The sequence below is a fragment of the Anticarsia gemmatalis genome, chromosome 18 (genome assembly GCF_050436995.1).
Source record: "Anticarsia gemmatalis isolate Benzon Research Colony breed Stoneville strain chromosome 18, ilAntGemm2 primary, whole genome shotgun sequence".
Classification (NCBI taxonomy): Eukaryota; Metazoa; Arthropoda; class Insecta; order Lepidoptera; family Erebidae; genus Anticarsia; species Anticarsia gemmatalis.
In genome coordinates this window covers 10,042,871-10,114,959 of record NC_134762.1, presented here as the reverse complement: position 1 = coordinate 10,114,959, position 72,089 = coordinate 10,042,871, and the positions used below count along the sequence as shown (strand labels likewise).

At 34.0% G+C, this 72,089-nt stretch overlaps 2 protein-coding genes across 3 annotated transcripts in view; one reads left to right on the top strand and one right to left on the bottom strand.

Annotated features, from left to right (window-relative positions):
• Positions 1–19,510, top strand: part of LOC142980659 (uncharacterized) — a 369,012-nt gene extending 349,502 nt beyond the window's left edge. For both annotated transcript variants that reach the window (XM_076126167.1, XM_076126166.1), the window contains one exon: positions 16,806–19,510. In XM_076126167.1, the coding sequence (XP_075982282.1) occupies positions 16,841–18,595 (1,755 nt within the window). In that variant the 5' untranslated portion in view covers positions 16,806–16,840 and the 3' untranslated portion in view covers positions 18,596–19,510. The remainder of the gene's footprint in view (positions 1–16,805) is intronic.
• A 24,146-nt stretch (positions 19,511–43,656) lies between these two features.
• Positions 43,657–52,982, bottom strand: Obp56i (Odorant-binding protein 56i). Its single transcript, XM_076126211.1, has 4 exons — positions 52,898–52,982; positions 50,527–50,684; positions 49,990–50,115; positions 43,657–43,898 (listed from the first exon to the last, which is right to left on the bottom strand). The coding sequence occupies exons 1-4, from the start codon at positions 52,971–52,973 to the stop codon at positions 43,806–43,808; spliced, it is 453 nt and encodes a 150-aa protein (XP_075982326.1). The 5' UTR covers positions 52,974–52,982; the 3' UTR covers positions 43,657–43,805.
• Positions 52,983–72,089: the final 19,107 nt, after the last annotated feature.

Below are 72,089 nucleotides of genomic sequence, written 5' to 3'. Positions count from 1 at the left end.
CTAAAGATTTTGTTCGTTGTTTGACGTTTTTTGTTATCTTGTTAATAGTATTATAGTATTATTATTATATTGCCTTGTTAGTTTTAGATAGATCGAAAGAATTAGGATCGAACTTCCTTCATAGCTACATCGTTGTAGCGACTATGTCGTACATATTAGCACGTACATAAATATTAGCACGTAGGTATACAGATAGGGCACAAGCATTCACACAGCAACATTCTCACGTATTTGTTAGTATATAAGCACTTGTTATACTCGCAATAAATCAGACTAAAACCATCTCTTGTCTCCTTGTATCCCTTGCCAAATCATCTGGCAAAATCGTCAACACTCCACCGCTATTTCAGCGCTTGATATTTCTCAAAAGGAACAATTACTATAAAACTTTTAAATCTTCAATTGTGTAATTGTGAGATACAAATCTGAAACGTGGTACTAAAGATATCTTCAGACAATACAAAAAAAAATAGATTTATCACTTATGTAAGGACTTTAAAATTTTTTATTTAAGGTTGCATAACCACTGAAAAATCTTCTCGTTTATGCCGCATTCCCTATAATTATTAATCACTAAAATTCTTTCTAATTTGACACAGTCCCTAGTTCGTAGTAACTTTCCTAGACCTAATTAAACACACCTAGGTTTACTCTCTGAGTTTAGGCCGTACTTCAGTCTAGGAAAGAATAATGTTTGCGCAAAGTTCGAGGACTTTTGGGAGTGGTCGTGGAAAGTTTTGGTCTAGTTTGTTTATTTCATTGTGAAATATTAGAGCTTTTTCTCGTAAATATTGTGTGTAATTTTCCATTTCTTGGATATACCTAAATATTTTGCTAGTTGAAAATATTATAAGATGATGATGGAATTTCGGTAGTTTTCGCGGAAAAATAGACTTTTTTTCTTAATATAAAAACGTTTATTATTTGTAAAACGTAGTCTCATAATCCTCTACTTCAAGTAGGAGACGAAATCACATTATCATACTCAAATCATTCAAATCCCCAACATCTTTTTCAATACAAAAACGATCATATCAACGACATCTAAAACAAACACTAACTTAGACCTCAACAAAAGAACATATTGTTCAATGTCGATGTTCCTTGATACCGTACAGATAGTCTTTATGAATTTTCATGGACGTCCGCGATCATATCCGATACTTTTAGTGTAATACTTGTATTGTATCGGAGAACGTGGACGAGAATGTTCTTTCTTCATTGATGTCGCTTGAACGTGGATACAATATTAAGCAATATTTGCTTTTTAGTTTTTATTTTGGTATCATTTTTGTGGTGAAGATTAAAATTTCGCACCTATATAATTGTCTGATCTCTGCCTATGCCTATGCGAAGAAGACGTCATTTTAAGTATGTATTGAATATTATAAAAGCATGGGTCTATCTATGACGTTTCCACTTTCACGGTTTAACTCGATCTGATTTCGATGAATTTCGTCATGAAAACAGCTGCATGCAAACCCGGGATATAAGATATACTCACTACCTTTTTCTAGAAACTATTCGGTGGTACACTGGGGCCTCTTGTTTCAAAAGTCGGCTTTTATAAAACCTAAATGGAGTGAAATTTTCATACAAACCTTTACATTTTCCATAAAAAAACAATTATTAACATTACACAACAATACGAGCATAAACGATACATTATTGAATAACAGAGTCATACGTCAAACGGACTGTAATGAAACTCATGGATTGATGGCTATTAAAATTTCACTCGGAACTGAATTTTGAACTGATTTATATAACGTTTTTGAAAGCTGCCAGTGGCCGGTTCGTTGAGAGATTATTACCTTGTTGTATCGCATTTCAATATTTTCTTCCACGTTAATTATTAAACGAAATATTTGTATGCTGCTTGTGTTTTAAAAGAGCTTGTAATTAACCAGCCAAAGATGTTTTCACAGTCTCATTTACAGTAGTATTGTCTGTAAAGAATATGGATTGAAATATAGCTAATAGAATGCAATTAACGCACAGTGATTTTAGAATGTTTTCGAGGTTACTAAACTTGGCCAGCGTAATGGACTCCATTCCTAACCTCTCCCTCCTACGGGAAACCCTTGTTAACGGATCGGATCTCAGACTTCAGGATAGTCATGAGTAAAAACAAACTGAATAAAAGAGCTGTTTAGAGTGTGACAGTGTGTACATATTTTTGCTTTTGACTGTACGTCTCATTAATTGGCTGAGGTTTGTTTCAGTTGTTCTTTGTTCGTAACATTGTGGCGGGCGTTTGTGTTAACAGCCATTTCTGATATCGAAGGGTTGGTTCAGATGAGTATATAAATATCTAGCTTACTCGTACATTTATTTATGAAAACTTTCATGACGTCCATTTTGACTTAAGAAAAATAGGGATTAAGTAACAAAAATCTTTATCTCGAAACGGTAAAAATTACGTGAGAATCCACGCATACGTTGCCGTAAGTAGATGCTACTGTTGAAATGAGAAGTCAAAAGATTTCAGTGCTTAAAATTTTCAGCTCAAAACGTTTAACTACAAAAATTAAAGCACGAAATCAAAAAAAAATTTGCAAGAGACCTAAATTCTTTAATCTTTCCAGCCCTTTAAACAAACTAGCAAATCGACGATCTCTCATTCCATTAGCACCATTGCTTTGTTTCATTCAACACTTTGTTTCACAAGTAAACATTAGCGAGCATGTATGTTTAAATAACAGAGATCTTGGGAAGGTCGTTCTAGTTCAACTGGAGATAAAAATGAATGTGTGATTTTATAGCTTTAGGTAACTGTATCGATTTTCAAGAAACGTTGAGAGTTTTACTTGAATTGGCTTTTATTTTAAGAATGTTTTTCTCGATTGAGGTAAAGTAGGAATTTGAATTCAATAGGCTAGTTTGTATCTATACTGTGTACTTAAAAGCAAATAAGTACTGATGCTCTTTAGTTTGGCATCAGATTACTGTTATATAGAAATGTCTTTTACGTCCTTAGATGTTTATTTGTTTTAATATTTTGCTTAAGATTTTGTCTGCTGCTTTGATTAAATTATATTGTTTAACCAGCTGACCCGACAGACGTTGTTCTGCCATATAAAAAGAAAGTGTCACTTAGGGGTATGAAAAATGGACGTTGGCCGATTCTCAGATAGGTCTGAGAATCTATTGAGTAGGCTCAATATGCTCACTGTATTTCATGAGAATCGGTCAAGGCGTTTCGGAGGAGTATGGCAACGAAAACTGTGACGCGAGAATTTTATATATTAGATAGTGCTGATTGTACACTAACTGTTTGCCATTTTATCTTGCATCTGTGTTAACATAAGCATTACATTGTTTATGTTCTAGCGTGAAAGTGTACACACTTTCGTATTTATATAATAAGAAACGAAAATTTAAGACCTTAGTGCTTTACTCTTAAAAACACCGGTTCTCTCCACTCAACAAAACAAAAGTAACTAACCAAAACTTTTGACTCAAAATATTCGCCCCTACCTTTAAGTTCACGAACTGTAAAGATAAGCGGATCCGCGATTATCTGTTTGTATTCCGTGTGTTTTAAACTTAGTCCGTTATTTGGGATATCGCATGATCTGTATACAACTATGCAACACTCTGTTAAGACGAAGTTTGCTTATCAAAGCAAATTAGCTGGGAGTTACGAATCTATGGGCACATTTGTATGTTTGTATGTATTTGTGTAAGTTCATTGAAGTGGTAACTAGTGGATGAGTGTACGGTTTTAGTAGTCTGGATTTTGCCTGTGTTTTAAATTGAATGCTGATACGTCTGTAAGAATTACACAGGGTTTGATATTTTTTTGATTGCTTTTTTTTCTTACTATATGTTTTTTTATAATTGTAAATATTTTCATTTTTGTTAATTAGTTTAGTATAATAACATATGAATGTAAAGTTATGTTATAATGTTATGAATAAAGATATAAGTTTGATATTTTATGGACAATGAAACGGGTCTGTCCCATCAAAATCATGTGTCCTTTGTCCTAATATAGGACAACTGGCTTGCTTTAAGGTATAAATGATACAAATAATAATGTTGACTCAAGATAATCTATTGCCATCAACACCATGAGGCTAATGGGGAAATTCTATCAGCATTATATTCAGGTTAGGTTCCAATTAACACTATTTCTATCTCCAATATCCTATTTAGAAAAACGTTTCTTGCACACATATCGTAATTAATTAAGGTTACTATATTTTAGTATAAAATCAAAGTTTATTTTCACTCTATTCCGATACAAATCATAAAAACCGTTTCCCTCACTACTGAAAACAAAATGGGTCGTATAAAAATAGGTGCCTTTCATATTACAAGCTTCGTTAAAGATCCAATTAGTTTAACAACATATTTTTATAAAAGATCAATGTTTTCTCTTTGTGCTACAAAATATAGGTAGAAAAACATCTAGTGTAGGAATTTTTCCACATTTTCCAATAAAAACAGCGACCTCATTAAGGTTTGAGCTAAATAGAGGTAAGGTAAGATTTCAGTATTGAAAAATATTATACGTACTCGTATAGTAAAAACTGTAAGTATTTAAAAATCTAGGCTCTCTTTACCTATAATTGACCTCGATGCGCAGGACTCATTAGATTTCTTTTTGACGAGATACAATTATCTCCTTTGCACCGACATTGGCTGGTGCAAAGGAGATAATTATGTCTCGTCATAAAATGCTAACTCATAGAATATATATAATAAAATATATACGATAATTCGTCATCTATGCATCTAGGGCGTAATCGATTTAACGATTTTGATGAAACTTAGCGTCGATAGTTAAAATACACATAGTTTTATTTCAAGACCTTTCAAAAGTATTCGCGGGTATAGACTCTTAAACACAAACATCTCTCTCCATTCATCAAAAACATGAATAAGATTACATTATAAGTATAACCTATCTATCTTAATCCACAAAACAAAGCTTGAAGACACTCTCCCCAATTATAGCCTTGTCACGTGAGACAATTAACGACATCGTACCGACATGCGGTCTCGTTAGGCTTTGACAAAAACCCGAACATTACCCTTGAGTTAGTTAGATGTTATATCGATTTACCTGAAAGGTTATACCGATTGACATTGAGAAAAAACTAGTTAGCGATATTGCAATGCTTTTTGCGTTGCGTTGTAGTTGGCAACGCGTTGCATTGACAACGCAGTTATGCTACTCTCGTAAGCAAAATGTCGCTTGCATTTGGTCAGAATGTTGACATGTACAGTTGACTTGCTTAAGAAACGTCAGAAACATTTGCAGCACCGTTAGCCTATTCCTTAAGCTCTATTTTTTCAAGTAATCTTATAATCGCCCTATGTTGAGAGAACGATTGGAGATCGGTCGGAGTATAAATTTATTAAAAAAGCGGGCTCGTTTATTGCTTGTAGGCCAGTTTACACTATACGAATTATATTGTTCTCGGCATAGTAATGAATACCTTTAAGTATTTAACGCTCCTCAATAGTAATAATAGCAAGCAATCGCGCATTATTTTGCGACAAAACTATTTTGACTATTCATAAAGCATGACTTTGTTAACAGGAATTGGCTTGAGTACTAACTCGGCCAATTTCTATTTACCAACTTCTACAGCAACATCTAATTCTTATGTAAATCCACTTACAAACTACAACTCGAATTACGTCATCCTAGTCCATTAATCATTTCTACAACATTACATTTACCTCGCAGTACGCTATTATCTCTGATCTCGAAACAAGCATCAATAGGATATGCTAATATTGGTCCAGCACGGAAATTGAACCTGCGGCCCTTGGCACAAATGGCGGAACTACAGCATTTAGGTCACGTGGTTTTGCTTTGTTTAGATGGATACTGTTTTACAAGTAGTTTGTATTATGTAAACTGACTGTCAATGTAAAATTTATAAGCCCTGTAAGTTTCAACGAAGATTAAATCATTAAGGAACATAATAATTCCAGTACTGTTTAAAATATATTTTCTCTAATGTTAAGCAAGAGGTTGGTAATTTCAAACGTTGAAGACGTTGAACAACACTCTTTAAAAAATACTTTAAAGATATACACATAAAATAATATTCTACCTATAATGGTCGGCCAGAGAACAAAAATAATAAACATACGTGTATATATATAAAATTTTAAGAAGGTAACAATTATGTCATTTGAGCTTTAAAATTAAGCTGGACTTATTTTAAGTGGTGCGTCGAACTATACCAAGACCTTTCTTAAACTATTTTAGCTGTAGGTATATACGTAAACATCTAAGATTGTTAAGAAATCACGTGACTCATAAACTAATGTTACGGACCATGATTGTAGATAATGCAATAGAATTCAAAGATCTCTGCATCATAAATCATACCTTATCCATACCACTTAATTCAAATTTATGCATATCATAAAACAATATATCTGAACAGACAAAATAATTCAACATGATGTCTCACAGTAAAGGCGAACGTAAGGGAACGTAAGACAGGACACCTGTTTCATTTGACAAGGGTATGTTACCTCGGATGCGAATAGAAACCGTTCACGTCATCATTCCGATAGATGAAGCGTTATCTGTCGGTATTAGAGATAAATTTTTGGTTTGGATTTAGTTATTAGAACAAAGTTTTGTTCTCTGTACAGATTAGAAGTTGCATAATACTGTCTTCTTGAGATACATTAACCTTGCTACTGTCCTATTACTGGTCTCTTTACGGGCGGAGGGTGGAGTTACTAAAAATACTTAAAATAATTATTTTAAATTAATAAGTAATGTGGTTTAAATAGGCACAGCCTGCAATAAATCTAAGCTAAGATGCACTGACATTGGCAACATTTCGTTTCTGCTCGTTTCGCTAGTTTGTTTATATTGACATTCAATAAGTAATTTAGTAACAGGATATTTTCACACCACCCGCATTACTGAAGCACGTAAAAAAATTACGAAGATTTTGATTTCTGCAGCAATACTTCACAATCCCAACCCAATTTCTCAAAATACTTCCGCACTGACACAATTATGACCCAACATACAACAGTACAATTTCAAACATTCTTATAAAATGCCAAGACCGTATCGGATAATATCACCAAGAGAAATCTGCGCATCGAGGTCGCATTATTGCATTCTATTGCGGCAAGGAAGAATCCTGAATGCCTCTGTGCAACCAATTTCCTCTCGACGCAATCCTTCGCGACTTGTTACACATAGGGGAGATCTAAATTGCTAAGGATATGGAAAGATTCAGAGATCAGAATTGTTTTTTTTTCCTTTACTGTTGATGTTGAAGGTGACAATTTGAGATGGAGAAAAGGAATTTCTTGCGATTTTGAGTCACTAGAGTTTTTGTTAGCTAAAGTTTGCTTTCATTATCCTCTAATTAATCTCTTTAATATCGACTATTGTTTGTTTGTTTGTTTGTCGTATGGTTAGTGGTCCACCTGGTGTCAAAGTTGTTCAAGCCGCCCGAAAGGCCTTTGACGTGGCTTAACTACTGTTATCTTAGTAGACAACAACCGGGAACGACTTTTAACGTGCCCTCCGAAGCACGGAGACGCCCAGTTCAAACACCACTATGCGATCACCCATCTATGAAATGACCGCGCCAATGGTTGCTTAACCCTCAAATCGTTTACCGACTATTGAAAACCGGCTACTAGTAAACGAGTTAAATCTAATCAGCGCCACTAGCGGGCGAACTAGGAACAATTTTTGTAGTATATTTTAAGTGTCAAACTCTCGATGCTCGATATTACCGACTGTAGATTTCAAATCAACGAAACATACTCCCGGTTCTTCGATTACAACATAGTAACATAAAACCATTAGACATATTTCCCTTATTGAATTTCCCAACAATATCCGGTATGTTTCCACCTTTAATATAACTAACTTGATTCTCAAAATGGACATTACCGTTTGTGACGGCACTTGGTAAAGTTTTATATCTGTTTATAAATGTTTTAGTCTCTTAGTAACATTTTGTTTACTTTTCTTACGCCCGAGGTGATAATTGAACTTAGGATTTTTTTTTATAATGGCTTTAGTTGTCATTTTATTTTTATTTTAGGTTTATTTGTAATTGTTATAATAATTATTTTTCTTTGTTATTTGTTTGCTAGATTTACTAGGTAATAAGAGACATTGGTATTGGTAGTGGATTGTATTTTCTAACAACGAACACTGTGGCAGTAAGCTTAAAATTACCAAGATTACTGTGTGATGTATTTTTCTTGTATATTTGTCTGTGTAGAAATTATTTCTTGCATAGTAACCAAATCCATGAATTGGTCAAAAATGTATTGTTTTCTCTTTCTTACATAATTTTGTAGAGTAATTCTTTATCTAAACGAAACTTTAATCATTTTTATATAGAATATCATAACTTGTAAACTAAAGCGACATAATCTGATTTGAATCATTCATATCTATGAATACATTCAAATCAGAATAACTCAAAACATAGTTCATTAGAATTTATTGCTAGAATAATACACGAACAGTTTTATGAACCAATAAACCTATTAAATTGAAAGCTCAGTACATAATCATTATTTATACAAATTGGATTGTCTGAAAACAAATTAATAACCTACTCAAATTATCCAGTTTAAACAATCATTTCGTTTTCATTACTCAATTATTGTTGAAAATATGAAACTGCGGGTAAATCGTTATTAGGTGGGGACAATTTACCCCTATTACGGGGTAATTTGATGTGATTGTGTGGGAAAACGCATATACAATGTGTTTCGTTTTGATTATGTGATTAACATAATAGAAGGTTGTAAACATGCGGGCTTGTGTACAAATACATAAAGCTATGTATTTTGGAGTTTGCGTGTTTCGATATTAGTTTTGTATGGAGTTTAGTTAAGGAAAATTGATGCATGCTAGTTTGTTTGAAAATATGATCTTCGACGGCACGGAATTGACGGAATGACTGCCTCCATGGCGTAGTGGTTTAGGTCGCCACGCCGAAACCACTGCAACGGGAGGTCGTGGGTTCGATTCCCACACGGGACAATTATTTGTGCGATCCACAAATAATTGTTTCGGGTCTGGTTGTGCTTTGTGTCCGTTGTTTGTATGTTTGTAAAAGTCCCCGCGACACAAGAGCAATTCTTAGTGCGGGAGTTGTCTTTAAAAAAGAAAGAAAGAAAATTAAGCTTTGAAACGTTAATGAAATTGACTGAAATTCCTAAAAAAATATGCTACTGTTAGTAGTTACTAATGGTATCTAGAGTCCGATTTGTATAAACTTCACACAAGTAATGCATTTCTGCAAATAATTTGTAGGCTTTACAGATTATCTCAGAAAATATCTTATTTCGAACGTACCAGCCGTAACGTAAATATTTTTTCAAATCATTAAATTTACAAAAAATCTACATTTACATGAAGTCGACAGCTCCAATCCCAATAGGATATAAAAATTGTAACTTCGAACAATCAAATGCATGACCACACCTAAAATCTGCAACCTTTGCAAGCTATCAGTAGCTCGATTCTCTACTACTATCGACTACCGACAACCGGCTAGCTATCGAAATTTTGACATTTAGATTGTACTCCCAAAATGTTTCCTACGACACCCGCCAGAGGCGCTGATCAGATTTTCATACAAAATTTCTCGATGACAGTTCGGTTGTCGGTAGTCGATAGTAGTAGAGAATCGAGGCACTGTTCTTTTTTCTACTGTTCGAAGTCGAGCAAAGATTGTACAAGCGAGTTTAAACTCGAGCACCATTGCTTTTGTTTCTCAAGTTTTAAGGCAAATGCACTTGTGAGTCTGTAGTTTTTGTTCGTGTCTTGAAGAACATTGTTTTTGTTCAACCATTTACTTGCATGTTTTATTTTGTTCGCAACTGAGATTTGGTTCGGTTTCTTTTAAATAAACGCTGAAATAGAAAAGTACATTAACGAAATGATATTGTAGATTTGCGCGGCTATTTTTTATAATACAGTTTTATTTACAAAACCAGAGTATTTCCTGAGTCTGCTACGCTAGCCAAGTGATTTTAGTGGTTGAGGACTTAATTATTTTCAAACCTAAACTGTTTATGCAAGGCATGCAAAGCTTTTTGTGCACGCAATAACTAATTTATTTACTTAACGTTACTAAAAATATTTTTGGAGACGCCTATGTTGCCTAGACTTTAAATCCTATGCTACTTCCTTTTAGGCACATGCTTTAACAACTAGTATATCTGTTTAAACCCTACAATAACAATCCACAATTATACACTCAATCAACATTCCCATAAAAAGGTTTAAACCCTTAAATACATCACAATAAAACATTATCCGCATCGAAAAACAAAACCCTTATTCGACATACATTTATTCTCCAATCATTCAGATTTGGTCAATTTCATGCATCCGTGCTCTGATGCTCATATCGTATTTAACGGGCCCTCCCTGGAGGTCTGGACCTCAAACTGAATAAGTAAATTTGTTTTCGACTCGATCCCACGTTAAGTTTGATAACCGAAAGGTCTTTGATAGATATTAAAGGAATTATTTAGGTGATAGACTTCATCGAGTGTGGTTATGTGTGTATTATATTTGAAACTATTTAGTGTGACTTGATATTGTTATATTCTTGACAATTGTTTTAGTATATTAATAGGTAATGTGTTTTTTAACAGATAGGAATATCTGAATGTTTATGGATGACATAGGCGCAGCCATATTTCACTGTAAACTCTGCTAACATCAGTGTCGGATATACTACATAGGACTGAAACTATAAATTTAGTCATATGAGTACATGCACCTTTACCTTTATCTTTGTGTACTAAAAACGAAGTCACACAAAATGTAAAAAAAACAATATTTTTTATTTATATAAAAACCATTGTCCCGTAGGGAATCGAATGCAGACCTCCCGACACAATGGTAGCGGCGTGGTGACTTAAACCACTGCGCCACGGAAGTTTAGTCTCTTATTACACTTATAAAGCTAGTTTTTATGTACGTATAAGAAAACATACTAACAAGCTGACCATACAATTCACACCTAAATTCATTCTAGTTTCTTTAGCGAGGGCCATGAATCATGGCGGCTCATACGTCCATTGACTACCGGCGGTCAGACAAGACAAATATCCTACTCTCGCCATTAATCCTCCTAATCTTGACAGAAAACCTCCGTGGAGTTATATACCTACATAATAGTTGAAGATCTCACTGCCCAATGAGTACATTCATGTGTATTTTTTGTAGAAATTAAGTTTCAAGTTAATGAAATTAGTATATGAGTTACAATTATTAAATTTTAGGTCGGGTTATTACAAGTTCATACATACTATAACGCGAAAAGACTTTTTCCCTGACCTAATGTGAGCTGTATGTTTAAAAAAAGTTTAATAGAACTAATGCTTGATTAATTTTTCGAACGTTGAAATGTTATTTAGCTCTCTCATTTCAAATTAATTTTATCTAAGTATATAGGTAGTTAGTGAACGTAATTATTTGAAAATAGTTATTAATAAACGCATAAACTACATTTTAATATAAGGTTCATAGCTGTCACATTTTGATTCGGAAAACTACGGATTTGAATAACTTTAATTATTATAATCATGACTGGCTAATTTCTATTTATTGCATTTAATTCAGATGGTTTATTACTATCGTAGTAGATAACTATAAAATATATGTATTTTGTCCAAAAATCACTTGAACGTAGAAATCTAGCAGCAGGCTCTTAGGCTAAGTATAATATATTTATCAAAATCTTGGGTCTGATTCGTACCCGTTTTGCTTAATGATATGAAAACTGTCATTGTTTTCTTAAGATAAATTCTGTGAAACGTTTTTTGATGCTGCCACGTGGAAAGATTTGAGTGTGAATGGACCTAGTAATTAAGGTTTGATGAATGAATCTGAGGTGTTTTCGGAAGTATGGCTATGAAAAGACTTTTACTAAGCGGTGTTTTTGCCTTTATGAGAGCGGTGTATAATATTTTCGTATAGTATGAGAGTATTTAAGGTGGTCATTTTAAACGTAAAACTTAATACCATCATCAGTTTAGCCTTTCTTCAAATGTTGGAGTTGGATTTCAGTGTTACCAGCCGTACACCAACTGTAACTACTTATAGCTACTGACATCATCATCATCATCTCAGCCGGGAATCGTCCACTGCTGGACAAAGGCCTCCCCCATCGAGCGCCAATAGGACCGGTCCTGGGCCGCCCTCAACCATCGGACTACTGACATATTTGAAATAAATTATGAATATGAAAATTCGAGACTACAGTTGCAACCAAACATGTTGAAAGTGTTATTTGGGTAATAAATTGGAACTATATTATAATAAAATTTTAGTATAGCGTATTTTTGTGTAAAAAATATTTTTCACTGAAACTTTTCTTTACTTTGAACATTATAATACAAAAGTCCGAGAAACAGCATATCCGTAACTAAACTATAGTAACTTCAATAAAAATCACCATCAAAAAAACAAAAAACAACGAACGTCTATCAGCAAAAAACGTTAAAACTAAAACTCACGATACATGGTGTTCACTTTTTTACACGTCGCAATTTTTGTCAGCGCTTCCCTTTGATGCAAATCGAATGCATCTCGTTCATCTTTATTCATCGATGGACACTATAACCTACGTATATTGATTTTTTAGGTTTTAGACAAGTGAGGATATTTGAAAATCCAGGACTTTGACTGTAAGCCTTGCTTTAACTGAAAATAGGCACTGTAGCGAGATTTTCTATAGTCGATACCTTCGAGTATCGAGCCTTTGCCATTTAAAGCTATGTGAAGAAAATAGTTCTCGCGAACAACGCAAGAGGCGATGATGACATTTTAGTTGGTAGTGAATAGTACTAGAAGGCCATCCCGCTGATTGCACTTACTAGTCGGTAAGTGATGAGTAGGGAAAGTAATCTTCCAACTTGTTATTGGCCGCATTCTGACATTTTTTCTAACCGTTTCCGTAGCCCGTGTTTCGAAAAGTACGAAAAAGTAATCTAAGTGGTAACCAGTATGAATAAGCCATGTCAAAAGCCTCCCGTCGTATACAACATCTCCGACACGTGTTTAACACGAAATAATAAAATAATTTCAAGACTTTTCCAGACATATAATTTACAAGCCAATCCATCTTTACCAACGTCCCAGTAGTCTGAGGTCAACGACCTTAAACATTCTGGAAAAGAAAACAAGGCAACATTAGGAAGACAGAAAACGGAATAATATGCCCATCAGTCATATCGACCGTGAAATATATTCGTCTATCTACGGAACCCATTAAATAGTAAAATATACTCTTATTCATGACTCAATAAACAAGCCTACACATCAAAATCGCCGACAATTGTCGCCGACCATTATGTTGGCGACTCGATGTCAGCGGCCATTTATTTCAAGGGAATCACACCGGTGACATCAAATGCCATTGAAAAAAAAAGTAGCTGACATCATCTCGCCGACATTTAGTGTCGGCGTGTAGGCGACTTTAGTTTGTAGACTCCATAAATCGTACTAAGGAAACAAACAATTGGGTCTATGAATACTAAAATGGATGTATTAGTATAATCTGTTTTGATAAATAAACAAATATATTTGAATAAATATACACTTAGCGAGTTATGGTACATTTATGTTTTATGCGTGTAATTTGGCGCGATATAGTTCCATCATAATATAATATATCTTAAATGTTTTTCCTACAGTAATAGATGTTTAATGTCTACGTAGTAATAGAACATTTTTATAACGGTGAACCCACAAAGGTTATGAAGTGTAATTTTTTTGTGTTTTACTTTCAGCGTAGGCATTGCTACTTCGGCACATCGTTTCGAACAAAATTATTTATCAGAGTACATGTATTTATGTATTGTGTAGGTTTAATATGAACAGTCCATCAAGATTTATTATTTCTAGTCTACATAAAATGTTTAAAAACACCTAAAAAATATTTGCGTGAAATACTTAAAGAAACTATTTAATTATGTTTACCTAATAAATGGGTTTCAGATTGTAGGTACCTAAAAAATAGACTAAACACCTATTAATAACTAGTTATATCAAAATAATATAAACGTTAATTAAAACTACTTGTAGGTAAAATAAAGCAATACAAAAATAACAATAACAAATTCTACTTCGTAAAATGATACGCAACCTCTTTCAATACAATCTAATAAAAAGGGGTTCTAAAAGAATAAGAATTTTATTGGCTCGGCCATACACAGAGCTCCCCTACATTTGACAGTTCATTACCAATGTGCATGCGTAACAAGGAATCTACATAATAGCCTGGAGACGTAAAACTTTCTATAATAATACGGCTAGTTTATAGGATTGTGCTGCTTTTAGGCTTAATGGAAAGGTTTACGGGATTAGTTTGTCCGTTCAAGAATGTTTTTTGTGTTTTTTATTCGAGTACTTTAGAAATTGGAATGACCGTAGCATTTCGTGAATTTGTTTCAAGAACTGTAGATAAATTTTCTACTGCTATCGACAATCGACAACCGTCTAGTTAATGAAAATAAATGTATGATAATCTTATTAACGCCTCTAGCGGACGCCGTAGAAACTATTTTCTGCAGTACATCTTATGCGACAAACACTAGATACTTGAAAGTAGCGATTGTGAGAAAGTTCCGATACTTTATCTGCCATATTTATCGATGAATAAGTTTCTATGTATTATATTAAATGCCAATTTCTATCATAATTACCTACTACAACACTTCTATTAAAAGGCTTAGAAGAATACCCGAAACTAAATAAAGTAAGCATGAAAATGAATGCAAATGATAATGCTCGTAATACAATCAAGAAATTATCTTCAGCTTAAAATTGTAAACTATCACATATTCTACTAATAATAAATTAGTTTTATGCGTGATTAATTTTTTTTCGTAATTATTTTGTCTGAAAAACCACGTTGCCTCTGCCATTACGATTAAGCATATAGCTAAATGAACGCTGCTATTTATTCCTTCAAAAACCTTCATCGTATTTTTTCAAAAACAGGCTGTCGTTTAAAAGACTATCAATTTCTAGACGAGGCTTGAGCCCACGTCCCATTAGCATAGGAGTAATTAATTTCCGTCAGAAACCGGTGCACTGTTGACTTCCGCCGTCTAGTGGCTGGAGAGGCCGACTAATGAAATTAGGATGGACAAATCACTATAGAAGCTCTAGAATATAACGCTTAAAACACGAAGGTAGAATTTTTGAGTCAAAATGTTGTAACTGAAGGCCTTTATGTAGTAATATGTTATATAACTTTAAGTTTGTTATAAGGAAATGTTTAGGTAATTGTGCTAGGTGTATATTTAAATATTGATACACTTATTTCTCTGTTTTTCATGTTTAATACGCCAATCGTGTAAATAGACGTTGCGAAGAGTATGGTCTTGCTGGAATCAAACTGACACACATTTTTATACTGTTTCGTGTTTAAAAATGGCTGTTTTTGTAAATATTTAACCTCTATTAATGCGAGTGAAATTGTTTCTATGTTTGGCCATTTTGCGCCAATTACATAGATAGGTGTGGATAAGAGATAAAAGCCAAAATATCTGGAAAGAAAGCCAGGAAAACCTTACTAGTTATCTAGGAATTTTATACATATATTATCTAATCCAAAAACCAATATCACTTAAATAGAAATCAGCTAATCACGAAACATCCTTTGTAAAATGATTGAATATAACAACTGTGAACAATAATCAACATAGCTCCATTTTCGTTTGACTCGGATGTAACAAACCAAAACCCATTATGAACCTCGGCCGTATCCGATTAATCCTGGTTTTAATTAAATTAGTTGTATCACAGTACAGAGTAAACATCGGTACGATTGTTGAAGTAATTGTGAAGGATTCAACGATATTGCGCCTCGAGGGCCGGAGCGAAAGTTGTAGAAAGGAATTTGAAACCGTTGTTGTAAATAGGACGGTAATTGTAACAGATTATATTAAATGCTGACAGATATTTCGATATTTTCTTGCAACTATAAAATCGATTTTTTATTGGAATTCTAACTTTTAGCTGCGATTTTGTTGGCCCGTTAAAATTTCCTGGTAATAACTTATTATTATAAAATCGATCTGTATACAAAATTTCATCAAAATACTTTCAGTAGTTTTAGCGTTATTGATTTAAATTTCTCGTTTTAATAATTTAAATTAGAAAACAGTGTCGGTGGCCTAGGTGTTAAAACATCGATGAATCGTTTGTTAAAACTATTAAAACATCGATTATTATGTAAGTATATTTTTTAGGTCACTCACCGTATATGAAAAGCTATAAATTATATTATACGTACTACTTCGACCAGATGCTTCCTATGATAGCAGATAAACAAATAAATCGTTACCTTTCTATCCCATTACTTCACAGTTTGACCTAAAACGAAAACGTTTAGTCTTATCTAATAAATACTTCACTGGACCCAGATGTTTACGTCTAATACATCACCATTCGAACTTGAATAAAAGTACATCATCTTTACTAACCCATAACGTCATGTTTCAAAGATGAAAAAAATATCCAGATCATCTTTATGACGTTCGAAACTCATGGAGATTACGTAAAACTTTGTTTTATGGCAACACTCACCATCGTCCGTGTTGAGAATCTACGGAATTTACGATCACGTACCCTTGACCGAAATTACTCGATACAAAAAGCTTTATAACCAGTTTAACGCAAGCCACCTGTTTGTAAAACACAAATATGATTCCGCTACGCGATACCCTCCGTGTACCCATTGTATTTCAGGTCCCGCATTGTTTAACTAATCTAGTTTGATTAACGCGTCTGTTTGTTGTTTCAGGCAGTCCGCCGATGTAAACACAAAGTCGAAATGAGATGAGTATGCGCGTGGCGTGGGCCAGGTGGTACTGGATCGTGATACTGACGACGTGCGCCGCGAGGACCGCCAGCGACTGGCTCGACTGCGCCCACATCGCCACTTGCCGCTGCAAATGGTCCTCCGGCAAGAAGACAGCGACGTGTGCCTCCGGTGACCTACGCCGCCCGCCAGCTCTATCGTCCGACATACAAGTCCTCGACTTACACGACAATCCACTAAGAAACCTACCGCAAGAGGTTTTCGCTAGCATTGGCCTACTTAATTTACAACGGTTGAATCTCCGAGCGACGAATCTGAGATCGATACACCCCGATGCGTTCCTAGAATTAAGAATATTAATCGAAGTTGATTTAGGAGACAACGATCTATCCCACCTCCCCAGGGATATATTCAGAGGCAACGAAAGACTACGACTAGTTGTGCTTAGCAACAATCCTTTGACGACGCTTATAGCCGACCAGTTCCCGCCTTTACCACACCTACGAATGCTCGTGTTAGACGGTTGCAGATTACGATCTATACACACGAATGCTTTGAGGAATTTGAAGTCTTTAGAAACGATAGATTTGCGTAGGAATCAGCTTACATTCCTTCGCTTGATAACGTTTTCTCTGCCTGCTTTGAAGACGGTATCTTTGTCCGGTAATCCGTGGCGATGTGACTGTAGACTGCGAGAATTCAAAGATTGGTTTCTAGAAAGTAAATTGGGCACCGAAGATTTACTTTGCGTCGAGCCCTCCACCCAAGCTGGGAACAAGTGGCGAAACGTTCCCAGTGAGAGTATGACTTGTCCGCCTGAAATAAAATCAAGTACTCTAGTTGTGAGAGCCGAAGTCGGTTTGCCAACTTCTTTCGGTTGCTGGGTCCATGGAGTTCCAAAACCGCACGTGGCATGGCTGTTTGATGGCGTAGATGTGCATAATAGTACAGTGGATTGTGATATGGAGGAAACTGAAACGAGCATTGAAGACGATTCAGAAGACCGAGTGCCGGGTAGTGTTCGGTGGGTGAATGTGACTCTTTTGAATGTGACGTCTAGTGCCGCGGGAGAATGGACTTGTGTGGCTAAAAGTGTCGCGGGGGAAGCGAGGGCTATCATAAGCCTTGTTCTGCCGCGATCACAGACGGCTACTGCCCGCACGGCACCCGGGATCCCACATCTGTTAGGAGTTGTGTTTGGAGCGTTAGGTATCTTAGCTACCCTCGGTTTTATCGCAGCCGTAGCTTGTTGGCATCTGAGAAGAAGAACAGTTCCACCAAGCAGAAGTTTTACTGACCAAGAAAAACGACTGATAGATGCATCTGTGGTCGTCAGTTGTGACCGATCTATCGGAGACATGGCTTCACCTTGTGACTTTGAATTGACTGAGCGAATGTCAGAGGAGCCTCCTAGAGGGTGTGGCTTCGAACCGGTTCATATAACAATAGAAGGCACTCCAGGCGCATTCCCGCCGCCACCAGCAGAATTTGCCGTACCGGTTCCATACGGGAACATATTCATATCTGTCCAAGTAGCCGGCAGAGGTGAGCCGGGGAAATACCCAGATCTTCTTAGTGGTGGAGCTACACTGCCTCGACGGAACCGAACATGCTGTGCTGCGGCTCCAGCCTATGATAATATGGGGCCAAGAGTAACAGCAACTGGAAGTTCCACCTGGTCTCTACCAGGCGCAAGTTCAGAGAACGTCGAGGTGTCAGAGACGCCAGTGCTCACTCTACCGCCTCCACCTCCCGAGTTTGTCTCCCTTTAGCCCAGGCCTCTGGTACTAGACGCCTCAGCGCTGAGGTGACCTGGTACCACACATCTCCCAGTCAATTAGACTATTCCCCAATTTTATTGTACTTTATGATAATTTCGACGTGATTATTAATTTTAATGTAAATAGTTATTACGCTAAGATGTGGACGATGTGAGACATCCGTGAGATAAATACGTAAGATTGTTATCAATATTAATATTGTAATATTGCATTTAAAGTGAACTTGTTGATACATTGGGTATTGAAGTGAGAGCGTTAGTCTACCTGATTTGTTCCCTAGATGTTTCTTTTGTGTATTTCGATTAAGCGTCTTCCTAAATGTTGGAATATATGGACAGATTTTCCTGTCATATTTGACTGGAAATACTTTTATAAAATTCATATAATTTTAGAAGCTAGATTCATCGTCCATATATCATTTTTTACGAAGATAATGTAGCACATATAATGTGACCAGTTTTCGCTCTAAATAATGTTCTATTAAATAAATCAGTTGTCCCGAATTTATAGCACGTTCATGAAACTAGATATTTCATTTCAATATTTTCGAGTTCATTACACGAGTTTAGAATTATTTTACTCTTGTTATTTCGAACAATGCGAAATTCCTCTAGGAATGGTAAATTAGGTACTTTCAAATGCATGAAAATAAAACGAGAGAAAAATGTAGTAATTTAAGCTGTAAGCTTGTACTGTCTGTATATTCCAACAGAAAACTTTTGTAAATAAGTATTGTTTATTATACAAACTTCCCAAACATAAGACTGACCCTTTTTTCTTGTTTTTCACCTCTTTATAACTTTAACGTTAATGCTGTACTACACCACCTAGTCAAGCAGAATAGCTTCTAAATATTTTTTTCTTTGAAAGCGAAAATATCTAATGTAAAGGAAAATAAACCGATCACGTAAAATGATGTCGTTTTATTGCTGTTGGCTTTATCGGAACAGTTCCTTTTATGATCCATTATGTGGCTCAATGTATGTCTTTGTCGGGTGATATTATTTTCTAGTTATTTTCTGAAGGCCTATCATTCTGTCGGGATTGAAATGTCGTGATTTTATCTTCCTGTTTTTTTCTTTTGGAATGTGAATGTGAAATGAGCGTGTCAGCTGCTTTATGTTATTTATTGGGGTAATTATTTTGTTTATTGTTCATAGAGATTTAGTTATCCGTTTAGTGTTTCCCAAATGATTTTTTAACTACTTAAACTTATTACAAAATGACTGCCATTGAATTACGTGATAGTGAAACTGCCTACCACAATATCATATTCAAAGTTTCCCTAACCTGAAAATTTTACTTAGGAACTACATATTGTCTGCAAACATAATTTTACTATAATCAATTTATCAACATTTTTTTTAGATTACCTACTTCTTTGAGACTATTCCTTGAACTTATTCTATACCAGTAGTTTGGATACCAGGTGCAAGCTGCATATTCGAGTATTCTCAACGAATTTTACACGTCTTCGCAAAATGTCCTGCAAGTTGCACCTGCTACTTGAAACTGACCAGAGAAAAAAAACTGCACTTCGGACAACTTAAGGTAAGTAAATGAATAAAAACCGTAAGCAATTGGACAAAAAACGTAAGTAACTGGACAACAGATGTAAGTATTTTTAAGAAAGTATTTCATATCTTGATCGTAGCATTTTGTGTATTAGAAAAAATAGTTAAAACGTAAGGTGACCGACTTGTAGTTATACCAGCTTAATATCATGTCGTGAAAAGTTGCATACGTACATAAAATCACGGCAGAGACCAAAAAATGCCACTTGGTACGATCCTTACAAACTTCCTTAATGCATCCATACATCTTGTCATACAAGATCGCCGGTTACGAGTTGTACGCACCTGACCTTTTACATCAATAGTTACCATTATCTTCTCTGGGCACTTAGAAAAATAATTGTAACAGTATCTTCTACGAGTCCAAAGTATAGATAAGCGTGATATACATGTAAAATATGTGTTACCACATACTTTTCCTTTAACTACATTTCTGTAGCGCAATTCTGTGTACAGTCTGTACTGTCGAGTATCGAGATTTTAAAATTTAAAATGTATTGCCAAAATAGTTCTTACGGAACCCGGTAGAGGCACTAAACAGATTTTCGTAGAAAACTTCTCGAAAGCTAACCCGTTGTTAGTACTCGACTGTAGTAAAGAATCGAGATACTGAAAGCAAAAAAGTAACTACAGGCACACTAACTTCTAGCAAATTCAAAATCAACATTTCAAACGCGATCTCACAAATACACTTAAACTTATTCCTCTATCTATTAAGTGAACATTAAGTCGTTCTTAAGCCCCATTAAGCTGAACAAGAAGTTGTAATGTTCCACGGCTAAGCCTTGAAGTTCCGCCACATAAAGAGTGGGTTTATTCTAATTAACGTAATACGAGCTACATCGCCTCATGATTTATGTTCCCCTGGTAACTGCGGTGTTAGTAGGTCTATATGTTACCTACATTTTGGAGTTAGTGAGTTGTTTTTGAGTTATGTAGTTATTTCTACTATTTTCTCATTGTCATTTGTTTGTTTGTATATAAGAGATTTTTATTGATGTGAAAAATTAAAATAAACCTATTTAACCAAGCACATAAATAAACTATTGATACATCTATACTTAATATTATAAAGCTGAAGAGTTTGTTTGTTTGAACGCGCTAATCTCAGGCACTACGGGTCCCATTTGAAAAATTCAGGAAGGCTACAGGCTATATATCATCACGCTACGACCAATAGGATCAGAGAACCAGTAAAAAATGTTACAAAAACGGTGAAATTTTTACCCATTCTCTCTTATGTCACGCAAGCGAAGTTGCGCGGGCCAGCTGGTATTGTATATTAGTCTTGCTTAAAATTAAATGAACTGAAATTCAAAAGTATAATAGCTATTTGTTTGATTTGAGATTAAATAAATAGTTTCCTGTAACATATTTTGTATCCATATTTGCAAAATAAAACACTGTTCCATAGGATTGTAAATAGTGAGGTAATTTTAGCTTTTAATAATTTGTATAAAATATATATGAGTAGAACATGTAGTTTTTCTGGTAAAAAATAGATTTTCATTTTGGTTGAAGCTTTCTCATTTCGGAAGAAGACCAGTGCTTAGAAGTAAAAGAGATATGGGTTGATTTTTTATTTATGACGACTTTAGGCTAAAGAAAACAATGACATGAGTTGCGGAATTTTTTAGGTGCAATGGGGCTAATATAAAATAAAGTGGTTAGGTACCCATTTTAAAATTGAATCAATAATCAACATTATATCAATCTTAATAGCACAATTATCACCGACCTATTGTACCTACTCAATTGATTTCAAAAAACATCAAATAGTGGTCCCTAACAAGCTCCTTACTAAGCTGATTTATAAAAAATATTTATTTTTCTCAACAATACAAAAAATAAGCCTCATTTCAACAAGCCACCTTATTACCGATCAGATTTTTATACCACAAATAACGAGTAGCATGAAAAAATATTTTATGAATAAATAAATTAATAATAATATAATATAATAATAATAGTCCTTCTAGTTAGCTTCTCAGAATTTTATTATTATTGCTAGCTGACCCGCGCGACTTCGCTTGCGTCACATAAGAGAAAATAGGTCATTATTTTCCTCGTTTTTGAAACATTTTTCGTTGCTACTTCGCTCCTTATGGTCGTAGCACAATGTTATATAGCCTATAGCTTTTCTCAATAAATCGGCTATCCGATACTAAAATACTTTTTCAATTCGCATCAGGAGTTCCTAAAATTAGCGCGTTGAACCTAACAAACATACTCCACAATTTTACAATATAAGTATATAAATATAGATTTGGTAGTTTCAAACACAAATAAAATCTTGTTCATTAAACTTCAATTTAAAAATACACCGTGATCCTAAATACACTCAACCTTTTTGATTCAGAGTTTTATTTTTAACTCGAAGTAGAATAATTAATGAGAATAATTCTGTGGTCTGGAAGCTTCTATTTTGGTATTTCTTCCTTTGGTTTTATGGCATCCGTTTATTTTACGAGTATGAGGCCAATTGATGTCGGAATTCATGGGCGGAGTTAAGTCTGGTCAGTTTTAGGAGTCTTATTTACTGAAACCTCGCTCCTTTCTTCGTAGTCACTATCCTCTAGTTCGACAATTTAGAAGAGAGTCTTGTTTGCAAGGTTCTCATCTAGTATGCGATTATCTCAATTCAAAATTAAACTCTCAAGACTAAGTGGTCGAACTACTTGTATATATAATAGCACACGTGTAATAAGCGGACTCGCTTGACTCTTTTCGCGTGAAAAAAGGAGCTTCTATTCGTTTCTGGGCTTCCAATTATCTCCAGCCAGGTCTACTAGTTCCAGCATTCTCGGTTTAGTAGTTTAGCCACAAAAGCCTAACAAACGTATTTCACATTAGTTTTGGATATAAACTATGCCCTAAACTTTCTCAATACACCTTTGCTCGTGAGATAGGAATGTTGAATAAAACTACGAAATATTTCTAGTATTCGATACATTCTACATTGTACATACGTAAAGCATTAGTTCCTTGTGTAGAAACTATTGAACTACGTTGCTGGATTACTGGAATAATTCCCAGTAGTTCTGTGATTATTATTCTAGTGTTTGTTGTACGTTAGAATGCCTTTTAGTAGTGCTGTTTACTACACTTGGTACCGCTTTATCGCTTTCCATCTAAGTTGGTATATACAAGCGTGTATATTTTCATATTTAACTAATATTTTTTCTTAAATAACTAACTTGGGTGTAATTTGAGTAAAATTTTCTCAAATTTTATTCCTTTCCCGTGAAATCAAATCCATACTTAATATTATAAATGTGAAAGTAACTCTGTCTGTCTGTCTGCTACTCAATCACGCCTAAACTACTGAACTAATTTGCATGAAATTTGGTATGGAGATATTTTGATACCCGAAAAAGGACATAGGCTATATATCATCACGCTATGACCAAAAGGAGCAGAGTACCAGTAATTAATGTTACAAAAACGGGGAAAAATTTCACCCATTCTCAAGTAAAATATAAAACTAGTTAATGGAACAAATTTTTCACAATAATAGCCCGTCTCGACTGATCCCGAATCTTTAACTATTTTCGCTCTGAATTTCATCAAAATTGATTCAATTGCTAAGCATAACTGACAATCAGCTTTATTTACCTTAAAAGGGCGTATATGTTACATAAATATGGGGATTTTCATACCTACAATTAGAACGATTTCACCCTTTAAGATACTTTCACCTCAGAACACCGTGTTACGTACCAGGGCTGTAGTAATCCATGGAGCGAGATATTAAAGCTCGGAATGTTGTTGGCATTCCACAGAGACCCGACGGACAAGATTCAAGGTTGACTGTATGTTGCGGGCGTGTGATGAAATTGGGGTTTCGGTCAAAATTCCGGAAGTTAATATTCATTACGTCTTTATAGACTCATTCAAAATATGACTAGAGAGATGCGTATGTCCTACGTGGGTATGGAAAAGCAATGAATAATGATGATGATGTCGATGTATTAGGATCAAGGAAAGAATTGAGATTTTGTGTAACACGAGAATTTTACACCTGATACGCATTTAAAAAAGGCTGAAGTCTTCGCTTCTATCATGGAATTTTAAATAGATAACAGCTATTTGAAATGCCGTAATAGAAACGAAGTTTCGTGTTTCGTTTCTTATAGACTTGTTTCTGCTCTAGTGACCTTTCACCATTTTTTTTACATTAGAAGGTATTTTTCAAAACGCCAGATTGATATCAAACCGCTTGTTAGAATTTTTAGATTTTTCATGCAAATCCCGATTTCATGAAATCTCTGCAACATACATAGAAACAATGTAGTAAAAATAATAATAAAGGGATGGTATTCCCTATTTGTTTTTGTGTTGAGGATAAACGAAAAGGAACTGTGTACATAAATATGTATTTAAGATATTTTTGTTTTATACGAGTTCTTTGCAAGACATTCGGTACATATAATTTCAGAACTATTAAGTAAAACTTACGCAGTTTTATCAATCACTAATGGCTATTCGAATTTCATGTCATAATATAGGCAAGCCTAAATACACAAAAGTATAGTAGTACAAAGGTATTTAAAATACACACACGTCAGTTTCATGTAATAGGGCGAACCTATTGCTATATACCGGGTGCGACCGACATTCCATATTAAGAAAATTACATAAATTAGAAACTTAAAGAGGCAAAGACCTACCCCTCACTCGTTAGGAAGAAGACCTTTGCCCAGCAGAAGAACAGTAAAAGATTAAGAAATAAAAGCTAAAAAAGCGGAGATTGAGCGAATTGAACATAAGATATCGTGATCAGACATATTCACTATCCCCCAAACCACAAAGGTTGTCTGTCCGTATACACAATCGGTAAGTACACAATAGTAAGCCAAGCAACGTGCTTTACGTTCCCGGTCCAAATCGGAAACATTGTTCAAACAGCCTCAAATCATCGTATTGTGGTTAATGGAAATTATTTAGGACCCAAGGATAGACGATGCTTTGAAGCAAAATCAGTCGTACATTTCTCTTATTGCAGCGAAATGTTCTTTGAGAATAACTTAGTGTGACTATGGAGATTTTATTCATCATTTTCGATGGATGTTTAAACATAGGTTAATTTATACATACATACATTAAATTACCCCTACTTCTTCGTAGGTAGGCATAGACCAAAGAACTTCATTTGCTATGATGTTTACTTTCCCTTCCTTCTTTCATATGCATCTTGTCATACAAGACCGCTGGTTACGAGTACTACGCACCTGACATTTTTGCAAGACATCATAGATTTCATACTTTTTTTGTCAAATAATGTATTAATCTATCAAAACGTTATCTCAAACAAATTTATCTGGTGCTAGAAGCGATGTTGGAAACTACAACCGGGCTAAATCGTTTTGTAGTGGGATCAAAATTGAATTAAAAACAAGTAATACAAAAAATTGTTTTTAGCTCTTAAATCCAACCAAAAATAATTCAGTTTAAAATGAACTCTGTCCGACTCAACCTGTATCAAAGCTACATCATTTTATTAAATTTTAAACTCCACATCAGCATACTTATTTGCCTATCACAACAGGTATATATTTGACCGAAAAATCAATTTATTAGGCCACAATATAAACAAAATGAAACAAATATTTCAGGGCAGCACTTTTGCAAAACTCGTAAATTGTTTAATCGTTTGTTTGCTAAACAAACATTCATTACTTGGTGTAAACGCCAAAACAATTCGTTTTCTGTATTATCTGTTTGACCTATTTTCAATTCGGAGCAATCAATTTGTGTAATAAATTATATCTCGCGCTTTGCTTATCTTTGAATAAAGGGTAATGGCCATTTTTGAGCCACGGTCATGAGCGACGTACAGATAAAAAATAAAGGCAAAATCTCGCTGTTTTAAAACGGTTGGTGAATTGTTTTATTGGATAGATTGTATTAGGTTATTTGTCCAATAAAATACATTAAAAAAGTATTTTTGAGGTTATAAAATAACATTATTATGTCAGTATTACATCTACCTAAAATAATCGTATCGACAGTTGGATCGCAATATGACACCGGGCGTCAAACAGAGGCACAAGTACATTTCTTAATTCTTTCTTCTAAGCTAAGTATGTTTAAACTTAATTTAAATAAAATATGCAAAAGCAAGCAAAAATAGCAATCAAAACTACCATGTGCAGATAAAAACCGCAAAAACGTAGTGATATAGCTAAAGCACCGAAGAAAATTATTCCAATAAATCTAACACCTTACTAACTACCACAATCCGAAGTCAAAACTTAGAAACTCGAGTGTTAGATCATTACAATATTCACACAATAATAGTATTTTCACTTAGGACCGGTCTTGTCCTCAGAAGACCCACGTTTGCTACAAGACAAATACGGGTCGCTTTAATTGAATAATTTTACGCGCACGAACTACTAAGGGTCATGTATGAATTTCTGTAGGTCATTCTTGTATTCAAGTTTGACAGTGTTCGTAACATAATTGAAGGTTAGATTTATGTTACATAGCCTTAACTTAGAACAAGCGTAGGTTAATATTTTTTGAAAAATTTAATTAATTCATTCAGAAATTTTTGAAGGACTTTTGAAATAATATGCACTCGTTGGATACTAAAATATTATATGAAAATATAAATGATTGAAATACTAAAATTAGTTTCAATTATTAATTTGAGAACTATCAAAGTTTGGATTTTAATTGTTGGAGGCTTCGATTTATTTCCGTTTTGTAGGATTGATTATCAATAACTGTTATGTTACAGTGTTTTAGTAATAGTAGAAACAAAAAGACTCTTAATATTTCTGCCTGGATCCAAGCATTACTAAAGATATTTCCACACTGTTTAACGCGTAACAAAATACACTCCTAAAGCAATTCCCGTATACATTTCATGCCTATTTTTGTTTCCTCCAAACAGTCCCTGATGCCTCCAATCGCTATTTAAGCCTGCAAAATCACCAGCGTTTCCAAAACGCCATTGAAAGTCTCAAACTGTCCCATTCTCTGTCATTACTGGTTGTAGAAAAATTATCTCATTCCCGTCCAAAATGAGATCGTAAGCCGAAAGTTCCTATATAATTGAAATCATTACCGGAAAGCGGCCGTTGATTCCTCTAAATGGACGGATTTATGACGTCAGAGGCCCACTCCTTTCCTCATTTAAGGTTTGTACAGATGTAGAGAACATTCGCAAACGCTGTGGCAAAGACTAAAGCTCCCGTTTCTTCGTTACTTACGAACGATTTTTAAATTGTCCATGGGTTTTGACTTCAAGACTGAAATCTTTATTATCCTCTAATCTTTGGGTCGCAATCCGTTCGCCTTTCGATGCACGGAGGACCAAAATAAGCACCACAAAACAATTTCGCTTGAGAAAAAAAGTAAAAAACCTATTTTGTTTTTAAATCCTCAACGTTATGCTCGAAGCTGTAAACAGAGTAGTATGAAATACATTTACGTTTAATATTATATAAGTTCCATATACTAGGGGACGTGTCTATGGCCATGTACGAGTCACGTACAACTACAGCCTACCAATGGGAATATTCCCATTGGTATATATATTTAATATATTTAATATATGTAATATTTCCAGAAATTCCCGAAAAGGCTATGCCTGGTCTAGGACCAGACCATAGAGCCACCAATATTCGGAGCAATAACATAAGCCAGCGATTCAGCGTTTGTACAGTCTAAACTCCCCTTTATACGTATAGAATCGTAATATTGTTGTTACATTTCCAAACTTGTACTGCCCTAGCCGTGGTTGGAATTTAAATTCAGCTTTAAGTCTGAACCTGGCCTAAATCTGGATTTAGGATAAAGCTAAACTTTGTGCAAGAAACTAGACCTGAATTTAAGTCGAGTAGGTTTTAAAGTTAGTTTGAGTTTTAGATTATTGCGGTTGAATTTGTTTAGGACAGTCGCGATAGATATTGCTTGCATAATCTTTATTTTGACATCATTCTCAATAAAGTTTGTGCTCGTTAACACCTATGCAGCAACATAATTCAGATTTATTTTGCAGACTCCAAATACTCATTTTTTGTGATTTGCATTTAGTTAAATGTTAGTTATAAAACTACTAGCCAATGGATGGCCAATGGAAGTGGTGTTTTGCACGTATGTAAAGTTTAGTACCCCATTTCAGCCACGTGGGGAGTATTTATTTTTTAGATTAACTTATCAGATATGAAGTAATATTTTACCGTAACTTGTTAAACGATTTAACTGTGAAACAGACAGAAATTATAATTTACATTATATTTATACATTTTACATATATATTTCATAGAACGCAATTGCTACATTGTATCAGTATTCCTTGGACTTTGAACTATATAAATTATACAATATGTTCCATTAACAAAAAATAGACCGCTATTACCTAAATCGAGTATGAACAATTAGAAATCACCCTGTACATATAAACTATACATACCAAATAGTTATTAATAGCATTTGGTGTATTTAAATGGGCATCACGTTTCTATAGATTAATTGCATTAGTTTAAACGGAATTTGAATCCACATAGTATAACTATGTTATGCTGTATTGTATATCATGTTTAATTGTTTACGGGAAATAATTATATGTATGATCATCCATTATACACTATTATACTGTATCGTAATAATTATACATTCAAGTCTGTTTATGATTAGATTATGTGTTTGTAGTCCGACGACTTAGTAGAGAGCCTTAAAACGCTCGATCAATCTGTAATTATATGAGGAAAGTCGTGTTAGTGTCACTCACTTATAACTCAAGAACGGCTGAAGCGATTTGATAAAAAATTGGTAGAGATCTTTAACCCAAGAGACTTAGATTGATTGATTCTTTATATTTTTATATATAAAAATGAATTGCCAAGTGTATTGCTAAGCGCAAAAATCAAAAATGGCTGAACCAGTTCGACTTATTGTTTCTTTGTAAACGGCAAAAGGTGGGTGTATATTATACACTTTACCCCTACACCTTCAAGTATAACTAGCGTGATATTCATACTAATAGCTGAAGAGTTTGTTTGTTTGTTTGAACGCGCTAATCTCAGGAACTATTGGTTCGATTTGAAAAATTCTTTCAATGTTAGATAGTCCATCTACCAAGGAAGGCTATAGGCTATATCATCACGCTACAACCAATAGGAGCAGGGTAGCATTTAAAAATGGTACAAAAACGGGGAAAATCTTGACCTATTCTCTCTTATGTGACGCAAGCGAAATTGCGCGGGTCAGCTAGTTATGTATATACGCAAAAACAAATACTTAAAAACACATCAAAACATCGTAATAAATATTAGTGAGAGAATAAACTCGTTAAATATACACCACTGCAGTACAATAAAGGCTCTCGAACAAATAAAACGTATAAAGTTACAGTAAAAACGCACGACGAATAAAAATCTATGTCCGCGCAATAAAAGTGCCGAGTTCCCAGTTAATGTTGATACTACTGATCCATGAACACTTTTAACTGTAAACCTAATTTATGTACACAGTTTTTTAGTTAAATTTTCTATTTACAAAGGGGACTGACTGTTTGTCGCATGATTCGACTCTGATTTTTGTAATGCATGGTATGATGATGATTATATATATATTTATATTTATTTGACTGCCTCCGTGGCGCAATTGTTTAGGTTACCATGCCGCTACCATTGCGTCGGGAGGTCGTAGGTTCGATTCCCACACGGGACAATTAATTGCGCGATCCACAAATAATTAATACGGGTCGGGGCGTACTTTGTGTCCGTTGTTTGTATGTTTGTAAAAGATCCCAAAATATTGCAATAACAGTATGCGCGTGTTAACGGCCAGTGTAACCTGCGTCGAAACGTTAGGCATTCCAAGGTACACCACGTTTTCCAGCGGTAAACGTGGTCACCTCGCCGCAGTAACCGTTCAGCCGCGTGTGGTAGACCGAATCTCAACCAGGAAAAATATTTGTGTGATAAGTACGAGTATTTGTTATAAGCCTGGATGCAAATTTATTTATGTAAGTCTGTCTGTATTAATGTTCATTAGTTGTCTGATTACCATAGTAGCTCTGCTTAGGATTAAGATGACCTTCAGTTCCAGTTTATCATAAGTACTAGGTTTTTCTAGATAGGAATAAAACCGTAGGATAGGTATTTTTTTTTGACATAAAAAACGCTACATTTAACTTTTTATTGATGCGATACATTATAAAGTTTCGTAGGTATACGCAACTGTTTTAAAATCATGACCAACTATAACGTTTGAGAGGTATTTAAATGAGATATTCAAAAGTAGTTGCGGGTCAATTGGTCCTCCATTCGAGTGTCGAAATCAATTAAAGGATTATTCTCGCTTCATTAGTTAAACGATAGGGACTGGGACGTCATTTGTGGATAGATTTAAAATTATCTACTTAGAATAGGACGTAGTAACCAAAGTATTGATTTTTATTTCGTGTTACTAATATAAAATCGCTATATAACTAGATGCGCTCACCGGTCAGAAAACTACCTGTGGGTTAAGCAATCTTTGGCGCGGTAATTCTATAGATGGGTGACTGTATAGTGGTATTTAAGCTGAGCGACTCCATGATATGGAGGACTACAAAGTCCGTCCCGGCTGTTGTTTATTAAGATAAATAGTAGGGTCGAGTTCGTAAAAGCATTTTTGATTAGCTTGGAATGTATTGATGTTTCATTTAGTTTCAAAAAAGCGATAAATTGCCGATTGCAGATGCGAAAAAAAGCATATTATTATCTACTGTAGCCCTAAAAAATCTTGAAGAAGTTCTCTTAAGGGCGTGATCGACTATTTTGTTGTTCATTGTAAATTCCTACGAAAATCAAAGTAGCACATCAAAAGCCAAATTAATTCTTCAAGTTATAAATAACCCTAAGGATGACCTCAAAACAGCAAACAGCAACAAAAATATAATATCCAACAAAAAAAGTACTTGAAAAAATGTTCCCGTCTTCGTAAGAATACTTTTGAAGTAAGATGGATTCATAAAGTTAGTGCTCAGAGAATTTCATTCGGAACTTTAGTTACCTGCCATTCATTAAGCAAATGAAAAAACTGTGGACTAAAGTAATTTTGTACAAGTTTTCATAGTAAAGGCTCGTTGTGAATGTAGTTTTTAATGATGAAAAACAAATTGCATTTAGTTTACCGTGAACTGTATGCTGGAATAACGCTGGCTTTGACGTTTTATAAACTGTATTAGAATTTGTTTTTTTTTATGATATAGCAGGCTATTATGTGAGTGGACGACAATCCACTATTGCTCTTTGTGGTATGGGTTCGAAGCGAGACGTAACATTTTGGTGACACACAAAGTCGACTTTGTATTTTTTGTGATTATACTTTTTGGATGCTAAAAATGTTGAAGCCGTCTTGAAGTGGTACGTTGGTAAATTACTTACCGTCAAATTTTTAACTGGGAGCAATTTAAGCACACATTATAAGACACCCAGAGTCTACATACTACCTTACAACACCCAAAAACCTCGCGTTAGAATTATTAAAAACAGTTCCAGAAGTCCCTAACTCTCTTAGGCAGCGTAGCAGACTCAAAACATATCCTGTTCCTTATTCCTGACAAAAATCTCGAGGTCGAAATTTCAAGAGAGTCTTTCCCAACAGTGGGACAGGAATAATTTAAATTAATGTAAACATTTGTTAATTATAAGTAAAACTTTTCACATCAAAAGGCCTGTTGACGTAACAGAATAATAATACGGCCACATAAAACCGAAGCTCAATTTTACTAGGAAACTAATGATAGTAGTACTTTATTAGTGAAACTATTGAGCGCGAACTCAAATTTGTATTAAAAGTTAGATGTAGCACTAAGCGTGGAGCTTTTAGGTACTAGTTTGGAAACCTAATAAAAGTGTTATTGAATTTGTTGAGAAAATTAATTTTAAATTATATTACGATGTTGCAATAGTTAAAGAAGTTAATAGGCGTGTAGACGTGGGTTTGTTGAAACATGTATTTTACAAATAAAGGAGAATGGGCACTTCTGGGCGGTCGGCGGCCACTAATGAAAGTAGTGTCAAATTAAAGTAATGATAACTAGGAACAAGTTTTACAAAGAACGTTTCGCTGCAATCCTTTTAGGTAACAATATATTTACATGTAAATATAATAGCATTTCATAGAACTTAAAAACGATTATTTCGTGTCTGTAATGCATTAAACGTTGTGTAATAACGTTACATCTTCTTATAACGATTGCAATGCCATCAACATAAACAACAATCGTAACAATATGAATAGACAAAGAGCAGCATTCCAACGTATCACCGGCGATCAGCCTTTTTTCTACGATTTTCCAAATCTGTCAGAAGATGATCTTATTCTTTTTCACTCTGGTTACGTATGAAGTGATGTTAGCTCGTAGTTACTATGCTATCTATCTATCTATTATATGGTTAACCTAGTGTCAAAGTTGTTCAAGCCACCTGAAAGGCCTTTGACATGGCTTAACGACTGTTATCTTAGTTGACATTGTTGACAACAACCGGGACCGACTTTTTACGTGCCCTCCGAAGCACGGAGACGCTCAGGTCAAATACCACTATGCGGTCACCCATCTATAGAATGACCGCGCCAACGGCTGCTTAGCCCACAGATCGTTTACCGACCAGTGAGCGCAACTGGCTATGAACGCCTCGTTATTGAGCTGAGCATTCAAGACAGGCTTCTTCTAATAAAAAGAAGATCATGAACAACAGATAAGTCGTCTCAGTGAATATGTTATAGAAAAGCAAGATGTTTACTTCTTACGATATTTATATATTTACTTGTTATGATTGTTCGAATATTAATAATGTCTATATTTGTATGCAATATAAGAAATAGTACTTTTTATTTAATCTCCGAATATAAGCCAAAATATGTTTTATACTATTAAAAGTGCTCAAAAACAAAAATGTATTTTATTCGTCATATAAGTGCGTCGCGGCAATTAAACTTCTACACAGTAATTATAGGACCAAACTACATTAAAAAATACCAACATCAAGTTTGGCCGCGGATCGCCCAGGCTCCATACTATTTTGCCCATTCTCCTTTAAGCAATACCTTGAATGCTAAAATTCTTTGCGTAAAGTCATGCCATTTTCTCGTAGTAGTAAGTAAGTTAGTAAAAAGAACGTCATATTTTGATACAATCCTTGCAAACTATCCTCTACTCATTCTCATCCATACATTTTGTCATACAGAACCTATACTCAACTTAAATGACTGTTTTTGTTCAACGGTACTGTCCAGTTGTTCGGCAGAGGGTTTACCTAAATGTTTCACACATCTTCGTCACTGGCTCTATCACGCTTTCAATATTTTCTACAGACATTTTCGTGGCCTACTTCGTCGTTGTTGACCTCCAGGCGTCCATTCCAAGGGTATTTAATAGACTATATAAATACAATAATCGTGGAGCAATATTAAATCAGCTAAAAAGGTTACTTAAAAAAACATTAACAACTTTTTATAGCTTTCAAAATAAGTGTAATAATATATGTTTTATATATTATTTATTATACTTAAATAAGTTTTTATCAACTTATTTTCTAAAGCAATATTAATTCACTCAGTTATGTCATTAAAGACACTTTGACCAGAATATTGACGTGCACAGAATTATTTTGTTATTCTACCCTCCAACGAAAAAAATAAATATTTTTATGATTTTGTTATTGTGAAAATAAACTTGTTTTTGTAAATATCTAGATGAGTTTATTTCTATTTTACCTTTGCCTTCGAAATATCCTTTAAGTGACCGCAGAGAGTAGAAGCTTTAACTTTGAATATTTCAAAGTCTTTGCAAGGACTGTTTAAACTAAAAACTGTTTGGAGACTTTTGAAGTTACGTGCTAGTGCTATTAATATTTTGGGCTTTTATGAAAATAGTTGAGCAAGATAAACTGGATTTTTGACTGATATTAATTTGTGATGGCATCAACTTTTTCACCACTAACTTTAAACAATTTTTTTAAAGTCTTATGCTTCTAGAAAATCTGTTTGTTCTAAGTAAAGTATGTGCGTTTATATATCCAGGTACCATTACCCACTTTTACTCTATGATTCAAATACACGAATATTAATTTTCAAGAGATTTCAATAAGCGGCTATGTTTTATCGTTATACACTATCAACAACTTTAAGGTTTTGACTCATTTTGTATGAGAAATTGATAATGAGATTCGATCGATAAATATTTTAGGTAATAGTTAGGGTCAAAAGCTTCCTAATTGATCGTAGCGTCTGAAAAAATTGTGCTGAAAATATCACGTTACGTAAAGATACTAAATTCTAATGTTTTATAAATTAAATCTCAATTTAAAGATGCCAGTACAAAAATAGACTTCTATTTTAAATCTCCCAATATTTTATAACCTATAAAATTGAACCAAAGTTGACACTCGTGTATATTTTGCTAGCCTTAACAAAATTAGTATTCCGTCCCCTCTTGCTGATGTCCTAGGACCGTATTATATTTTGTATTCAGCCTGGGATTATTTTTTGGTCTAGACTTATAATTTTTCTAGATATTTTGTAATAAAATCCCCTTATTTAGTAGTTCAGTGAATTGATGTTGTAATTTCTGGCTTTGGGCACGACTTTTTTATGTAGGGACAATTTATATTACTCATTTATTATGTGTCTGAATATTTTTATTAGTAATCTCGGAGGCTTTATGATTTTATTTGCCTGTGTTGCGGAAAAAATGTATTTTAAGAGGTTGTGGTAGAACTTTTTTTGCAAATATTATTAAGATATCCTATGTTTTTTTATCAACATGAAATAAACGAGTTTTTGTGGTTCTTTATTGGACAAAATCTTAAGATAATCTTTATAATTTCAAACAAACATATTTCGTTCAAAAATCTGTTAATTAATAAGTAGCGCATTATAGTAAGCATGTATTAAAGTACTTACCTCAAACATTTGACCTTAAGTATAAGCCTAAGTATAAGCTCGATGGGGGAGGCCTTTGTCCAGCAGTGGACGATTCCCGGCTGAGGTGAGGATAAGCCTAGCCTAGTTTGGAACATACTGCAAATTTTATCTAATTGTATTTTTTACATATTTTTTATTTTTTTTAGTAATACAATACCTCTGTCATATAAACGAATAATACGAAATAAACAAGTAACAGTGTACATTGTTGTTGTATTATGAACCTAACACTGTTATATTTACGACTGAATTTGTGATGCATTCCACGAACTTTCACAATGTCTCCGTCATAACTTCGAATTATATCTGAAATCGCAACAATGCAAAGTTGAAACAACTTTGAAAGAAGTGAGATATTTTTGTTTTATTCCTTGACTAGCTTCTGTTTAGATTTTTAGAATTTGGTATTATCCTCCGTGGCGCAGTGGTTAAAGTGGTAGCCACGCCATTAAGAGCTCTGCCTCACTAGGACGCCATGGCGACGTCGCTGGCTACGTATCCAAGCAGTTAATATTGAAATGTATGTCACCTCACTCTCGTGGCGACGGTGTGACAACGTGATATCTCAATATTAACTGCTTGGATACTTAGTCAGCGACGCCACCATGGCGTCTTAGTGAGGTATAGCTCTAAAAGTGTGTCGGAAGGTTATGGATTCGATATCTGCTTGTTGCTATACGCATATAGTTATTTGCCATATAGTAAACCAATCAGCTACATGCTATATTCAGCCACACAAAATTGACGTATTAACACTGTCTGCTACTATTAACCACACATAAAACATCGCCACAGAGTAAACAAACGTATTGAAGATCAAAGCATTTGTTATACAGGGTGTAGCTTTGTGAAAATGATACAATATACAGCTGTATACTGTATACATGCAGTTCATATTATGCAAACGAGAAATTACTAAAGAGACGGTCTTTGATACACCTGAAAGGACTTCTACGGTTAAAATACACTTTGAAATTTGTGTACCGTTTGGTTAACATGTAGATGTATCAAGCTTTTGAGAAGGTTCCAGGAATTGAATTCACTTTTGGACTGCTTTAGCGTATTAAAAATATAGTAAATCCATTTTATTTTAGAAAAGACGACTTGTACCAAAAAATCACTTTATAGATGTGCACAAAATTGGTATAAAAACAACAAAACCTCTAACCTAACTAACCGCTATGTCATTAATCGACTAAAAATAGATACATGAACATCGATGTGCCAAGATATATGAAGGTAAATAAAGCAGAAAAAAATGTAAGATTCATAGCAAGTGGCGTTTTCTGCCTAGTGCCTATCCTTTCAGTGAGATAATTGATTATGATTGTATGTATAAAATCCCGTAAATTCAAAGTTTTCATCAATTATTCCGAATCATTAAACTTTTTACCTAAGAAATGTTTTACTTTTAGAAACTTACATTTACGGTACAAAAACATCCTAAGTCTTTGTTTCTATTTTTGCTAAGCTTGAAGACGATTTAGTTTCGTGCTCGGGAGGCGGGAGTTAATCGTGATAAATTGTCGCTGCCTCTTCATGACCTACTTGTACCTGATTGAATGAGTAATCGACGGAAACTGCAGTGCCTGAACTTGCGAACTACCTTAGATCTGCAGTTGAGAACAGTATCTACAATGCTGCTCTCAAATTATAAATATGAAAAGCTTGCAAGCAGTGATGGTCGCGAAATATAGTTATTGGTCGGCTACGTAGAAGATTAAATTTCAAACTATAAAAAATAACTTTTAAAAATTTCTTAACCATTATTCTACCTTCTCAAGATTTGAACTATAATTTCTCTACCTGAAAATCTGTGTCCATAAAAATTAATAGATTCCTTTTGATTGTTTGTAATGAGATGTGACGGCTTTCCCATTGTACTGAGGATAAGCACGACTACCATGGCAAAACCACTGATGTGAATAAACCAAAAACGCCAGAAAAATAAGTTGATAAAAATTAAATAATAAATGCTTATTTAAAACACTCCGTCCTTCACCTCTGAAAGTTATCTATACTAATCTATACTAATATTATAAAGCTGAAGAGTTTGTTTGTTTGTTTGTTCGTTTGTTTGTTTTGTTTGAACGCGATAATCTCAGGAACTACTGATCCGATTTGAAAAATTCTTTCAGTGTTAGATAGCCCATTTGTCGAGGAAGGCTATAGGTTATATATCGTCACGCTACGGCCAATAGGAGCAGAGTAACGGTAAAAAATGTTACAAAAACGGGGAAAATTTTGATCCATTCTCTCTTATGTGATACAAGCGAAGTTGCGCGGGTCAGCTAGTTAAAGTATAAATACAAACGTATATTATATAAATTCAAAACATCACATACGAACTTACATAATGATCCAAGTATTTACTTAGTGGTAATTGTGAGAGGCTCTAAACAAACTTAACTAGTTGGCTAGAAGTTTGGAAAACCACCACATTGACTTAATGGAATGTACCACGTGTACCACTATTTGTGTACTTAACATTACTTTGCAATTTAAGTTTGATAGTGGTTTTTCTGGTTTATAATGTAAAGTTAAAGTTATTATATCAGCCGGTCTGACAACGATCTGTGGGTGAAGCAACCGTTGGCGCGGTCATTCTATAGATGGGTGATCACATAGTGGTATTTGAGCTGGGCGTCTTCGTGCTTCGGAGGGCACGTAAAAAGTCGGTCGCGGTTGTTGTCTACTAAGATAATAGTCGTTAAGCCATGTCAAAGGCCTTTCGGGCGGCTTGAACAACTTTGACACTAGGTTAACCACTAACCATACGATAAGAAGAAGAAATAGTCGAAGAATAAAAGTGATATAAAACATTTCTTGACAATTCAATAACATGAGGTTTATTTAGTTAAATCTTAAGATTCAAGGAATTTTACAAGAATGTTTTACACAAACGTAATTTACGAAAAGCGTCTTAGCTAACAAGATTATCACTAAAAAAGTATCAAAACATAATCGTCTACGCTTTTTCTCAGAAACCGGTGCCGTGAAATATTTACAAAATACCTTCTAAGAACCAACGAAGAAACGAAAACTTACGAAACATACTTAAATATAAACCGCTCTACAACTTTGTACCCAAAAATAGTGAAAAACTTGTGCGATGTTTAGTCCCTATAGACGTGAATACGAAAAGAAGCTTCCATACCCAAACTTTCAGCGTGATGATTGCAATCTGTAAATGAGTACAGAACTAGAAGAAAAATGCAGGACAATTTATTTATTTTCACCACCTTTCTTATGTGGAGGGTTTAAGGTTGAAATTTGTGTGGCAAGTTTTGTCATAGTGAAAGGAACTTTGTCTCACACTACCCTTTACTTCCCAAGGGTGATCCTGAAAACACCTTTAGTGAGTAAATGACACCAACGATATGTCGGGAATCCCCCTTCGGGGATGATGTAGCGACTTTCCCCTTTTGGGATATTGCACTCCGTTTCTGAAATTTATATGGGAGTGTTACACAGTGGAATTTATCATGTTTATTTATTTAGGTCTGTATGTCTGTTGAACTACTTTGGGAATGTGTTTAAATGGTGTTGCTTTGTGGAACCTATTCAATGTGTATAGGTTTGTTGTGGCGGTTTTAGGAACTGAAACTTTATTTCCTGATATATTATTACATACAACAACAAATTAATTTAGTCTCCATTGCGTAAAAAAAGATAAAAAATCAAACCGCAGAGCCGTCACTATGAAATTACTGGGGGAATTTAAAAGACCTCAAACCAAGTTACTACTCTTTAACACTATATTCATTCGTGTTGTTGGGTTCAACTAAATTTTCCGTAAGAAAAATCATCTATCTTTTGCATTAGCACGGAAGTAAAAAAGGTTTTGCTTTTTTACTTCGGCAATAACTGAAAACAATTAAATAATAGCTCTCAAACTTTTTCGAAAAATCAATAGTAACGTCTAAAATCCTATTACAGAAAATATGCTGTTTGAAACCATATATCTTCAGTCTTTGCGCGACGTATGATACATTACATACATTCTATTCGCATTGAAACTCGAGTTTGCCTTCAACGAGAACCGATGTCAAATCGACTCGATTTGAGACACTATAGAATACAAATTTACTTGAATTTAGCTCGATCATGTTGAAACAATACGAGATGCTCTCGACGAAATGATCTGTGCTTCAGTTAGTTTGTATCTGTATACACATTTGCAATTATTTCCAATTGTTTTGTTATAAGAGTAAATTTTTGAAAGATGAGGTAATAAAGACCTGATATTTAAAACGGAAACAAGTCTTTTCTGAATTTTGATTTTGAAAGTTTAAATACTGTGGTGTATAAAACGATTTTATTGCTAAATGTCGTCCCCATCACCATATACTTGGGCCTACTTTTGAAATATTCAACAGAATTTGTATGAACCTACTAGCACTTTATCCTCTTCGGAATGAACCTACGTCTGCAGAAGTCCTCGTGTATGCCTTCGCATTCACTTTCGCTTTCACTATATTCTTTCGTGTTGTTGGTCTTAACTAAATTGTTTGTTAAGAAAATTAAGTATCTTCTAATTTTCTATTAGCACGGAATACAAAATTATTTTACAGTGATTTTAATTTCAGAATATCACGGGAAAAGTTCTATTACTTCTGTACAAACTTGATGAACATTTTGATACCATTGTACAAAAACAAAGCCTTTTTTCCTTTGACAATCACGACCAAAATTCACGCGAAATCCTTCATAGATACTCTGACTAACCTAATCTTGTATCCCAACCTAACAAAGGAGGCCTATTATTAAAATATTCAAACGTAACGTGCGTATTTCATTTGTTTTGCGTTGCGGCACACCCGCACTAGAAACGGGTCTTTGTTATTGGTTACAGTCCATTGCGCTTTTTGCGCGCAGTGATTCTAATGGAGCTGCGTGTTCGCGATCGATGGAGCATGCAGGAATTGAAACGTTTGTTAAAAGGTTTTGCTGTAAATTCAATGACTGACTTTATGAAATAAAATAGGAGTTATTTTTTTAGAAGCTTGACACGCCGTATTATTCAGATTTTATTACATTAACATTGTACAGTATTCTCTCATTGGTGGCTGCTGGGCTTATTAGTCCGTGTGATTTTATTTTCATGCCCATTATTGCAAGATATCTAAAGTTTAGTCATTAAGACATTTTTAAAGACAGAGATAAAGCTAGAATCCTTCAAGGACTATCTAATAAACGTCTTATATGGAACTAATCCGCGACAGATATCGTCATTTTCCATAGTTTTCTTATTTATAATTCTACAGCCATAGTATATCAGAGTGCAAAGTGTTTGCCTTAAAACAGACTTTCAGAAACCCTGGCTTCACTAGGCTACATACAAAAGTCCCTGCATTGCGCGTAATAATAAATGAAAAATGGCATTATAAAATACATCTTTATCGTTCTGCTATATGTTTTTATGTGCTTCGTTTTGTTGGGTTTTACTCCACATAAATTGTATTATTCGTGTACTGGGTTGGGTAAATACTACGATTGTTCTTTTACCGTCGATTTCTATAGCGGCCTTGGTTAAATTAAATTCGGTTCGCCAGATGTTAGACGTAATTTGGTTAGTTAAACCCAAAATTAGATTGCATTCCTGGAATTTAATTATGTTGGAATGGACCAGCCTACTTACGGTTATCGTGATAATTGTACTGTTTATTAACTTGAAAAATATTTACGAAAGTAGGCCACGATGTTCGGTGATTGTGACCTAGAAGGAGATTCTAAGAGATCTTGTTTGTTGCTTCCAACAAACATGTTTTGAAAAATAAGGGAAAAAATAAGTACAAAAATAATCGTATTCTACAAAGAACGTATGCTTATATTTTGTGGGTTGCGGTTTTCGTTCATACAAACATTAGACAAAGTATAGTGTGACCTGAAATTACTGAAGAAAGTAGGATAAATACATTAGCAATAAAAATATTATTCACTTTAACTTGAAAACGCATTCATCCGTTGACATATCAAATTCAATATAATTCATTGTGTGATCATAATTTTTGTGGTATAAAAAGTATTTAAAGCTAATAAGAGATGGCAGCACCAGTTGCTTTTGATTGTAAATACTCAGTCTTAATATCTAATTTACCCTATTTATGTCTATCTATACATTAACAAGGACAGTGTAGGATCAGATGGTTTGACCCTATAAAATCCTGTGGGTCACAAAAGTATTTGTTACATGTGAGTATCGAAATCACGCCCGCTGTGCGCAATTTGAGCGTCGTAGTTCCTACCTTTACCACCTCGCTATAATTAAGATTCACGTGTTTCTTTCGTGATTCTTCTCAGAGTGAGGGAGTGATTAAACCTTCAGTTCAGATCTTGTTAATATGTGTCCCACGGGTCTCTTCCCGCAATAAGGAAGTGAGTGAGTTTTTTTGTCATGAACTTAATTCCTACTTCCCGGACATTATTTCAGTAACACTTACTCATAAAAATGAGGTAAACCAATACATCTCACACGCCACTTAGTACTAAGATCTCATGTCATTAGATTCCACCCATTTACGAGAAGGGAAAACTATAATTTAATACTAAGCACATGTCAGAAAATTCAATTTGTGACATTTTGTGCCCAGCTTCGGCTTAGGCGTTGAGAGACATGAAAGGTCTTAACGCTATTTTTAGAAAGGGATTAATTGTAAATATTTTAGGACGGCTATTTTTACCCGTGATCCTGTTTTTAGATTATGTTTAGCTGTTTCGTGTAAATGTATGAAACTTATGTGAGACGAAAAAGTTAAAGGATGTCAATCTTTTTATCTTCCTATAGCTATGTATGGCATCGTAAGAAGGTAAGTTTTTAGTTGAATAATAGTTATTATAGCACTTAGATTGAATTTTTAATCCGTTCAAAGTTATTTTTATTTATTGTGTAAACGAGGCATAATATACAAACTTCATAGACTTCATATAAGAAAAGAGTTTTCAGTGCAAGCCTTTAAAATGATTAAAAAATAATCTTGATCTAGTAGGCCGTGCATCTAGATTTTGTGTTTAAGTTAACAGAATAGATGCATTATTTATCCCAAATATATAATTTACATCATTACAGTATATTAATACAAGAGCAATTTGCCGCGAAAATGAAGCCCAAGGCGTTAATTTGTTTTTTTATAAAAAGGTTGCATACTACGAAAGTTTTGTTTGGTCTGTGGTTTTTATTTTTTATTAACAGAAGAGCGTTTGACATATTTATTATTATGGTTGTTATTCGTAAATAAAATAGTTTTATATATTTACATTTAAAAAGTGATATTCAGTCGTATTTCGTACAGTAATAGTTATAAGAGTTATTTATATCATGTGAGTATACAATTTTAATTCTTATTCATTGAATTTTACCAAAGTGACGCCATTTTGAACATAAATGGCGTGATTTTTGTATGCATGTATGAATGTCAAATCTATTAGTTTACGGCTCTGGTTCTAGGTACATGGTCGTTTTATTGATTAAGCTGTTAGTGTTAAAGGAGCCTACGCAGCAAACCTGCCGACACAGGGTAGCTGTCAGCGGTTTTATATCCAAAGCAGTCTACATGACAGAAATTATTCTTTCGAAATTAGCTCTGCTTGGTTTCGAATTAGCTCTTCTTATTTTGGAATCAGATGACCGTGTGTCATGACCATATATAATTATTATTGCTTTATTTATTAAGAACTATTATTCGTTCTGGTCAGTAGGTGTGTTGTAGACTCCTTTAAATAATAAGCTTTTACAAACATACAAAAAATTAACCCTTCCTTCCATAGAGCAGAGACCGGAGAATTCCTAATATTTTTTTAACTTGTTCTTAATAGGTTGCCTTAGTAAAACAATTATAGCAATTATACACATTTTTGTATATCCCATCCAACAATGGCATATACAAATATACTGGCGGTATTAAGAATCTTCACACAACACTCGGGCTACATGCCACGTGACCAATTTACATGCTCATTACGTTTTTAGCTTAATTTGCAGTTATTTAAATATTTAAGGCTTCGTTGTTTTGTGATATGCGTTGTGTTATTTGAAGGCTCTTTGGCTGAGAAAATGTTCGTAGATCTATCGTTTGGATGGGTGTTTCAAAGAAAAGCTTAGACCGTTAGTTAGTCCATTGTTTGTCCTGCATTGGTTTTAATCGTTCGATGATTTCTTAAAAAAATCTCTTCCACAAGATTTTTGTTTTTATGTTTCTTCGACAATGAAAAATTAATATAATATTATATTATATATAGTTCACATTAGCCATTATAGTATATTTTCGTTTCCAGTAATAGAGACTTGAGTGCACAACGTTAGCCAGATGTGATTTAAGGATGTTGTATCCTTCAAGAAAAAGCAATTTTTTCAATCCTCTTAACATTGAAATCTATATTATTATTAAATAATTTACCGGTTTAGGTTGAAATACATTAAAAAATAAGAATGATTTTGAAATAATTTTATAAAAAAATACCTGTTGTTCAATATTTTACAAAAAACAATAACATCTAAACATTTTTCAGAACATAAAATAAATATCACGTAATTTTCTTGGATTATCAACATATAGTTCTGTTTTAGGTTCAAGTCTTATACAACAAAACAATAAAAAAAATACTAGACAATTTAGTTTTTTGTAACTCATTATACATAGATAATAAACATATCATATACAAACATGTTAGGACAAGACACTTAGCGTCTCTCGGCTTTAAGACTTGAAATGCAACTCGGGTGCGTATTTAAAGATGCATGTCGTGACCTCATTCCCAAGCTCGCAGGGCGTTTGGTGGTTGTGATTCACCTGAAAAAATTATACGTTGAAATTGAGATTTATTTCTGTATTATCTTGAAAATATTTTGCCGTTTTTCTCAGTCCTGAATTGGAGATTAAGTTTGTTTTGAAGAGAATCGGCTTAAAAGCGTTGAGATAAACGCTACTATTGTTTTTGTAATTGTAAGAAAAATGTTGAAGAAGTAAATAGATGTTTGTAGAAATCGTAATCGTCTCTTTGGGTTTTGCCTACACTTTCATATGTGTATAGGCGTGTATGTATGTAAGCTATTAGGAACGTAGATTCCCTCTTTTAAACTTAGAAACCATGTCGATTTCCCAAAGGAGATCGGCAGATTTCGTACAGCTTAAAGTTTGTGTTGTTTCGTAACAGAATTTGTACCACTTATTAAGGGGACTAAGTCACTTATTTTTATTTGGGAGTATTATTTTTAGAAGTCCGGATTAATTAGAAAGTATTTGTTTATTTAAATAATAATTTTTGGTCTATGGCTTATATTTGTTGACAACTAAAGAAAAAGAAAATCTCATGAGACGTCACTGTTAGTCTGACGTCTACGCATCCGCTAATTTGGGGTTATTCCACTTAACTCCAAAAAAACGTTCCACTTTAACTCCAAAACAGTTCTAATAAATATTTTATTTAAATATAATTCATTCCACTTTAACTCCAAGAAATCAGCAGAAGTAGAGTCAGCAGCTTAAAATATTTAGCCATACGGATGACATGGATGCAGAGGGAGCAGTTCGAGTCGCTGCACTACGCGCAGGTGGGGCGCGCGAGGGCATTCCTCGCCACCGTGCGTTCTTCCTTGCCGGCGCTTGTTTGATTGGCGCTTACGATTAATAATACATTTAAAAATTCCAGTCCAGAACATCCCAGTCACTAGGCTCCAAAAAATAAATAAATCCTTCAGAGGTCAGTGTGTGCGATTCTACAATAAAATCCCGAGTGAAATTCAAAATTTAAGTCTCAATAAATTTAAGTTATTAGTTAAAAGTAATTTATGTCGTAAGGGATATTATACTATTAAAGATTATTTAGATGATAACAAAGCTTGGGACTGTGCTGCTTCTACCAAGTCTATTTCAAAATAATGTATTACAATTTGATATTATGACATTGTTATTAATTTGTTATATTTCATTATTATGACATTGTAATTAATTTGGAAATATTGACATTTAAAAAGAGCAAGCCGTGAGTTTCTTGCCGTTTCTTCTCACGAGCAACAGCTTTTCCGAAACGGTGGTAGATAAAAAATATTTTGACGATTTCAAATACTTGTTAAAGTTTATGAAATAAAGAATATTTGACTTTGACTTTGACTTTGAATATAAGAATATAGGTATATTATGTTAAAAAACTTATATCTTATACATTAAAACCTGCACTATTTATTTTATTTTAACTTAGCTAAGTAAGAAATTTAATTTTTATTTAGAACTTTATTCTAATATAACAGCTTAATCCCGTCCTTGACTTTCAATCTTTTCACCAGGATAGCACTTTTGATCCTACGGTGTTCGTTTTTGAGGACGATGAACTGACTAACCTAATTATAATAACTTAAATCAAAATTACTGGTTTGTGAAAAATTACTAGGACGTTTGGTATATGGGCTTACACCAAAATATCGTCAAGATATAATTTTTGCTGCTGACTCTACAAAAACTCTTTTGGAGTTAAGTGGAATTGATGTAGGGAAATATTTCAATCTGTAAATTTTTTTTTGAATGAAATCGTGACTCTTTCAAGCTTATGTCTGATATTTTTTCTTAGATTCCGAAGTATTACATAATCATATAACTAAACGCTAATTTAAGTGAAAATAATGAGATAGTTTTATCCAGATTATTCATTTCTTCCTTGGTTTCTGACTACTCTCGTGGGAAACAGACGCGTTTTATATGCATGTGTATATATGTGATCGAAACGGCCACTGATCATGCGTTAGTTTGTAATTTAAAAATATGATTTTGACATTATCTCGAATCCAACACGATTGGTTTCAAATTCGAGTGTCAATAGTAAGCCAGCAGGTAAGAAATATTGGTGGCAGCTGTCAGCAACTCAGTTAAACTGGGTCAATAACTAAAGGGGTTATGTTTTAATCATCCAATTTCTACTTCCCCATAGACTTGGAGTGTCTATTTATCTTGAACGAGTGTGAGCAAATGGAATAAGCTTTTAAGTCAATTTTGGTGAATTTGTGTTTGTAATGTTCTCGAGTTGAATTTATATTGTATTGGTGATAATTTGATGTTTGCAGAAATTTGTTTCAGATGAACGAATCGTGTGATAGAGGATATGGACAGATAAAATGGTTGACGAGTTCTTACCCGTCAACCATTTTATTACATACCTTTTGGTTATGGAATAAAAAAAATGTGCCGGCACGATTACCTTGAAAATATTTCAGTAAATAACGAATTGTATGATATTACTGACCATTTAGGGTTTGAGTTAAGCAATATTTTTACCGTAAAGGAGGAAACTAAATCATTTTTTTTTGTATATTTTCACCGATTACTCCGCCTTTCGCGGATGGATTTTTAATATTTTTTATTGACAGTTAATTATTGTTGGTGTAGAGGCGGCTTAAAACATACAAACATACATGAAATCACGCCTTCGTCCCCTAGGGAGTGACCAAAGGACGCCATTGGTTACGATCCTTACATACTTCGTTTGTTTCATTCACATCCATACATACATCTTTTCATACAGGACATGAACATAATCTTAAAACAATCCAATATACAGGGTGTAACAGACAGCCTACCAAAAACGAAAAAAAATGACTTTAGACACGATTCTGGTGCTTATGGCGTTGAAAATTTTCATCGGTTGTTTCTTGATTTTTCCGATTTTTTATGCGTTTTTCTTTATTTTTTTTGGTATTATTTCGTTAATACTACACAATGCAACATGAATATGAAAAAAAAATCCGTCATATTACTGTTTTTCACAAAAAACAGCAATGGATAAAAACAACGTATAAATTCGCTATCAGCTGTGCGCGGCCTACGACACCGCGCCGGCGGCGGCCGGCCGCGACGGTCGACGTCACGCCGCGTACCTACGCGCGCCACACAGACACGATTACGCACACAGCCGTCAGCCTCACACTCACTAGTATGCAGCGTTACTTAGTAACGTTTGTTCTATGTTAAAAATGAAAATTACATAATTATCCCGCTCTCCGATAAAAGGTAAATTCATAAGATTTTAAATGTGTGATATCTTATTATTACACGTACAAATACATACAGAACGACAAAAAATCCTATTGATATTCTTTAATGCTATAAAAATCTCTAATAAACAATTTAACATGTATTGTCGCTTTGTTCCATTTGTTCTTGCAAAATTCTATTCGATATTTACACGCTCATTCATACTTCATACAAGCGCGGTGCGACTCGAAAACGTCGCTTAGGTAACAATACCGCGCAAGTTAAATTTGACATGTTTCCAGGAGAGATAAAAAACTGATTATTATCTTTGAAATACTTCTGACATGTGTACTGAATACATAAATAGGTAGATATTAAGTTCGTTTAAGATTGGACAATTTAAAAAAAAATTAACGTCATTCGATGCCCGCTGACAAAATCTATCCAATGAAGTATAAAACGTCATATGACTAATTTTCGACTTACGCGGTATTGTTACCTACCTAAGCGACGAAAAGTAGATGGCCGTAGTGACGCGTGACGCCGCGACCGCGCGTGGATGTTACATAGATGGGATGCGACAAAATGGATGCTAAGGAATTTTCCGGGGATTATGAATTATGATAAGTTAGTTTCTCTGATAAGAATATTAATGGATATTGATTGTTATCATTGTTATGTACCTACATTTTTTATGGTTTAATTAAATAAACGTTTCGTGTTTATTTTATTTACTTTAAGCTGATTTTATGTTATAAATATCAAAGTATTTTAAACTTACATCAATAGTGTTTGTAATGTTATTCGGTATTTGAATAAAACTACAATGCAACCAGTAACAACTGTGACAAGTAAAAATAGTAATGCCACATCAATATTTTATTGAATCTAATCTCTCGCTGGGACCCTAACTCGTCGCTCGTCACCAAATCGGCGGCGCGCGTGCGGACGGCGCGGAGGGAGCGGGTGGCGCGGGCGAGGGGCGGCGCGAGAGAGCGGAGAGGCGCCCGCGCCGGCGGCTCTCTTTGATAGTTCGAGCAATTCGCTCGCGGAAGACGGAAGCTCTTCACCGGTGTCGTTCGTTATGTCCTATTCGTCGTGTCGTGTGTGAACTGTTGTTTATTATTACTTGTTATTGTTCCGGTTTTGAGTTGTTAGTGTTTTTATTTGTTATTATTTTTGTTGTTATTGTTTTCGAAGTGCAGTTGTGTTCGTAAATAGGAAGAAATGTTGATGTGTTATGTATGGTGAAGCACGTGGAAGTGCACGGCGTACTCTGCACCTGTACGTCCGGATCCAAAGGTACTCAAACTCTCGCCATACACCAGGTATTTGCGTGTTGATAGACATTGATAACAATTTGTTTTAGCACTTTCTTATTATTGGTTACATTTTGCTATTATTGTTTGATTTCACGTAAGCCAAGTAGGTACCTACCTACTTACAATTTTACTATGAGCTATTGTAACATACGGGCCTACTTACGATACCATAAACGATACATAAGATTGTTATCTAATGATAGGGTTGCATACTAGTGAGCGTATAGACGTGGTGGTACGCGTACGTACCTACGACGCGTCGCGACATGTCGTCGCTCAGCGCGCCGCCGCCGCCAGAAGTCTCGTAGGCATGCGCGGAGATACATCGCGTTGTTCACTATACATTGAACGCTCAAAAATGACTAACTCGGGAACCAATCATTTCCGAGAAATATCGTTGGAGTAAATTTCGCGCATACAGTGTCACAAACTTACCAGTAAAGTTTTCGGTTAGCTGTCATTTACACCCTGTATAGCAATCTATCTTTGCCTGTTCAAAAATATAACATAAAAATAGAAAATAGAACTTGTAAAAATATACTCTGAAGCAAACTAATTCGTTCTAAGTAGAGATATACTGGTAGAATTTTGTTAGCTTTTTCAAGGTTTTGCTTTTTCCCTTTGTCCTATTTTAAATTGAAGTAATTAATCGTGATCGTTCTCATATTTTTAATTTAGAAAACAAGTAATTTTGGATTTTCTTTTAATTGAACATAAGCTGTCTCATTAATGCTGATTTTTTGTTTCCCCTGAAATTTGTTTATTTTCATTTCTGTTGCTTTGTTGTTCGGTGGTAGCTGTTTAGGACTCTTTGATTTTTAGAATAGAATTAAGAATAATGTTTGGGCTAAAATAGAATTACACTTGAGTGCAATGGAAGGGTTCTGTTGACCCGAAATGTTGTTACATAAAAATTAAATTTAATTAATAGTTCTCTTCCAAAAAGTACATAGTTACATAGGGTTAACAATGTAAGTATGTACTTCTTCTGGAAATAAAAGTAAAGTAAAGTTTTCAATAATTCAAATAGGTGATTAAGAAAGGACTGAGGTGTTTGACAGTGATTTTAAAACATTACTTACCAAAAGCAATTGTTAAGAATGTTTGCTTTGTCAAATTATTTCAACCTCATAATATCGAGTTCTTTAAAATCCCTTCATACTTCATGCCTATACAATCAAATGAAAAAAATACAAACCTAAGGTCAACATAATTTTTATAACAGATAATAATACTGTGATTATTTCAGTGTGTTTCAGTAATTCAAATAATCACAGTATGTTTTTCATAATTCAGAATATGACTTTTTTATCTTTAAAGACTACTCCCGCACTAAGAATTGCTATTGTGTCGGACTTTTACAAACAACGGACACAAAGTACAACCAGACCCGAAACAACTACTTGTAAATCTCACAAGTAATTATTCCGAATTGGAATCAAACCCACGACCTCCTGACTCACTGGTAGTGGCTTGGCCTACAGATAAAAGTAACATACCTACCCCGGAAAAAACTAAAACATAACAAAATCAACCTCGTCCCTTTCACATCACACGCTGGTGTTCCAACTAAAACTATTTGTGTCGTAAATATTTACCTCTCTGTCACAATTCTCAGACACTGTTTTCATGTGTTCCAATTTCTTTTTGTTTGTGAACACTAGCGGCGTCACGGCCGTCATGAAGCCGGTTCTCGAATATTTGTTGTTTTTTATTATACCGATCTGTGGAAATAAAAAATATTAAGATCAATTGCTACACCAAACGCATTATTTGCGACATAATTAAATGGGATTTTTGGCCCTTTTCTCCATTACAATTTTCTGGATATTAAGTCAAGATGGTTATATTAAGTCGAATACTGACAGATTTTTTTACACATTTGCTGTCAATTTATGTATAGATAGGTTATCTAACTCTTATCCAGAAGCTGTAAAAATAGGCTAAATGTTTTGTTCAAATAGGTTTGGCATTTAATTCATCCTTTAGATAAATTGACAAAATCTTATTCGACGTATTTGTTTTTACACAGAAAAAAAAGTATTGTAACAAAAAACTACTCGTCTCTAATTTAGTCAAATGTTCTTAAAATAAAACTATCTTAAGAACAATCTGTCGTAAGTAACTAAAGTTACCTTTTCCAAAAGACATTTGATAATGCAAGCTGATGTCTCAGGATACGGAGGTTCTTCCCTGAGCTTCTCCACGTCTTCAATAGTAGCGTTGACATGATCCATACATGAATGTGCTGTAGCTATCAGGGATCGCTTTATGATTTCAGCGAAGTGACTGTCTGCAAGAAAAAGTAATAGTTAAGATAACAAGGATATTGTCGTTCATAACTGCACGTTTGGCGCAGCGGTTAACGTGGTCACCTCCTCGCCGCAGTAACCATAGCAAATCTCACCCAGGACAAATATTCGTGTGATGAGCACGAGTATTTGTTCTGAGCCTGGTTGTAAATATATCTGTATAAGAATGTATTTAGAAGAATATAAGTATGTTCATCAGTTATTTGGTTACTATAGTACAAGCTCTTAAGTTTAGAATCAAATGACCGTGTGTGAATTGTCCCAAAATATTGATATATATTTTTTTTATTGAGAGTATATATACTATACCTTCACTATTTTTTTTTATTGTAGCGATTGTACACAAAACCATAAAACAGTGCGTGCGAATTTACAAGACAAAAAGCTACGATACGAATTGCAGACATGCACTAGGTTCAAAAAAATATTTTCATCGAATTTTATTTGGTTTCTCAATCCCACAGTTTGCTTTTATTCTAACTAGACTTCACGAAATATATATCATATAATATTTTCAAAATAACAAAAATCTATTTCCATAATAATGAGTTCCATATTTCTACGCGTAACCCTTTGTACTCTAATAAGTCTAAAAGAAAAAGAAATTCGAATCTCATTTTTCTTTGCAAAAAGTTTTTCGTAAGTTGTCTAATACTAAGAATTCTTCAACATATTTTGCTTTCAAGCTTACGTACGGTAAAGGTCTTTTACAAAAATAGTCCTGTGATTTAACATCTAAAAACCTGTTATGGAACAGTTATTTAATAATAAAAGCTTACAGCTTTTAAGGTTTTTTTTGTTCGTATTTTAATTGTTATGAATAATTAGTTAGTTTCGCTCAAGTTATGTATTTCGGTTTTCAAGGAAATACCGTTAATTGAGTTACAAAAAATCTATTATATTATGACAATGTATTTAACCCCAACAAAACAAAAATATTGCTGTCGTCCGATTTACGCAAAACACTTGCGCAATAAATTATGTAAGTGCAAGTGTTAACTTTGTGCAAAACTTATTCTATAAAGAAGAAGCAGCTGTCCAGTAGGTACAATATATTTTTTTTTTATCAAATATGTGGATTACTTGGATAAAGTTATTGTTCAAATCTGATTTGCGCAAAATAGCTTACATTGCGCATGTAAATTGTCTCGTGTATGATCAAATTACTTTTCATTTTCTACGAAAGTAAAGCGTTCCTGTAATTTTGTTAAACGACTAAGTTCTAAGTTCTTGGAATTTTGCTCTCTCGTTAATAATGTTTGTTTTACAAGGATCTTCAATGCTACACAATGTTCTAAATCGATCAGGTACAAGACAAGTTATAAGCGATTCAATATTTTGTATGCTTATTTTAACAAATAATGAAATTTATTTTTTGGGAACCACAAAACGTTTCTTCTCTTTTCGATCTACTTGTGTACAATTTGTGAAGACTAATACACAATATCACGCCCTTTTTCCTACAAGGCTAGACACAGACCAAAAAACGCCACTTGTTACGATCCTTACTAATTAATAATGAATATATCCGTAGGTACTAATAATAAAAAAGTAATATGTATGGTTTTAAAATTTCGATTCACTTTATTGTTTGTAAGAGCATAGTATACAAATATTTAAAAATCCTTTTGTAAATGTTAGCAATTTAAAACTTAAAAATTATTTTTTCTAAAGCTCCGCTAATCTGATTTTGTTCTATATATTTCATTTTCTTAGAATGTCATCTCTTTTCCGTCGTGGGTAGTAATTAATTTACTTTGAAAACTGCTGTTTGCCCGACAACTTTTGATTGAGTGTTTCCCAGAATAACCGGGAGTGACAATAATTCCGACTTTTATTACGATAATATCTGTATTGAAGAAAGGCTGAATTTTATCGCGTGTTCTGTTTAGCACATTCACATTCTAAAGAAAGTATCTCCACTAAAAAAAATGATTTTGCTTTGAGTTATTATATTTAATTTTAAACAAAATATTTGTTGACTTGCTGTCCTTGGTTATAATAACATGAAATTTATTTAATGTTGGTCCAAAAGAGTCTGTTTTTATTGTCTACATTTGTCATAAAAGCACAATAATCATCATGCCAATTTTCAACTACATATTTTAATTTCCATTTCATTAATAAATAACTGATTTAATTCACAAAAATTCTATCAACCCAAAATATTTGTTTCAAAATAACATCCACATACCTTTTTCATGGTCTCCAACCACATTATTCAAAATACTAGCGACACAAAGCAGAATTCCATATCGATACGCGTACATTTTGGTCGACATGCCCAAATAAAATAAAGTTCGGAATAATGATGGAAATAATTTTGCAGTGTTTAACCACAGTGGTGACAGATAACATCTTTCCGGCTATGCCATTTTACGATTCAATGATTTTATGTATTTGGTTAATATTTTTTTCCGACGCTAAGCCATCAGCGGTTTACTCTGTCGGTTTGCCGAATTGCTTTTTATAGCTTTCGGAGATTAGATTGCTTCTGTTGTTAGTATTATTCGGAAATCATTTGGTATTTGTTTCAGTGGATAGGGAAGTATTTTCCTTGTAAGATCAATTTTCTTAATGTCGTAGGGATATTTGTGGTATAAGCGGCTTAGCGTAGTCGTTCGTTTGTCTATTGGCATGAATGCTAAACTGCCTTTGGTATATTAAGTAAGTAGATTTATTTCAAAAAGATAGCGTTTATATTTTGTATTGATATCATATTTAGTCTCACATATTACGTTAGAGAGTTTACCTTGTTCTTTGATAGGCCAGAGGATTTTGTCATTAGTTTTCCAGAAGCACTATTAAAATAAGACTAAAATACTTATTGCTTGAATTCTCTCCCTGCTAGGCTCTGTAGTACTCGTAATTCGTCGACCAGAAAGAGTGTAGAAAGATGACAGAGAACCTAAAAATCAAGAAGAAAACATTCACCTTGGAATAATCTTAAATACAATCGCAAGTTCATTTCCCTTAGACCCCAGTCGAACTATAAATTAACCCTATCTTATATAATTACGACGGTTAATACGGGACGTGCATTATGCCATGCTAGCTGTCACCAACCACAATAATGATACGTACATAATTGTACATAATGATGCTCCATTATTCGGCCGCCATGTTTTTTGTTATTTTATGAGTATTTATGTACCACAAATGCAGATGCGGGCACTGTTTTTGGTGTGGTCATTTTCATATTTTTTCTTTGAGTAATACCTACAGTGTTTTTGTCTTTTGGTTTTGCTGTATTGTTGGTTCGTCCAGTAGTACGATTCTATACGAACTGTTCAGTCGGTACTTTCGAGTATCGAGAGTTGACATTTAAAATGTACTGGAAAAATATTTTCTACGACGCCCGCTAGAGACGCTGAACCGATTGTCATACAATTTTTTTCGACAGCTAGCCGGTTGTTGGTATTCAATAGTGGTGGAGAATTGCGGTACAGCACTCAGTTGACAGCCACTATGTAGTACATTACCTCTTTAGTATAACATATTGATAAAAAAAACAATGAACAGCATAGTGGCTTACAAAGAGTAGTCAACTGAAATAAGCAGGTATTTTTAATTGTGAAGCAAATGTAATACAAATACTTATCGTGAGAAAATTTCTTCCCTTCGTTGTCGACGAAAATGTTTCCAGAATACTGGCTGTTTTTGTGCTCTGATCTACGTATTGGCCAATATTTGCCCCAAGTGATTTTTCTATTTCAAATTAATATGTTTGAAGTACCTAACTAAAAACAACATTATTCATTATTTTATCTCAAACTAGGTACGTAAATGCATTCTAGAAACTGAGTGCTATTAGATTATTATATGTATATTATGTACATATGTCGTTGCCGTAACTTCGTAACATAGCTATAGCAATATCGTAATAGTATTCGTTTAGCTATTCTTCGTATGATATCCATTGACACCACATCTGAATTTTTTTAAACACAAAAAATCGATATATAAAAAATCACGTTCAAAAATTCATCAACGCGCAAAACTATTAAAATGATTTGTCGTCTCACGAACACGCTTGCCGCTACCACTAAATCATTTGCACCGTCAGGCGCAGGTTCAGCTTGGCTACCACTATTAATTCAGTAAACAATGTAATATGGATCCGACCACTAACAAATTGGCAACAATTGGTCTATCCAATAGCGATATTCATCAAAGTCTGCTACTAAGCGTGCGCTTGTAAATGATGAGTGACGTAATGAGAGGGTGAGTTGTGGTCACCTGATATTGGGATCGGAACGTGTGGGGTGAATATTGCAAAATTGTTTCGTTATTGCGTTTGTGGGTTGCTTCATACGTGTTGGAACATAATCTATCTGCAATTGGTCTATTATTTCATTTTTCTCTAACGCTGATCAACTGGTTTATTAATCGGAATAAAAAACGTCTTGCTCTATCAATTCGTATTTTGTTGCTATACTTTCTTATAGTAGAGGAGCTGAGGAGGGAATTTCACAATTTACTTGAGCGCGGAAGAATAATCTACATATGTATGTAATGTATGTATATGTGTATCATAAAATATATTTTTAAAAGTCATGAAAAAATTCACTCACATACACAATTTAATAAAGAACAAAACTGCTTGTTCAAAACATAGAAATCTGATTACGGTTAACTATAATTTCAGTTACCTCTGAATTTTATAAATACATACACAATCACAAGTACACCGAGGAATTGCACCGACAGATGCATTTGCACCTCACCCAAAACATATTCAAAAATACTGCACATTTCATCGATTCAAAACACCTAATCAACCAAAAAGCAGTCGCAAACGAATAACAGCATTCAACCACTTACATAGAACTAGGAAAGAGCGCCAAGACTGAAGGGGCAATTGTGAAGTACTACCCTTGGCCGCGTGCCACTGCTGAACAGTTTCCGTAATTTAAAAGGGCTTGCCAAATTTCGACTATCGGAAGACAAAATGTATGTATGTAGATGGAGAACGGACGATTTCGTACTACTATCGAATATGGAAGCTTTTGAATTTTGTATGATCAGCGCCCCTAGCGTATTTTATAGGAACTATTTTTGGAACGCAATTTCAAATGTCGTATGTTTGATCGTCAATAGTACTGATGTACAAAATTGCACTACAAGATAGCGTGTATTTTTAACACTTGGTCCGAGTATGTGAGTGACATTTAAAAAAATAGTTCCTATAGTTTACGCTAGGGGCGCTGAATAGTTGTTTGTACATTTCACGATAGGTTTTCGGTTTTCGATAGTCGGCAGTCGTAGGAATTTGCGCTACTGAAGACCGCATCCACGTTTATGTTCCGTTAGTTTGTGAAGTATGTAAAACTGTATGTTAGCATTGCGCATTTCGGTAAAGCTTAAAATTAAATATATGGGAATGACCTAGAGTTCGTAATACGCGTAATAGTATAGTTCTAATCAAGTTATTAATTCAACAAAATGTATCTTACAAAACCCACTTTGTTTTTTCTTTATATTCTGAAGACTCACACATCGCGCAATTATCGACTTATGTACAAATGGGAACCTCTTCGTTGTGTATGTTATTACATTGATGTAAAATGTCCTTCGTTTGTAAATTGTAGTTCCAGTAGTTTAACTATTGCTTAGGTAGTTGACCAACATGTCTGTGTCTTTATTTACTTAAATATATTTTGTGAGTTCGCCCATTATTTGTCAAAAATACTATGACAAAGTAGCTGACTAACATAATCCATTATCATCCATCAATTAGCTCGTAAAAGCGCTTTGTACGCCCTAATAAAAGATTTTTAGAAACTAAATTATAATGGCCGTAAATAAAAGGATCCTAAATTAGCATCTAACAGGCATTCTGTCCCTATTTTTTGCCTCATTCTTTAGTTTATGGGCCTCTAATTTACTGGCATTAAGAAAACACAAGTTAGATTTTTTTATACTCATTTATTTTTAATATGCAATACATAGAAGACTGAGATAGAGTCAGCGTTAAAAATAGTATGCAATATTATATTACCATAAGTACTTTTTGTAGGAAAATATCAATTTAACTATTACTATTCGATATTCAGTAAACATTACGTGGATCATAAAATTACTTTAAGGTTTATATACTGTATGGACCAAGATCCCAGAGCTGCCAGACCTACGTCATTTTAGCAAAGCTGAAATTTTGAGGATTGCTAGTATAAAGGGTCTGTTAAGAGGTATGCACATCCACTACCTTGAAAGCGGGGCCGTTTCTGAGGTAGCGCGGAGTGAAGGTGCGTAAAAAACGACCCAACCTACGTCATAGTAGCAAAGCTGGTTTTCAGATATGTTAGTAATGATATTATGTAGAATTAAAATTGACTATTGCCAGACCGTTTCCCGGGGCCGTTACTTCTGCCAGACGCCTTAAATGTTATAAAAAATGAGGTCAACTACGTCATAGTAGCAAGCCTAAATTTTATATATGTTATTAAAGGTACACTTTTAAGACCCCCTGTATGCGGACAGACCATTCCGCAGGGCCCTTCGTCCCCTAGACGCCATTAAACTTTCCCTATGAGTGCGAGAGTAAGAGCATTATTCATACAAATAAATGAAAAACAATGGAATTAAAAAAATAAAAATTGAAAAATTATTGAATACTAGCTGACCCGCGCATCTTTGCTTGCGTCACTTAAGAGAGATAGGTCAAAATGTTACATAAACGGGTTATGTAACATTTTTCACTGGTACTCTGCTCCTATTAGTCGTAGCGTGATGATATATAGCTTATAGCTTTTCTCAATAAATAGGCTATCCAACAGTAAAATATTATTTTATTCGCACCAGTAGTTCCTGAGATTAGCGCGTTCACACAAACAAAAAAACTTCTCATCTTTATAAAATTAGTATAGATTAAAAGTACTTGGAATGTTTAGGAAGATAAGTAACATTATTTTGGGAATTATTTAAAAAATAGATATGGTTTACACTATTCACAAAAATTATGAAAAAAAAATTGTAGTCATTCATCTTCATTATCATCATCATCATCATCATTATCTGAGCTCTATTAAAGGTACAATTTTAAGACCCCCTGTATGCGGACAGACCATTCCGCAGGGCCCTTCGTCCCTTAGACGCCATTAAACTTTCCCTATGAGTGCGAGAGTGAGAGCATTATTCATACGCATAAATGTGAGTGAAACACACTATACACTTACAGTTTCCGAATACACTTACGTGCATTAAAATTGTTACACATTAATTGTTAAGTTGCTATTTTTACTGGCTTTTTATTTATACATGCTTTAAGGTGACATTTCATATACTACTACTACTACTATACTAGTTTTTGCAAACTTCGTGCACAATGTAAATGGACGGACTTATTGCCTCAGGCATTAATGGCTCTATATATAGGATATATTTCATAAACACAGCTAAAATATAATATTAATATTAATAAGTATATAAAGAGTTAATAAAATAACGCAAAACTTAGGCGATGAATGAATCGTATCGTGAAACGTACCAAATTTCTTAATAGTCAATTTCTAAGGATTATTCTTGTGTTGCCCAAAGTCATAGAAACTAGATGGGCACGAAGATGAGATTTCGCATTTTTTCATTCACACCATTTTCTTCACAAGTAATATATGGTTACCAATAATTTGGCCAAAAATGCACATGCCGACTTTTGTTCAAGTTGTTTCACGGCAACTGTAGCTCGCGTTGTCAACGTGTTACAGCAGCTGCACGATCATATACTAAATAGAAAACACGCTACAAACTTCTAAAGAATTCTGAGGGGTATAAGGAAGCAGTTAACAACAGCCGCGCGGATTGATCTCTGAGGTTAAGCCACGCTTGCCGAGGATGTTCTGTGGATGGGTGGCCATCTTATACATATGTGCTTAATAAGTTCCTCCGTGTTTCGGAAGGCACGTTAAATTGTGGATCTCGGGCTGTCATTTTCGAAGATCTTTGACAGTCGTTAACAGCGGTCAGAAGCTTGAAAGTCTGACAGCCAGTCTTACCGAGGGGTATCGTGTTATAACACAGGTATCTGGGCTGTGGAAGTCAGATAGGCAGTCGCTCCATGTAAAAACTGGTATCCAGCTGCATCTGGTGAGACTGGAAGCCGACTCCAACATAGTTTGGAACCAAGGCTAAGCTAATATATAAGTATATATAAGTATAGGGGCGTAAGTCTATAGTCTTTAGGAAAGTATAGTGTGTTTCAATCACATTTATGCGTATGAATAATGCTCTCACTCTCGCACTCATAGGGAAAGTTTAATGGCGTCTAAGGGACGAAGGGCCCTGCGGAATGGTCTGTCCGCATACAGGGGGTCTTAAAATTGTACCTTTAATAGAGCTCAGATAATGATGATGATGATGATGATAATGAAGATGAATGACTACAATTTTTTTTTCATAATTTTTGTGAATAGTGTAAACCATATCTATTTTTTAAATAATTCCCAAAATAATGTTACTTATCTTCCTAAACATTCCAAGTACTTTTAATCTATACTAATTTTATAAAGATGAGAAGTTTTTTTGTTTGTGTGAACGCGCTAATCTCAGGAACTACTGGTGCGAATAAAATAATATTTTACTGTTGGATAGCCTATTTATTGAGAAAAGCTATAAGCTATATATCATCACGCTACGACTAATAGGAGCAGAGTACCAGTGAAAAATGTTACATAACCCGTTTATGTAACATTTTGACCTATCTCTCTTAAGTGACGCAAGCAAAGATGCGCGGGTCAGCTAGTATTCAATAATTTTTCAATTTTTATTTTTTTAATTCCATTGTTTTTCATTTATTTGTATGAATAATGCTCTTACTCTCGCACGCATAGGGAAAGTTTAATGGCGTCTAGAGGACGAAGGGCCCTGCGGAATGGTCTGTCCGCATACAGGGGGTCTTAAAAGTGTACCTTTAATAACATATATAAAATTTAGGCTTGCTACTATGACGTAGTTGACCTCATTTTTTTATAACATTTAAGGCGTCTGGCAGAAGTAACGGCCCCGGGAAACGGTCTGGCAATAGTCAATTTTAATTCTACATAATATCATTAATAACATATCTGAAAACCAGCTTTGCTACTATGACGTAGGTTGGGTCGTTTTTTACGCACCTTCACTCCGCGCTACCTCAGAAACGGCCCCGCTTTCAAGGTAGTGGATGTGCATACCTCTTAACAGACCCTTTATACTAACAATCCTCAAAATTTCAGCTTTGCTAAAATTACGTAGGTCTGGCAGCTCTGGGATCTTACTCTAGTAGTAATTCCACTTTTTTATGAAAAGGAAAATTACTTTGAAGTTCGTATATCATTATTATTGTATCATATCATCATTGGGACAACTCACACACGGTCATTTGATTCAAATTTGAGCAGAGCTTGTACTATGCTGAACAAATCACTGATATTCATACTTATATACTTCTAAATACATACTTATATAGATATTAAAAGAAACTTTGTATCACAAATGTTTTTTGCAAAGATCAGTTACTGTAGACATTATTTACCAAACAATTGTACGTAGTTTTTGCACAGCTCCCCGACTAGGCATTCTTTCCCTAGCCCCAAGAGATCAAGGCGTTATTGTATGAATAACTTGAAGAAACCGCTGTTTTATTACTCATCTTAATCTTCAAGATCTTGTTATTTATGCATGCTTTTAATCTACTTACGAGTTGAAAGATTTTTATTAAATATTCTGATTAGATTTTTGATGGCATTCATATTTTATAAAGTTTTATAAGGGCCGCAAGTTCAGAGAGGTCATAACTGCGGCGTATGGGTTATTAGGCAGTCAAATTTATTTGTGCTCAAAATTAATAATTTAATTTTCGTTTGTATTGTTTGCATGTAACAAAATTGCAGTAATATCTTTGTAGATATATTTTGTGATTCATCACTGTCTCGAAGTTAAGCAGGCTTTTTTTACTTAAATTTTTAGAATTTATTTTATTGTTTAGTATTCCTTCCTTTTTTTTTAAATTTCTATTTTCATCGTTAGCAATGTTAATTGTTATTGTTATTATATAGAGAATAAAATAATCAAGCATGATTACCTTGATTGACTACTGAACTTAATACCTTGCAATTATTGCTATGGCTTCAAAGCTTAAAGCTAAAAAATATAGCTACTGGCTAAAACTGAAACCTTAAAAAAATATCCAGTGCCTCATTCTCGTAATAGTTAAAAATCTAATTCAAAAGTCACAAGTAGCATCAAAAACTCAAAATGTACTGTTACAAGAATGTCATAAACATATTCCATCCAAAGAACCCAAGTTATTTCGTTATGTTTTCACAATGGCCCAAAACTTTAGAAAAGGTAGCACGTATTGACCCACTTCGTTGGAAAGATATTCTTTTGTTCTGAAAGTAGCAAATTAAATATAATATCCATGTAAAGTAATACTCCGGTAAGGTTGCCTTCCCATATGAGATGTGCTAAGTAGCTAAGCTAAGCGAAGTAAGGTAACGAAGCTATAATGCGTTTTATGCCATCAAAACGTAAATGGTAAAAGGCCTCACGAGACGCAATTTTGTAAAACGACCACCTAGTTACTATTGAAAATTATGTATAAAAACGGTATCAGCGCCCCCAACGTGTTCCGCGTAAACTACTTTTTAAGTAGATTTTTAGACGTTAAATTCGGTTCTCGAGTGTAAATCATCATTTTTTGTCTTAATAACTTTATCAGCTTTATCAAATACTTTCCAAGTATGGTAAAAAAAAAATATTTAAAAAATAAAATAAACAATCTAAACATATATTCGTATCAGTCCAAACTCATCTTCGTTTCATAACCTTTGAAAATCACGGTGGGGAGATCAGTTTTATTTTGAAAACTTTTTCCCAAGACTGGGAACCTTGTCACCTTTGCAGATCCATGCGCCGAAAGTTTTTCTCTCTCAAAGTTTTTTCGGATCCTGTTTTTGTTACCTTAATGTGGGATCACTATTTCCTTTTATATTAGTTAATAATTCAGATTGATTGTGTCAAGAAACCATATTGTGGTGGTCATACCAAAATATTATTTTCTTCACAAATTTCAATTTAATTATATGTTATAAGTCAAACCTTGTGTTATAAAGTATAGCTAGACTTGTAACGAATATTTCTTTGAATATGATACTCTAAAATTTTTAAATAAAAATTTAATTTCAATCAAATGTAACTACAGTATAATTAATAACTATATTATTCCACCCACACATTCTGATTTCTAATACAACATACCTCGAGGCAATCAATACTGAAAATAAAATAACACCGATTCCCAACTAAAAGGTCGGATTTTAATTAACGTACGACTGAAAAATCGTTCAGATTTCGTGAAATATTAAAAACCATTTTGAAACTTTGGGTCGGTACAGATTTTTTTCTTGTTTCAAAGAAAAATCGGAAATGAATAGCGCAAATGTTATCACTGTTTTTGTTTTAATATTTGACTGAGAGTTTTAAAAAACTGAATGGGGCCTTGTTTCGTTACGTTTTTTCCTTTTGCTTTGAGAAGTGCATCAGTTAGTAAAGTTTTTGTGTGTTGGATTTTTTCGAAATATTTTTGCTTGTTATCTGTACGTTTTTATAGATATTTTTGCTTGTTTATCGCAATATTATTTAACAAGCATCAAATGCAGCAAAAAAATGGACACTTAATTTCATTATTGAGTAATAGTTTGCTTTTGTTTACCTGTCTTTCAACAACTACAACTAACTGACTTGTAAATGAGGAAAAAGACTTCCTTCCCAATTCTAAGAAAGTATCTATCTTGTCAATACTTGCATAATCACTATAATGTACGCTATCTGTAGCTCGATTTTCTATCACTAGCGAATACCGACAACCGGCTAGCTATCGAGAAATTTTGCACTTATATCTGATCAGCCGTAGGAACTATTTTGGTAGTACATGTTAAATGTCAAACTCTCAACACTCGACAGTATCGATTGTAGAGAATCGCGCAACAGTTCGTTAAATTTGGTTTCTATGACTACTAATAAAGTATCAAACTGTCTGCCACACTTCCCCTCGCCGCGCCGCCGTACTAAACTGTCTTAATCCGACATCAAAATGTGCCCCCATAATGTTGTTCACCTTATGCCTAATCCATAAAGGAGTAACGATATAAGGCAGCAGCCGTCCCCGATAGCAATACATCACGTCAACGAAACGGCAATAATATAGTAGGGCTGATGAAATTAAACGATTTCGACGCGAAGCAAACGTAATTAATTTTGTACATGTGCGCCGAAAGCGGTAGAATCGACGTGTTATTTTGATTGTACGAACCAGGAATTTAGGTTCTACTCGTTTTGTTGCGTGGAAATGTACGAAATATTTACCTAGAATTTAGATAGCACTTTGTAGAATTTAGTTTGTTGTACGAGTAGTTCATCGGTTGGTCAACTGTGGTAGACCAGTTAGTCCGTATATAAATATTTCGTTATGTTTTATTATTACAATTTTTTAAAACACGGAACATTCAAAGTATAATTATTGCTAATTAATAATTATAGTCGATCTGTTATTTTCAAAATATAAGGAAAATCTATAGAAATATAGAATCACCGAAATGTATGTACTTGCATAACTTTAGAACTATTCAAGTAAATTAGATAATTATTTTTTAAATATTTTTGGTTTTTAATATTTTTGATGGGATCGATGGGAATCCCATGGGAATGGGATCAACGGGATAAAATTGGGCTAAACCCGGACGAAGTCGGGACAGTCCCCTACTATCTTGTAAAAAGCGAGCATAGGGTAGCACTAAGGTTAGTTGTAAGTTTTTGACAAACATTAGTAAAATTGACGCTCTAGTAGATAATAAAGAATGTATTATGTAGTATAATGAAAATGCCATTAGAATATTTAGAATACATCAACGTACAAAGCCAAATTCCCGTTAAATATGAACGATAATGATGAAACTCATAATGGAAAACCACTATCAATAATCAAGTCACGGTACAAAACGTATGACATTGTACATATTTCAGGTATCAAGGCTTTGTCACAAAATTGATGGACATAATTTATTTCGAGAATATAATGATTTTATCGTGAACATGACCTGTTTTGTAGTACAATTATTTATCAAATCACATATCAAAATCCGCATCCGAATCATACATCCGTACATACATCCATTTATTACCACACAACCGGTGGAGGTTATAAATTAGACAATTAATAATAGAGAATCGACTGTCGTCATGTTTGATACACTGTCGGCCGCGTGAACGCACAAAGCCTATGAATATTGTTAGATTTTATCACCGTTCGAAAATGTATGGGAATTCAATTATGCGATGTCGTGTTGAATAATTGAGAATGATTTTGAACAGGAACAAATGTCATTGATTCTGTCTTAAAAAAGGCAATTTATCTATCAATTAAATCGATATAATTCTTAACTTTGTGTTTTATCTGATCTTTTAAATCCATAATACTTTTCTGCATTTCTGGAAAGCAAGTCTTTTTCTAAGCTAAAAAAACTAAATTAAATAGTTTAAAAAAGTTTTCCCAGCTATCAAATATCAACTCGGTTATAGCTACAAAAGAGCAAGGGTTTTATAAAAGATCTCATAAATTACTCTATTTTTAAATAGAACTATGATCAGGTGTTTGATCAAAATTAGTGTAACACAAATTAAACTCATACATAAACACGTGCCAACAAATTTGTTCCCGAACTACAGGTTTTAGTCACAAATTGAAACATGTGTCAACAAACAAGATGCCATTACTGGCTTTATTGTGGGATTATAGTGGCGTGACGTCAAATTAATTATTTCAATACGTGACGAACGACACAATATGCCGATGGGATGTTGCGGCTTGCGTGCTCTGTCTGTAGAGCTTGGTTTGATGGGCTTTGAAATTATATTGTTGTTCCTTGATAGATATATTGTGTCCATTATTTCGTGACATATTTGAAACGAAGTGAAACAATTTTCCAGTCTTTCAATATGTCGGTCACATTTCATGTGTGAGAGTTGATTTTTGAAAGTAAGTTGCATTGATTTTAATCTCGGGTCTTTAAATATATCCTTGCCGTCATCGTACATACTGTTTAACTACAACAAAGGCGTGACAAAAATACACACATTAGCATCCATAATGTTAGTAATAGATACACAGCATTAGATTGTAGTACATACATGGTATGAGATCAAGAAACGTGTTTATCTGTAGATACTAAAGACAGCTAATGTAATCACAATTGGCATAATTTGCTACAATAAATGGTATTTTCATTGTCTCGATATTTATTTCATATAGAATCAAACTGTCCTTCAACTGCCTGATCACACCCTGTATCACATCTAAGATAATTATTCAGGTCAACATAATATATGTCGTGTAAAAAAATACTGCTTTTGAATCATCGTTGGTGTTTTAATCTAAAAAATATCATGTTATAATATAATAATATAAGTGAAAGTAAATTTTTGTTTGCGCTTTTTTCAGGTAGTGAAACCGGGACAAAACTTGGTAGAGTGATAGATATTATCCCGGAGTCTTCTCTCATTAGGATATTATTATGATTTTACTTGATTACAAGTTTTTAAAAAAGGAGCTCGTTCTTAGAATATGGACTACTTTTTTCAGCTGCAAACACGAAAGCTAGTCAATAAAAAGTCTTTCTTAATAACATAAATATAATAACTTCACTATAAAACATGACTGCTCTTTGTCAACAGTTTTCTTATAAAAATGTGAAAGAAACGTAATTATTTCAAGAGTGCGTCGACTCAAGTGGCACTCAAGTGTACTGGCTTAAACAACACTCGGCTGAAAAAATATGTCTTCAATATTCATACGTGTTTTCTTATACGTCAAATATTTTGGTAGAATGTGTAGTGCTTAACCGATTCATTGCCACTTTCATTTTCGTGAACATTTCAGCCAGGCCCCATTCATTGGTCGGTGGCTCACCATTTGAGCCATCGGCCTCCCTGAAGGATGACTCAACTGATGAGTCATTGGCTCCTTGTAATGATTTAATGCTTTTCGCCATCATTCGAGCCAGTCTGACAACCAGAAACGTGTTACTGTGTTCTCCTATTCGAATTTGTGGATAATAAAAGTTAATATGGCGTTTCAAGGTAGTATTTGTTGGTTTTAATGAAATATTGCAGAGGTAGTAAACATTTTAGTAGTATTCAATCATTATTTATTATTGTAATATTATTTGTAGATAATCAGGACTACGACGATTTTACTGAATGTAGCCAGGCAATGTTTACTGATTTCCATGATCAACAAATTGAAGATAAAGAAAATCAAGGTTTTCCAAGCTGTAGTCAATCGATTTTACAAAAAAGTGTACCAAAGAAGCGTCCATTCACTCAATCTCGTAATAGTTGCAATGTAGTTTCTAACAACAGTTCAGATACTAGCATTGAAGAAATTTTGGACTCTGATGAAGACGAAGATAATAAAAGAAAAAAAAATAGTTTCCATATGAATGAAAATAAAATGAATAATGAGGTCTCTATAGAAAAAAAAACAGAACATGTTTGCTGTGCAGCAAAAAAATATTTTAATGCATTATTCTCTAAGGATTTGGCAGCAGAATTTAATACCCAAGATGAGTTGCCTCCAATTTATGCTCAGTTTGAGCATGATTTAGGCATAATGCTTGCTTTTAGGTTGAGAAATGTACCAGCAGACATGTATGCTTGTATAGCGATTTAAAAAATATTCAAGATGTTTTGCGGCAGTTATACAAAAGGTTTATGACACCTGACTAATAAAAATATTCTCTAAATTGAAGGGCCAGGTCTGATATTCACGGAAATGTTTAATCAGATCTGAAAAATGGTAGTTTAAGTGTTTTTTTTTTAATATCCGTTTTTATACAATTTTGGTTTGACTCACCAATTGAGCCATCGGCCTTCCTAAAGGTTTTTTAATGACTCAACTGTTGAGTCATTGGCCATGAATCGGTTAAGCGATTTTTTTGGGTGAAGGCCCTAGAGGTGGGATAGATGCCAGGTGTGTTGTACTTACAAGTTAAATACGTTTTAGAAATGAATTATTAGTTAAGGTTTTTGAATAACAAAACAAAATGAAAGTGGATAGAAATTTATAATTTATGTTTTTACTTAAAGATCATTCTGGCAAAAAAATTTCGAATCAGATCAAATAAAAAAGCGCAAAATATAGGAAAATAGTATTTATTAATTTTTAGTTCATTAACAAACGTTACATATCTAAAAATATATATACTATGTCAAGGTAGGGTAATTATGTAAGATGAATTGGGTTCCAAAGATACAAGCTGTGAATAAATTGCTAATACAAAATTAAAATTAAAGAAAATATTGTTTTATATCAAGCAATAAAAGTAATTATCTACTAAATTGCTAATTAGACTATCACAACCTCTGAGATCAATTTAAAATTTTGATTAATATTTTTACTATATAATGATCTGAAAATAACTTTTGAAACGAACATTTATGTAATTTTTTCACGCAAATTGTGAGTATTAAAATCATATCGCAAACGTTAAAGTTAACACAGAAATTACTGCTCTACAACGTTTCAATTCAAACGATTAAACGATTCTTCTTTAAACCTACACCTAAAAATTGTACGTTCTCAGTCAAATAACAAGTTCTATTATTTAGGACAACGCTTTTGTTCACATCTGTCGTGACCTGTGCAACCTGCGTTTTTGTCTCTACAAACAATGGCTGCCACTTTTGTTTCACCCCCTGTGTAAGGAACTAGTGCTTTGTACGGCGATTCCAAAAGAGTGGGGCTTGATGATTCTGGTCTTTTTGATTTGTGTGGAGAATATAAAAGTTTTAGTTCCAACAGACACGTTTAATTTATCACAAATTGCTTATTATCGATGCTTATTTGATGTAAGTATGTTTTTGTTGGTTTTGATTGGGTATAATACATATTAGTGGATCCTCTAGACCCAGCAATGCAATGAACGAGGCTAAAAGTTCTTGTTCTTCTTTTTCTACGACGTGCTAATCTCTAGAATCTCTAGCAAATTGGTAAAATAATGTGTATAGCAGCTGTATTAAGTGAGGCTTTTGGCAATCTATAATATCATCATGCTGTACATTGTACGGGAACTGAAAACTATGGGACTCAGTTTTTCGTTAAAATAAAAAACATATGTAGTCAAAATAGCAGAAAATTGAAAAATATATTTTAATGGTCTTCCAAGTATTCGTTCAGGTATCGAACATGATATTTTTTTATTAAATACCTATCAGTAATTTCAACCAAAATATTTCATGCAACGGGTTTATGAAAAGCACTTGTCTAAAGGATCGTTGAAGTGAATAGAGCCTATCACAAATATAATTATGCCTATTGTTGTTCGAGACTTAAAGGATGATCTTTAAGTAGGGAGCTATCCTTATTGAATTCCAATGAATTATTCAAATTAGTCGGTAATTTGGTATCAAAGTAATCTTCATTAAAACACTTCACATATTTCAGTTCTAATTTTACTAGCTACCAAATAATCATGAAAACTGTTAATTATTGAAAAGTGGTGATTTAAAAAGTAACACTTGCTGATGAAAAGGTTTAAAAAGTTCCTAGCCAGTGCATTTTATTGCTCCTACTTTCTGAACTATTGCATAATATCTAACTTACCAAGACAATAATAAATAGTAAAGTTTGATTTGATTTCAGTACCGTACCGTGTACCGTACCGTACTTGTACCGTAGTAAAATTGGATCGGTGAAAAGGATTTTTTTTTGAAAAAACATTAATTCATTATCATAAATTTGATGGCGGTGGTGTTGTAAACAACTATAAAAATTAACCTTCCTTTCCGAACGATTTGTTAAACAAACACGTGATATTTCAAAGTGTAAAATTTTTGAAGTGGCAATCAATATAGTATGGCGCGGGTCCAAACGTGCTCCCTGGGAGCCATAATTCAGTGGATAGCTAGAATACAGGAGCTTAATACACTTTGTACACTGCTGCACTAGAAATATAAAATATATTTTGGCTATATTGACACTATGTTTAGACCCCTTCGGCTGTGTATGATACCAGAGTTTTGTAACCAGTATCATACGAAGAAAAAATGATCGTTGTAGGATACTGGTATCCAAGTGATAGGATTTATTATTTTTCTGATACCCTTTATTATGTTTGGTAACCAGTATCCATATAACATTCTGCCTATAAAACCAACTCGGCAAAACTGTGATAAGCAAAAGGATAGTTTCCTAACTCAATACTAGGATGAGAACCCTAACTGGTTATGTCAATATCCACTTCTGGTCTTTTACGTCCAATATAATAATATCTGTTAAGACGACTGTGCCAACCTTCTATATTCCTAGTAGTAAGTATCTGAGATTATGAACAACAACAAATTTTTTCGAAGTCAGTCTTTGCCCTCCATTGGTTAATGAAATATTTGTTAAATTTTGTTACCTCTTCTCCAGGCGGACTCTTTGACAAAACATATTCATACCCATTTTGAAAATAGGCTTTGGGTAAACGTGCAAAGCCAGCACACCTGGCTACATGCCTTTTTTTACCCTTGTGGTTAATTTTTTTAACTTTAACGATTTAGCTTTTCTAAATAAACACCTATTCAGATAATTATAACATCCCTTAACTTTAATGTTTGGGAAAACTATTCGAACAGTTTTAATTGGAGCCAACTCGAAGTCAACAGTAATTGCTTCTGGTAGCCACTGCTTGAATCGGGAATTTATCATATAAAATAATACCTCGTCAGTTAGCTGTGTCGTGTCTGGTAGTAAACAAAAAATAGGTACAACAGCCGATGAAATGTTAAGTACTCACTTGTAATTATTTGATATTTTCCTGAGCTGATACTCGGTTACATAAAACGAAAAATCTCTATTACTTGGATACAAAATATATATGTAATACATATGTAAATGATTTTTAAAGCTTTTTTGCTTCTCAGATTAGCGCAACGAACCAAGACAATCTTTTTTGCACTTCCCTTAGTTTAGGACTAAAAATAACAATCGCCTTACGTCTTGTTCGATACTGCTTAAAACTAGTAGCTTAGTTCGCTATTTAGTATAAAAAGGGTTTTTGCTCCATCGCTACTATTTCGCCTATCTTGAAGTGTAGCAAATACTATCAGAGTTCCAAACTTTACCTGCATCTCGGATTTATACAAACTTATTGTGCGCTTATGTTATCTGGGGTGTATTGTGAAAAATATCTTCTCACATATCGACACAAATTGTTTTTATTGTTCAGATTTATTGATTCAGTTAATTTCATGTATTCTTCAACATATATTTTTGCTATTGGCGGTATTTTCATTCAAGTTTTGTTTTTTTTTAAAAGCCCTCTATTATTTTGTCCCACAGCTGGGCAAAGCCCTCTTTACTTTCTTCCCAAACATATCTGCCCTGTGCCATGTACCGCCACGATTGTTATCCGTGTGAATTAAAAAAAAGCGTCTTTATTTAATTTAATTATTTTCTCTACGTTTTGAATTGGTCATAGCACATTTCTGGGGATATTTGCTAGAATTCATAAAACAATCTAATTTTTATGTTCATGATAATTAAATACTTGTTCAAAAACTTTGAAAAATATGTCTTTATATAAAATGTTACTACAAAATTCGTTCTGCATTATTTTTACACTTTCCCAGTATTAATCTCATTAACTCCCATCTTTATTCAGAGGTAACAAACATTTTGTCACTCGCAAAGAAATCCGTACAATCAAAACACGCTAGTCATTGGTAAAGAAACAACGTGCGTCGACTTTATTTCAGCACGCACAGATACAGAGTCATTCATGACGGAAACAAAAGACAGAAACGTCCCAATTCCTCCAAGGTGTCTTGTATATACAAGTAAGCGCCTCACGTTTTCCAATTTCCTGGGCAAAGGCTGTCTTTGCACCATGCGTTATCGTCTCTAAGGACTGGTTTGGACTAGGCTAGTGAGTAAGACGAGTCATAAGTTTAGTTGTAAAAAGCAAATACTGATTTATTTGAAAAGGCAACATAGCCGATTTCATACACATTTTTAACAAAAACAACAAATTAAACCGAATTAAATTATCTATAGAAAAAATCCAATAATAAAACATACTAACAAAATGCTTTACACGAAGGTGTGTATACAAAGGTGTACGAGAACCTTGATAATACCTAACAACAATGTTACTAGAAAAGTTATTTCAATTATGTACTTATAAAAAAAACCATATTCGCAATAATTATATGAGAAAACAACAGGATATAATACACCAATATACAGATATTCTGATCTGCATCTAGCGTTCCACTAGTTTGGCAAGTGGACTTGACCATCTACTCGCATAGTCCACACCATGCTTTATTGTGTGTATTGCGGCCTTTGACTCCTATTCCCTTGATGTTCTGCCTTTTTTAATGATGCCCTTCGGTGAAAGGATGTAATTATGAGTCGAGACAGGTGCTTGATTTTTTATGTCCATTAAAATGTTAACGAATAAAGGGAAAATGTTGAGAACCGCTGGCTACGTCTGTTTTAAACATAATAATGCCTTGAGGATGTTTTTCGCAAACCATCATTTATTTAAATTTATTGAGGTTTTGATGCAAAGGGTTACACGAATATTTTTGTAGTATTTGTTAGATACATATTTATTTTCTTTTGCAAACATACATAAGGTACAATCACGCATCTTTCCCTTGGGGGTAGGCAAAGACCTGAGAACGCTACGTGGTACGATTTGTACAAATTTAAACTTTTTATTTTCTTTTAATTTAACAGAATTTTGAAACAGTCTAGAATTTTATGGAAAAGCCTATCCGAAATCAATTTTAAGAGTCGCAAATATTTGAGATCTAAGAATTTGTCAGTTTGATACCTTTACTGTGATGAAATTCTCGAAACGTTTCAGAAATGTTTAGAAGTAAATAAAATTTAGTTTAACTGATCCGGTATTTTAATCGCTATGGGACGAATACCTTATACCAGTTCCTACTAGTACAACGATGCAATAAGTAAGTAAATCGACTGAACTTTGCTAACGTTGCTATTTTTTCCTTAGAGGTCGAATTATTAAAAATTATTTTCAACAATAAGAGAATATGAATTTGTTATTCAATACACTTTCAACGAAAACAAATAGAATTGAATAACTAACAATATGTACAGCACGACATGATACCACCAGATTCGCTACTTCTGGATAATTATTAAAAAGCTAATTACGTAAAATTTGGTCAGTTTTGTATCCATTTGTCTGGCAAATGGGTTGCCTTACAGTTGACATAAGCTGTAAAACTAGTTTTTATACTTACTTTATATCATACAAGAAAAAAAACGATCAATATCTGGAAGGCATCCAAATAAAGATCACTTACTAAGCACACTGTAAGCGATACGTTGCCAT

Coding starts and splice junctions, on each gene's coding strand:
- Obp56i (XM_076126211.1), bottom strand. CDS start 52,973: ATGTACGCGTATCGATATGGAATTCTGCTTTGTGTCGCTAGTATTTTG. Junction 50,685..52,897: donor GGTTGGAGACCATGAAAAAG/GTATGTGGATGT, acceptor TTTTTCTTGCAG/ACAGTCACTTCGCTGAAATC. Junction 43,899..49,989: donor CTGAGAATTGTGACAGAGAG/GTAAATATTTAC, acceptor TAATTTTTTCAG/GTGAATCACAACCACCAAAC.